Consider the following 72,089-nt stretch of genomic DNA (forward strand, 5'->3'; position numbering starts at 1 on the left):
ACAGCGGGATGAAGCTGAGCAACAATGATGTCCCGACAGGATTCCGGATACCTTCCTGTTTCACAATCCTCTTGATCACGGGAAACAATTTACTGTAAGAAATATCAAATACATAATACCCTGACCTCCGAGGTTCTTTAAAAGCAACAGTACAGAAGCAAGTGTAATAATACTCACTACGATCCAGCTTTACAAAATTCATGACCGCATCCATGCTTGGTCAAGAGCTGGTAATTAACCTGCTATGTTGCTGAGTATATAAAGAGATGATGTCATCAAGTCTTAAAGCTATAGTGTCCCTATATAACTTTTCTGTAGCTACATGAATCCATAATTTTTGCAATATAGTAATGGTTACACAAAGCCAGAATAATCAATGAGATTGTTGAGCCCATTTGGCCCTAAACAGTCTAACTCAAATGTCCAGAATGCCTCTCTTCTCAGTAACTCTTTACTCAACTCTACGGATCTGTCTCGTTTGAGAACTTGGAGAACTGAGAATCTAAATTCTCTTTCACTGTTATGGTGGTCCACAAAATGATGGGTGAGGGGCGCATCACAACATTTATTTTTAATTCTAGAGACATGCTCTTGAATGTGCACTTTAATGGATCTGATAGTGTTTCCCACGTAAACACACGGGCAGCTGCATTCAATGATCTAAACCACCCCACTTGTACTGCACGTGGAAAAATGATTTAAAGGCAATCACGCGGCCAGATGTAGACACCCTAAAAGTGGTCCTGTGGCTGCCAAATTATAAACATTGCACTTCCCACATCTAAAGTGTCTGGTGGGTCTCAAATCTGGAATGTCGGTGCTATGAAAACATGAATGAACCAACCTATCTGTCAGGCCTGCTATCCTTAGCTTCAGATGCTTTTTAGCTTCAGATACCTTCAGATACCTTCAGATGCTTTCTCATACTGTGATTTTCCAGTGTTTTCCTGCCCACAGGTTCGCAGACAGCCAGATGTGTTCCCAGGGAAGCAGGAAGGCCTTATCTACTAGGACTAGACATTGACCTTGGAGGAGGCTCTCTCGTGTTCCCAAGCTCCCAAGCTCCGACTGTAGCAAGGCAGGGGAGGGGGGGAAGTTCAGAGAGATGCTTTGATATACTGCCTGGTGTAACTAACATGTCATTCTCAACAAAGCTTCATGGTCAGCCAGAAGCTTTGATGCCTTTGGACTAATTATGGACACTTGTACTTTGAATGTAATCTTTCAATAAAAAACCTTTTGACTCAAGATCTTGAATTTCTTGCAGCAAGAAGTTGGGAGAAGAGTTCAGAGTAACTTGAATTCCATAAACTGACATTATCCTTTAGGTTAGCAGTATGGCGGTAGCCAATAATTGGTGGTTGTGCGCACCCCGGTATATGGCATACTAAGTGCCAGTGCCTTGTAACAATTTTGCTGATGTCCCTTGCAAGATGGGTGTAATCCAACACTCATCTAAGAGAAGAATCTGTCTCCACAGTTTTTTCTTTGAACAGATCTAATCTCTGCTTATGGGAATTAAATTTAATTCTGCTGCTGATACCAGCTGGGTTAAGGCATGGAGAGGGCATTGCCACCTGCTCTGCTTCTAATACCAACTGGGTTAAGCTGAGAGGGGTGGGCATTGCCACCTACTCCGCTCCTAATACCAGCTGGGTGAAGGTGTGAGGCGGGCATTGCCACCTGCTCCCATCTTGCTCCTGGCCTGGGATTCCCACCATGGCACATTTTCTGGAGGGACATGGTGCCTTGCCTAGGCTTCCCTCCATGGCAGCGCCCTCTGGTGGAGCACCAAGGTATAAAGTGAGTTGTCTGAAATACGCTTACTCAAATATATAGTAAGATGGGTAAGTTGCTCCCGGGTTTCTGGGAGCCTGGGGAGGCATTTTCTTTCTGAAACAAACCAAACTTGGTGGGAACCTTTTTCTAACTCTCCTCTAACGAATCCCCAAGTTTCAGATCGATTGGACTTCAGAGGGGCATGTTATGGCCCCCCAAAGAAGGTGCCCCATCCTCCTCCACTCTCCATTATTCCCTATGGGGAAAAACAAGGAGGCTTTCTAGGTGGCTTGAGGTGGCATTTTGCAACCAAAATGCACCCAACTGTCAGGGGAACTTCTCCTACCTGTCCTACCACCCTCCCCCAAGTTTTAGGGAGATTGCACTTTGGAGGGCCATGTTATGGACCCCCAAAGAAGGTGCTCCTTTCCTCCCACCACTCCACTAATCTCTCTATGGGGAAAAAAGAGGGGGCTTTTCTGGCTTGGGGTGGCATTTTGCAAGCAAAATGCACCCTACTTTAAAGACCTATCTGTCTTCCCACCTTCCCTTAAGCTTCAGGGAGATTGCACTTTGGGGGGCCACCCCAAAGATGGTTCTTCCACCACCACACCATTCAATTTCTTTCTACTGTGCAGAAGACTTCCATCCACACAGCAGAAACACATGGTTTGGGGCTGCCAATGGCCACATCCACAGTCTGGCCACACCACACACACCCAAGCAACCCATCAGAAGAACCACACACACACACAAAACCTAACCACCCCTGCAGTTACTGACCAGCCACTCTCCATTGGTTCTTGTTATGGGAAAATCCAGACTCCCACAGCAAGAACACATGGAATGTGGCATCTACGGCCTCAGGCCTAATCCCCCTTTAAATCTACCCCCACCATCCCCACAGACCCAAAGACATGCTCCCGAAAGTTCCCTGCCACCCCCAGAGCAGGCTGGCCAGCCGCTCCCCATTGTTCCCTATGACGGGAACTTTTAAACTGTCTTTTCCAGGGCAATTATGCACAGGCCAGGGGTGCCACATTGGAGGGCACATTCCTGAGTGCAATCTCATCCCTGGGAAAGCACTTCTGACTCACAGACACCCTCCCCAATTCCCCGCCCCCAAGCAGGCTGGTCAGCCACTCCCCATTGTTTCCTATGATGGGAACTAACCTGCACACCAAAGAACAACACACAAACACACATTGAATAAAGTTTTTAAAAAATTATTTGCTAACTTTCAAATTACAACTTTAAAGGCACACTATTGTAACACATCATAGCAGTCTCCCACACAATAGTACCACAGCTCACTTCACATCAGAGAATCACAAAAACACAGTTGCTGGCAAAAATCTTTATTTCTTTCCCAGCTTTAGGTTACACAGCATGAGGGCACAACACAGGACATCACAGCAGTCTCCCACACAATAGTACCACAGCTCACTTCACATCAGAGAATCTATCACTTTAGGTTATTATACCATGGGTGGCAAACCTCTGTATCCCCACCTCAAGCCCACTGAAGTTCTAGGTTGAAAGGCTTTATTCCAGAAACCAAGGATTGCCTATACTAGAGGGGAAAATACATTGAGACAGTAAATCTCAATAAGTCTGGCATACACCTGTGTCCAAGGCCACAGTGCTGACTGAGACAGTCTCAGAGTGATAAGATAACAAGTGTCCCAGGCCTTTGAAAGGAAGTTAGGTTAAAACAACTGCAATATGACATCAAGGCACAGCACAGTCATTTGGCAAGTGGCACCGGCAACCAATGCACAGCTATGGCACAGCAACTCAATGGCATGAATGGGGCCCATTCAGGACAGAATAACAAAACCACACACACACATATTTTCTTTCAAAACCACTTTATTTCTTGGCACAGCATGAGGGCAAGCATCCATCCCTCCCAAACCAAAATGGAAGGGGGGAAACTCTTCCAACTTGGTACAGCAGAACCATTGTCATTTCCTGCAGCTGGGCTTTCAGTTCAGCCGGTGGGGAAACACCACAGAGCAGAACTGTACCCAGCCACAAACACAACACAATGGCATTTGCGGAGCACAGTTACAGAGGTTTACCCCCCAACCCCCTGCCAACTTCAGGCTGTACCAGCAAACATCTGTGAGACACAGTAGTGTAGCCATCATCAGCTGGCCATCTGCATCATCCCCACCTGCTCCCACCTCCACCACCCCAACCCCTTCAACATGAACATTTTAACAGCATGCAATAACATTGAACAACATTGGAAAACATCAAAAAACAGTAACAGTAAACAGGTGCAAAGTATCCCTAACCTAACCAGTCACTATCTAACCTATTTCTCCCTCCAGTGGCAATCAACATTTCTGGGGCATGTTATTATTTTCCAAAATAAATTTGGTCCCACAGGGTCTGTCACAGTTTTGGGTCAATTTTTTAATTCCTGGTTGGGGGAGGGGAGCCAAATTGCAGGGTGCATTCCCTTTGCCACTGAGTCCCACCCACCTTCTGCTGGCCATTTTTACCTACTTCTATAGGTTTGTATAGGTAAGAGCGCGATTCCAAAGGATTGGACTCGCAGAGGATGCAGGCCACAAGGAGGGCTCACCTCATTCACTCTGGAAGTCCAGTCCGGAGAAATCGAAGAGCCGAGAGTTGACCTTCAGGGAGGTCAACTACTCAACTCTCCATGGGAGAAGGCTAGAGCAATGTGGGCTGACAATGTTGCCCACATAGGAAAAGACGCGCTCACTCTCCATGCTCATCAGAGGGCATGAGAGCAGCCACTGTGCCCTGAGGAAGAGGTCCTGCCAGACCACCTAGTTCTTGGCCCAGTAGCTGAGCTGATTGGTGGAGAGCAACTCGCAGGGCTCCACAAGGTAGTCCCTGTCTACTGCCTCTGCTGAATCCTCTCTCATGTTCCTCACGATCCCAGAGGTCCCGAGGGCCCACCAGAGCATCTCCATCTCCATCGACACTCCAGTGGTGGCCGCAGGGGGAGCCCGCTCAGAGGGGGCATGAGAGGGACCCGCACAGCAGGGCCCCTCTCCCATCCCCTCTGGTGACAGGCATCCCCTCTTGGCCTGCCTGCACCTCACCCAAGCACAGAGGCCGTCTCTGGCTTGTGTGAGGTTCCCGTCCCGCTCGGCAAAAGTGCCCTTGATGCGCGGGTCACACATAGTCGCCAACATGTATGACTCATTCTGAGTGAGAGGAGTTAGCCTGGCAACTATGCTATGCTGCAGCCTTCTCACCAGCGCGCGCACCGCTGGAACAATGTCAGCACGAGGTGCATCTAGGTCTACAAAGGTGACCAGATTCCTCTGGAGCATGTGCACCAGGGGAATGACCAGACCCAGGGTCGCCGTGTCTGACAAGACCGCCACAGTGAAGTCCTTGAAGGGCTTCAGGACCTCCACTGTCTGGGTGATGGTGAGCCAATCCTCCCAGCTGAACTCACCCACCTGACTTGCACCGCCGCTCTCTGAGAGCCACGTGTGGTGTGCGGCCTGCTGCTCCACCAAGTGCTCAAGCATGGTACAGGTGGAGTTCCAGCAAGTGGGAACATCAGAGATCAGTACATGGTCCTGTCCTGTCCTGCTTCTGGCACAGTTCATGAGTGGCTGTCTCGCTGCACGAGAAGTGACTCATGAGCCTCTGACATTTCTGGAAGAGATACTGGAAGTCACAAGCTGTGGGATAGAATCATAAAATCATAGAGTTGGAAGGGGCCATTCAGACCATCTAGTCCAACCCCCTGCCCAGTGCAGGATCAGCCTAAAGCATCTCTGACAAGTATTCATCCAGCCTCTTCTTGAAAACTGCCAGTGAGGGGGAGCTCACCACCTCCCTAGGCAGCTGATTCCACTTTTGAACTACTCTGACGGTGAAAAAGTTTTTCCTAATATCCAGCTGGTACCTTTGTGCATGTAGTTTTAGCCCATTGCTTCGCGTCCTACCCTCTGCTGCCAACTGGAACAGCTCCTTGCCCTCCTCCAAATGACAGCCTTTCAAATATTTAAAGAGAGCAATCATGTCCCCCCTCAACCTCCTCTTCTCCAAACTAAACATTCCCAAGGCCCTCAGCCTTTCCTCGTAGGGCTCAGTCTCCAGACCCCTGATCATTCTTGTCGCTCTCCTCTGGTTCCTCTCGATTTTGTCCACATCCTTTTTGAAGTGAGGCCTCCAGAACTGCACACAATACTCCAGGTGTGGCCTGACCAAGGCAGTATAGAGAGGGGCTATCACCTCCTGCGATTTCGACACTATGGCCCCTTTGATACAACCCAGGATTGAATTAGCCTTTTTTGCCACCGCATCACACTGACTGCTCATATTTAGTTTACAGTCCACTCGTACCCCAAGATCCCTTTCACATATACTACTGCCCAGAAGTGTATCCCCCATCCAGTATTTGTGCTTCCCATTCTTGTGGCCCAGATGTAATACTGTGCACTTGTCCTGGGGTTTCGCAGAGAAGCCCGCCCCAAGCGCATCTCTCACCACTAGGTGAAGTCAAAAAGAGTCCAGTAGCACCTTTAAGACTAACCAACTTTATTGTAGCATAAGCTTTCGAGAATCACAGTTCTCTTCGGATGCATAGAGGGCAAGAAGAAACTGGTCAGATATATAGGTGGAGAGGGGAGGGCGGAGTAGATGCAAACAGCTCCTTCTGATATGGAGATCAGTTTGCTTCTGTTAAGGAAGTCAGTTACTTCTGCTAATGAGATAACCATTCAAAGTCTCTATTCAATCCCAGCTTGACTGAGTCAAATTTACATATGAATTCCAATTCAGCAGCTTCCCGCTGGATTTTGTTTGTTTGTTTTTGTTAATAAATTTTTATTGGATGGGTCAATATATAATCAAATTCAAATACAAATACGCTCCATTTCAATACCCCTGTATATATTTCCCCACCCCCTCCCCTCCCCCCCTTTTCAATCATGACTTCTAACAGCACTCCAACCCCCCGTTATTAATAATACCTTATTACTCTAATAATATTATTCTTTTCTTACTATTAGTAAAGATCTTAGTTATATCTTATCTTACTTAATTTCTTTAAAACCCCTCGAAAGACCATAATTGTCCCTTAACATCCCATTTCTTTTCCATATATTTTTTCAGCTTTTTCCAATCTTCCAAAAATGCTTCTGGATCTTGCTCCTTCAAATTTCTTGTTAGTTTGTCCATTTCAGCCATGTCCACTCTTCAATTTCAGGTATTTCTTCTCTCTTCCAGTACTGAGCATATATTATTCTAGCTGCTGATATCATATAATATAACAATATCTTATCATTTCTATTAACATCTTCCAAATGCAATGATAATAACAACATTTCTGGATTTTTTGCAACATTATAGCGAAGTATCAAAGACATCTCAGTACATATTTTGGTCCAAAAGTCTCTAGCCTTACGACAAGTCCACCACATATGAAATGGAGAACCTTCATGTTCCTTACATTTCCAACACTTATTGGATAGCTGTTTGTTGGCTATGGCTAATTTTTTCGGTGTTAAGTACCATCTATATAACATTTTATAGCCATTCTCCCTAATACTGGTACACGTTGATATTTTTAAAGTATTTTTCCATAATTGTTCCCATGCTTCCATCGTTATTTCATTATTACAGTTTATAGCCCACTTTACCATTTGCACCTTAACTGTTTCATCTTCTGTAAACCACTTCAATAACAATTTATACATTTTAGAAATTATTTTATTATTACCTCCCATTCTTCTAACTCTGAATTCTTGGTTCTAAAGCCTGTTTTTCTTTGGTCTGAGTCAACTAAGTCTTTAATTTGTCTATATTGCAACCAACCATATTTAAAAGGCAACTCCTCATTTGGTTTAAGCTTCAACTCATTATCTGTTACTTCTGTTAAATCTTTGAGGGTAAGCCATTCCTTTCCTTTATATTCTAAGTTTGGGTTGATCACCTCATCTGGTATAATCCACAGTGGTTTCTTCTGGTCTATAAATTTTTGTACTTTAGCCAAGTCGATAATAAATTTCTTCTTAAGTAGTGGTGCTGGAACATTGCGTCTATTTTGTGCTTTTTATACCACATATATGCACGCCACCCAAAAGATTTATTATAGCCTTCCAAAGTTAGTAATTTATGATTGGTTAAAGACACCCATTCTTTTAGCCAAACAAGGCATATCGCTTCATGATAAAGTCGAAGATCAGGTAACTGCATTCCGCCCCTTTCCTTGGCATCACAAAGAACTTTCATTTTTACTCTTGGTTTCTTTCCTGCCCACACAAATTCCAATATTTTCTTCTGCCATTTTTCAAATTGTTTTTGTCTTTTATAATCGGTATTGTCGGCATTAGGAACATCACTCTAGGTAACACATTCATCTTAACTGTGGCAATTCAACCTAACCACGATAGGTTTAACTTATTCCATTTTATCATATCCCTTTCTATTTTTGTCCAGAGCTTTTCATAGTTGTTCTTAAATAAATCAATATTTTTCGCTGTTAGCTCTATTCCCAGATATTTAGTCTTATGTGCCACTTCACACTCTGTTAATTCACTCAGTTCATGTTGCTTCTTTTTGGTCATATTCTTGGTTATTATTTTTGACTTCTTTTTGTTTATATAAAAACCTGCCAGATCTCCAAATTCCTTAATTCTCTCAAGTAGTATTGGCATAGCTTGTAATGGATCTTCTACTATAAACATCACATCGTCTGCAAACGCTCTTAGCTTGTAAGAAGATCCCTTTATTTTTATTCCTTTTATGTCGTCATCTTCTCTGATGTGCCTTAGTAATATTTCTAAGACCATCACAAATAACAGCGGTGATAGTGGGCATCCTTGTCTTGTACCTTTCCTTATTTCAAACCTTTCTGTCAGGTCGTCATTGACACAGTGTTGCCCTTTGTTCCTTATATATTGTTTTCACTTCTTCTATAAATTCTTTGTCTAAATCCATCTTTTCCATTGTTGCATACATAAAATCCCAGTTCAGGTTGTCAAAGGCCTTCTCTGCATCCGCAGAGAAGCCTACTTCTTTGTCAGGTCGCTTATCAAAATATTCAATGGCGTTTATAACCACTCTCAAATTATCTTTTAATTGTCTATTTGGTAGGAATCCACCCTGATCTTCTCCTATAAAGTTCTTTAACCATATTTTAAGTCTGTCTGCTAGTATTCTTGCCATTATTTTATAGTCATTGTTTATAAGCGAAATTGGCCTATAATTTTTCACGTCTGTCAAGTCTTGTGATTCTTTTGGGATCAAAGCAATATTCGCTTCATTCCATGTGTCTGGAAGACCTTTTCCTTGAAGTATATCATTCATTATATTTTTTAATATCGGTATAAGTTCTTCCTTCATTGCTTTATAAAATTTAGCTGTGATACGGTCCGGACCTGGTGCTTTTCCAATCTTTGCTGCTTCTATTGCTTGTAAAATTTCTTCCTCTGTTACTGGAGCATTAAGTCTCTGTTTCATTTCTTCTGATATTTTTGGTAGGTCTATTTTTTGGAAATATCGATCTATTTCTTCCAATTTCATTGCCTTGCTTTGAAATAATTTTGCATAATATTTATAGAAGGCCCGTTTAATTGCTTGATGATCCTTCAATTCCTTTCCTTCCTCAATTATCTTGCTAACAATTTTCTGCTCTTTTTTCTTCTTCAGTTGCCAGGCTAGGTACTTTCCTGGTTTGTTTGCACCTTCAAATGACTTCTGTTTTAATGCCTTTAACTTCCATTCCAATTCCTTGTTCCTAATGGCTCTTACTTGCTCTTGCAGTATTTTGATTTCCTGTCTTATTGATTTTTTCCCAGGTTTTTTCTTTAACTCCTGTTCTTTTTGGTACAATTTCTCTTGAATTTCTTGCCATTTCTGTTGCTTTCTTTTCTTGTCATTATTTAAGAAAATTAAATTTCCTCTTATTACTGCCTTATATGTGTCCCATACCATCTGGATTGAAACTTCATTACTGTTATTTATTTGAAAAAATTGCTTGGTTTCCTCTTTCAAATAGTTCAAGTTATCCTGATTTTGTAGTAAATCTTCATTTATTCTCCATCTTAACTTTCTCTGACCCATTGTTGCTTTCCATAATATTGGATTATGATCTGAACTCACCCTAGGCAAAATTTCCACTTTTTTTGTATTTAAAGCCAGCTCTTTTGATGTCCAGATCATGTAAATTCTTGAAAATAATAAATGCCTCATGGAGTAGTATGTAAAGTCTTTGGCTTTAGGATTTTCTTTTCTCCATACATCCTCAAGTTGTTCTTGCTGGACCAAGTCGAAAAATACTTTTGGCAGCTTTCCAGATTTCTTGTTGCCTCCTTTAATCTTCCTGTCCATCTGTAAATCCATGACAGCATTAAAGTCTCCTACCATTATCATCTGTTCATAAGAGTCCTGATTCAGTTTGTCCATTATTTCTCTATAAAATTGGTCTTTTGCACCATTAGGTGCATAAAGACCTATTATCAATGTTTTTTTGGCATTTACATTAATTTCCACAGCCACATACCTTCCATTCTGATCTTGAAAAATTAATTTAGACTCTATAGTCTCTTTAATATAAATCACTACTCCTTTTTTCTTTTGCTTCAACGATGATATATATTCTTTTCCTAATTGTTTATTTTTTAGGTATTTAATATCTTGATCTTTAATATGAGTCTCTTGTAAACAAATTATATTGCGATTTTGTTTTTTTAGCCAATGAAAAATTGTTTTTCTCTTTTGGGGTGAGTTTAGTCCATTTACATTCCACGATATTAATTTGTATTCCATTGTGTTACTATATTAATGTTCTGGGGAAATCTTCTGCATTTTCCTCAAAAAAAAATTCCATCTGCTCTCTTGTTTTGATGATGACTCTTTATAGTAAAAACTCAATCCTTCTGGTAGTTCCCATCTATACCTGATATCCTTTCCTCTTAATTTCTGGGTCAATTCTCTGTATTTTTTCCTCTCCTGGAGAATGCCTTTTGGCATTTCTTTCATAATCTGAATTCTGTTTCCATCCACTGTTAAGGGCTCTTCAAAATGCCTTTTGATAATTTCTTCTTTCATTCTCTTTGTTACTAGTTGGACAATAATATCTCTTGGTGTTTTCTTACGTTGTGCAAAAGCTGAATTAATTCTATATGCGAGATCCATATTTATTGATATTTCTTCTGATTCTTTATGTAAAAATTCTGCCAGTATTTCTGTCATTTGTTCTTGTGCGGATTGGGTATCTGATTCTTTGACGCCACGAAATCTTAATTGCCTTTCCATTGCCTTACATTCCATCAACGCCATTCTTCCTTGTATCCCTTGATTTTCCTGTTTTATATCCGTTGCAAAATCCTTGGTCTTTTGCTCAACCTCCACCACTTTTTTATTGGTTGCTTGCAGTTCTGCTTTTATTGCATCTATATTTTTTGCCAGTCCCGCTACTTCTTCCTTGATAGCATCTTTTACCACCTTAATAGCGTCTTTCATATCTTTTAAGTATTTTGAAAGCATTTCCTGCATTTTTTGCAACAATTCTTTGTGATTCTCCGCCACTCTTTTCTCTAATCCTTCGATCGATGCATCCACTTGGGCTTGCCACTCTTTCCGCTTTTTTTCCAGCCATCGTGGGGCTCTGCTTCGCACCTCCCCACGTATCCACTCTTTTTCTTAAATCCGTTTTGATTTCTATAGCCCCTCTCTCCTTTCAGTATATTTAAATGTCTTTTTTAACAGTTTAAAAATAGTTTCTTTTAAATCCAAAATGTCAGGCATTTTTTCTCTATGGTTTCTTAGCCTCTTCTCTTTGGTTACTGGCTTTACTTCATACCTCACTTAAAATGGCCTACTTCCTGTTCCTGAAGACCTTGTAGCTTTTCCAGTAGTTCTTTTGTTTTGCTTCTGGGTCTTCCTTCTTCTAGTCAATCTTCTTTCTTCCTGCCCTCTGCTGTCTTCTCTAGGCAGCACCTTCTTCCTGCCCTCTGCTGTCTTCTCTAGGAAGCAAAGCCTTTGGCGCGAGCCGAAGGGTGAGAGCTAAAGGGCTCTTGGCCTGTGGCTCTTTGCCTGGGGATCTGCCGGGGGACCTGAAACTCTGCTGGTATACTGGTTCTGCTGGTACTCTAGGTATATATCTGGAAGGCAATCATGTCTACTGACGCCCCCTTCATAGTCACCTGCATGGAGTGTGCCATGTTTGTTTTCCTCCCAGAAGAGAAGACAGAGTTCACTTGCCAGAAGTGTAAGCTGGTCAGAGTTTGGGAAGAAAAGGTTCAGAGCCTGGAGGAGAGGATCACCACCCTTCAGGAGATCAAGGAGGGAGAGGATTTTATTGACAACAGCCTGGGGGCTCTGCACAGCCAAGAAGAGGAAAGTCAAGGAGGAGGAGAAAGAGTCGATCTCCCTTCTGAGCCTCCTCACAGATCTATGGTACAAACCCGAAGACATCAACGAAGAAGATGCTCTGGTCCACTTGAGCTCAGGAATCATTTTGAAGTGCTAGAGATGGTGACGGAGATGAGAGTGGAAGGAGAACCTCAAAGATCTGGAAGAGGGTGTGCAGAAGACATGAAGCCACATGGAAGTGGGAAAAAAGGAAGGTGGTAGTCGTCGGGGACTCTTTGCTCAGGGGTATGGAACGCCATGTCTCTGGGCCAGATCCCCTATTCCGAGAGATGTGTTGTTTGCCAGGGGCCAGAATTCAGGATATTACCGACCGGCTGCCGAAACTCATCAAGCCTGCTGATAAGTACCCGTTTGTGCTGATTCATGTGGGAACGAACGACACGGCTGCAAATACTGTTGCAAGAATTAAAGAGGATTATGAAGCTCTTGGAAGGCAGTTGAAGACATTGGGAGCTCAAGTGGTATTCTCTTCTATCCTTCCAGTCACAGGAAGAGGAAAACGCAGGAAGCGGACCATACTTGAGGTGAATTGTTGGCTGAGTTGGTGGTGCTGGCAGGAGTGCTTTGGGTTCTGGAACCATGGGATAGGTTTTCTTAGAGAAGGCCTTCTAGCACATGATGGGCTTCACCTCTCAAGGGCAGGGAAGAAAACGTTTGGAACGAACCTGGAGAACTTAATCAGGAGAGCTTTAAACTGATGCCACAAGGGGAAGGGGATGATCAACATGGTGATTTCAATGACAAAGTGAAAACAGTGGGGACCCACCTGGGTAGGAAAGGTCAAACAAAGGTACAAGGCTACAAGTGTCTATATACCAATGCCCAAATTATGGGCAATAAGAAAGAAGAGCTTGAGCTTCTATTGCAAACAGAGGGCTACGATATAGTAGGAATTACTGAGACTTGGTGGGATGATTCCCATGACTGGAATGTGCTAATGGATGGGTATGAGTTGTTCAAGAAAAACTGGAAGGGTAGAAAAGGAGGTGGAGAGGCGTTGTATGTGAGGATAGGGCTTGATTGGCAAGAAGCTATGGAGAATGGGGTGGACAGCCCAGTGGAAAGCAGATGGGTAGAAATAAGGGGAGGAAGGACAAAGGGTATTATTGTTGGAGTCTGCTACAGACCACCTGACCAGTGAGAAGAAACAGTTGCTGCCCTCTTTGAACAGATTGGTAGAGTATCCAGACATCAGAACCTTGTAATTATGGGTGACTTCAGCTTCCTTGATGTGTGCTGGGAGACAGGCTCAGCAAAGTGTCATAAATCATGCAATTTCCTGACCTGCCTGCCCAATAATTTCCTTTTTCAAAAGGTGGAAGAAGCTACAAGGGGCTCGGCCATACTAGAGTTGATATTAACCAACAGGGAAGAATTGGTAGATGAAATGAAGATGGTGGGGACCTTAGGGGGAAGTGACCATGTCCTCCTTGAATTCCAGTTGCTATGGGGAGCCAAGGAAGTTTGTAACCAGACTCGTAGGTTAGATTTTCGTAGGGCCAACTTCGATGAACTCAGAGGCTTGATGAGAGTCATTCCGGGGGGGAGTGTGCTGGAAGGGAAAGGAGCAAGTGAAGGGTGGGCCCTTCTCAAACACGAGCTTTTGTAAGCTCAAGCCCTCACTATCCCAGCAAGACGGAAACATGGTAAGGGCTCCAAGAAACCGATGTGGATGCACAGAGAGCTCCAGAATAAGCTAAGGGAGAAAAAGGAAATGTTCAGGAAATGGAGAGAAGGACAGACCTCTAAAGAGGAGTATATGAGGGTTACTAGGCACTGCAGATCAGCCATCAGAGAGGCCAAAGCTCAGTACGAGCTGGGTCTGGCCAGGAGGGCTCGCTACAATAAGAAAAACTTCTACAGATATGTGAGAAGCAAATGCAAGGTAAAAGAGGCAATTGGACCGCTGTTGGGAGTAGATGGAGAAACTCTGATGCAGGACAGAGAAAAAGCAGACAGGCTTAATGACTTTTTTGCCTCTGTTTTCTCCCTGAAGAACTCAGGCACATCTAGAGATAGTAGAAAATGTGGCAGGACACCTGAGTGGCTAATTGACATTGACAGATACGTTGTGGAGAGGCATCTGGCTGCATTGGATGAATATAAATCCCCTGGGCCGGATGGGGTGCACCCAAGAGTGCTGAAAGAACTTTCCAGAGAACTTGCAGAACCCCTGTCCATCATCTTCAAGGCCTCCTGGAGGACTGGGGATGTGCCACAAGATTGGAGAAGAGCGAATGTTATCCCAATCTTTAAGAAAGGGAAGAAGGATGACCCGGGAAACTACAGGCCGGTCAGTCTGACTTCTGTTGCTGGGAAGATATTAGAACAGATTTTAAAGGGATCAATCTGTAAGCATCTGAACGACGGCTCAGTGATCTGGGGAAGTCAGCATGGTTTTGTTCCTAACAGATCTTGCCAGACCAACCTGGTTTCCTTCTTTGATCGAGTGACCAGCTTACTGGATCAGGGGAACTCTGTTGACGTGATTTATCTGGATTTCAGTAAAGCTTTTGATAAGGTCCCCCATGACATTCTGATGGGCAAACTGGAAGACTGTGGAGTAGATTATAGGACAGTTCGGTGGATAGGGAACTGGTTAGAGGACTGCACTCAAAGAGTGGTGGTCAACGGCGTTTCATCAGATTGGAGGGAGGTGTCCAGTGGGGTGCCGCAGGGCTTGGTTTTGGGCCCGGTACTTTTCAATATTTTTATCAATGATCTGGATGAAGGAGTGGAAGGGCTGCTCATTAAATTTGCTGATGATACCAAATTGGGAGCGGTAGCAAACACCCAAGAAGATAGAATTAAAATTCAACAAGACCTGAATACTCTGGAGAAGTGGGCAGGTGTGAATAGGATGCAATTCAACAAAGACAAGTGCACAGTATTACATCTGGGCCACAAGAATGGGAAGCACAAATACTGGATGGAGGATACAATTCTGGGCAGTAGTATATGTGAAAGGGATCTTGGGATAAGAGTGGACTGTAAACTAAATATGAGCAGTCAGTGTGATATGGTGGCAAAAAAGGCTAATTCAATCTTGGGTTGTATCAAAGGGGCCATAGTGTCGAAATCGCAGGAGGACATAGCCCCTCTCTATACTGCCTTGGTCAGGCCACACCTGGAGTATTGTGTGCAGTTCTGGAGGCCTCACTTCAAAAAGGATGTGGACAAAATCGAGAGGGTGCAGAGGAGAGCGACGAGGATGATCAGGGGTCTGGAGACTAAGCCCTACGATGAAAGGCTAAGGGCCTTGGGAATGTTTAGTTTGGAGAAGAGGAGGTTGAGGGGGGACATGATTGCCCTCTTTAAATATTTGAAAGGCTGTTATTTGGAGGAGGGCAAGGAGCTGTTCCAGTTGGCAGCAGAGGGTAGGACGCAAAGCAATGGGCTTAAATTACATGCACAAAGGTACCAGCTGGATATTAGGAAAAACTTTTTCATGGTCAGAGTAGTTCAAAAGTGGAATCAGCTGCCTAGGGAGGTGGTGAGCTCCCCCTCACTGGCAGTTTTCAAGAAGAGGCTGGATGAATACTTGTTAGAGATGCTTTAGGCTGATCCTGCACTGGGCAGGGGGTTGGACTAGATGGTCTGAATGGCCCCTTCCAACTCTATGATTCTATGATTCTATGATTATATGATCTGCTCCCCTGCTTACTTCCCATCTTGCGATGTTTCCTCCACCAAAAGACAGAGATCTCTCAATGTCACAGTGTGGAGAAGATGTTGGCAGGTGATTTATATCTACTCAGGAAAGTGGGTTTCCAAAACACATGTTGGCAGATGATTTATATCTACTCAGGAAAGTGGGTTTCCAAAACCCACTTTCCTGAGTAGATATAAATCACCTGCCAACATCTTCTCCACACTGTGACATTGAGAGATCTCTGTCTTTTGGTGCTACACCTCTGAAGATGCCAGCCACAGCTGCTGGCGAAACGTCAGGAACTACAATGCCAAGACCATGGCTATACAGCCAGGAAAATCCACAACAACCAACCTTATTTATTCTTGGGCACCTAAACCTACCAAACAGCTGAATTCCTCTTCAAAAATCGAGCTGGCCCTAAACCCCAATATAAAAGGGAAGCCTTAGCCTATTATAAAACTAATGTGCCCGGCCTGGCTCCAAGGGTGCCAGAGAAGGGCAGTGAAACTCTAGTTATGTGAGAACTATGGGCCAGCGATATGTAGTCCAGCGATATGTAGTCCAGCAATAGATAGATAGATATATCTACTCTTGGTTCCCTATCAATTAAGTAGAGGGCAAATAGCCACTGAAGGCTACAACTGGCCTACCTTCTAAAAACACTATTTAAAAGAAAAACTAATCTGGTGTGTGTGTGTGGTGTGTGGAAACTGTAACTCCCCCCCCCAGACAAGCAAAAACCCATCTCTTTCCCCACCCAAATAGAAAACCCTGTGAGTCACAGACTCGCTCACAAGTTCTGTAGTCCAGCGATGGTCAGACAGGCAGGCAGAAATTCACCAGCCGAAGTCCTCTCCTCTTCAGTGGCAGGCTGCAGCCAAACTGGAGATGAGAGGCTCTACCAGGCCACAGTGGCAGCAGGAGTCTCTCTAGGCCAGGAACAGAATAGAAGCAGGTTAGCATAGTAATCCAAAAACTACCCTGGCCCAAAAACTGGGGGGGAAATCCAGGCCTTGGCATTGGTGTGACCCAGTAAGGCCTTAAGCCCAAGGCCCACTGTGAAAGAGAAGCCACTGTCCCAGTCAAACAGTTTAAACAGAGTCAAGCAGTGGTCCAGCATCAAGTTAAATTCTCTTTCCTTGCTGCTCTGGCCCAAAAACTGGAAAAAATCCAGGCCTTGGCATTGGTGTGACCCAGTAAGGCCTTAAGCCCAAGGCCCACTGTGAAAAGAAAGCCACAGACAAACAGTTCAAACAGACCAACAGTGACCCAGCTTCAAGTTAAATACATTCCCTTCCCTTCCTCCCCACCTCACCCCTAAATAAAAAATCTCTCCTACCAGTCTCCTGATGTCCAGCACTGAATCAGTTGATCCACAGGCAGGCACAGCAGAAGGCAGAAGTCCACTCCAGTCCAGTCCAAGCAGGTCAGGCCAATGCAGAGACAGTTAGAAAAAGAAGTCTCTCTCTCTCACAGTCTCTCTCCAGCAGGAACAGAAGCTGGTCCAAAGTCCAGCCTCTATTTTAAATCCCCTGCTGCATCTTCTTCCAGAGAATCCATTGGCTGGAAGGAGGATGCAGCTGTCAGACTGTGGCTAGATAATGTCCTTCTCACAGGTTCCCCTTTACAAGCAAACAAGAGTCCATTGTTTGAATAAGGAAACTTTACTGTAGAAATGGTTCATTATAGTCCACTGTCCTGAATAGGAGACTCAGGATGGTACAAGATCATTGTTACCAATGAAGGGCAAAGCATGAGGTACAAAGTAACAGTTCCCAGCTGAACCAGCCTCCCCCCACAGTTCTCAAAACAACATCTTTCAGTCTTGGGAAGCTGGGCTCTCTCAAGGTCAATCCTGGGTGGAACGGTGTTAGACAAAACAATCTCGTCCGGTGAGATATCTGCTTGGGAACTGGTGCACCTGTGGGGAAAGCACTTAAACACTAGAAGCATTAGAAAATGGAGTCAGTACAGCTCATATACACACTGGACCTGACAGCAGCAATGGGATTGGACACTCCTAACTCCCCCCTCCCTTCCCTGATCCCCCTCCCTCCTCCTCCTTGTACTCCTACTCTAGCACTCATGCCTCCTCACCCCTCCCAACCTGAAATTTAGTCGGGAATCTCGGGCTGCAATGCAAACAGCCAGCAAAGCAAAGATTCCCACCTTTTTTTTGCTAGATGGGAGGGGTGAGGAAGAGGTAGTGAGTCACTCACTCCTTCTCCTCACCCCCCTCTTCCAAGAACCAGCAGGAAGCTTTAGCTTCCTGCAGAAATTTGCCAGCTATTTGCAAATTCGGGTTTTTAACCTGAATCGGATACCCAAAGCGCACACCCCTAGTTTTCACTACAGGTAACTGCCATAGTTGTTTTCAGGAACACCTTTGTTTAATTTTGAACTCTAAGGTGGGCTTTCTAGAAGTACTGGATTTAATGTTCCTGTTCATTAAAAGTGCATATATATACCCCTTACATGTTTATTGAAATGTCTTTGATATTGAGTGTACTTACTTGCACTGTGTAATCCTCCTTGAGTCTTGGTGAGAAAAGCAGACTATAAATAACGCAAATAAATAAATAAATAAATATTCACTATAAGAAATTTTCCAGGGTTCTCCCTGTTTCTTTGTTATTGTTCTAGTACTGTTTGGAAGGTCACCTTCACTGCAAATCAGTCTAGATATTCTCAGGAGATCACTGAGTGGTGGCAGCTAGTTACCAGAAGGCTTTCCAGGGAACCCTTGGTCTAATAGAGTTTCCGAGCAAGGAAAATCTTCCCCCTCTCCTCCGTAACAAGTATCAAAATGACGGGGAAGTGTTCAGAAGTGCTGGACAGCTGCCAAACGCATGAGATACTTTTTAACACTTGTGCAGAAACATACAACCAGATAGCTTCAACAAATATATGTTTGTAGGAAAACTTGCCAGGAAGTTACCCAGCAATAAACCCAATTGAGAGAGTCACGCAGCACAGACAGTATCACAAAAGACCGTGACCAACTAACTAAGAAGGTATGGAAAATAATACAATCAATATAAATCTCCAAACAGTGAATTTATATAATGAATACAAGAAATAATCCAACGTAACAGTCAACAAAACTCTTAAAGGGAGCCTCGGCAAGACCAAACCACCCCGTTGCAATGTTGCTCCACCAGGTAGCAACACGCAAACCAAGGAAAAAAGGGGGGGGAAGGCAACCCAAGAGTAAAAATCTAGGCTGTGATCTTAGCCCAACAAAGTAAGTAAATAAATATTCAAACACAAACTACCAACTTGTGCAACAAGTAATTCATGTGAAAATAACAAAGCCAATAAGGTCTATGACAGTAAACTCAATAAATAAACTGCTGAAAGTATTCAAATTGTAACCGCAACGGGTTAGCTAGCAATTGACCATCCCGTATCAGATTCTTCCAAGCAGTTACAGATATCAGGAAACAATTCTCAATGCATTCAAATCAAGTACATAATGACGGCTCGCTCTCAGGCGCATGAGATACTTTTTAACACTTGTGCAGAAACATACAACCAGATAGCTTCAACAAATATATGTTTGTAGGAAAACTTGCCAGGAAGTTACCCAGCATCTGGAGGTAAGCAAGTCCTCTCTTGAACTACCAGAATAGAGAAAGTGGTATTAACAGAAATAATGGCAGAGCACCTTGACTTGAAATATAACACGTGTAGGTGGCTGTATGTCAGAGTGTCAGTTTGCTTGTCAGTTCTCGAGCCAGAGCTACGCCATGTTCTTGTGTTATAATCTGTAGTTGTTTAGTTCTCTCCCTCTAGGCCCAGGTGCTGCCCAAGCCATGGGAGCGAAGAATTCTTATCAACCCATTCTGGCTGACCTTGACGTCCTCGCCTTCCCAGGCTTTCTAGACAGGACTAAGGAGGGAGGCTGGGAATGGGTGTTAGAAGTGTTGTTACTTTCGTTTTATGTGTCATTCTCAACAAAGCTTGCGTTCAGCCAAGCCCTTTCTAATCCTTGGAATATGGACACTGTATCCTGAGCATTGTCTTTCAATAAACCTTTTGGAATCAAGAAACTTTGTGCTTCTTGCAGAAGGGGGGAGACAAACTCTAGATAACTGGGATTCCATAGTCTGACACTGTGTTTTGTCTTTTCAGTCATCATTGTGGAGGTTGAAAATGAACAATGTGTTGGATGGATGTTGCACTAATTTTTTCAAAAAATAGTCTCACTAGGAAAAAAATTAATTGCACTGATTTCTTTTTCTGTGATCTACAGCACAACTCTAAACTTCCAGTAAAGCAATTATAAGGCTAGGACTTTGAGCAGAGCTAATAATAATAATAGCCAAAAGCCTTGGTCTAGTCACTAGCCTTGGATTACCATTGAACACGTACATGAAGGCAAACGTAGCATAATAGAAGCTTTGCCAGCTATTCTATTCACTCGTATAATAACATACTTTCTTCTGGAATAGGAATGTTAAACGGAATAGTTTGGCTTAACAGCATTAATATGTTTTAAAATGTCCTTGTTGGCTGTCAAGTATAGATGGGCTCCTTATTGGTGTTACAAGTTGCCCTCGGCAGAGCTCAGCAAGTAAATGCTTTAATAGGGAAGTCAGTTAATTATATTTATGAAGAATCTAAATCAGTTTTACAACATTTGAATTCTCTATCCCTTAATAAAATCTCCACACTGATCCACCAGCAGTGCTTTATCATGGGACTCTCAAATGTAAGGGAGTTAATAAAGACTCTATAAACTTTAATTCAAAAAGGCACAATAGATCTTGGCCGTTTCCACACGGCTTACCTTGTTCTGGAAAACAGTGAATTCTCGGGCGAAATCTCTCAAGAAGATGATGTTATCGCATGAGAAGATGCTGCTATTGCACGACAAGATGCGATAACCGTCTTCTCGCGCAATTTCACGCGAGATTTCACTGTTTTCCGGTACAAGGTAAGCCATGTGGAAATGGCCCTTATTCATTATGATATAGCCACATGACTTCCTACATGGTATTAAAATTCCCTGCCCTTAAGGAGGTCATAATTTCATTATCATTCTCCTTTTCATATTCCCAATAATTAAATAACATCCCTTTCTCTAGAATGCAAAAATTGCAAGTATCAAAAGCTGATTGCTTTAGTGGTCTTATTGTTAACGGAGCCAAGATATTGTATAATTGTTCCAGTATAAGATCCATGTGTGTCAGGGAAGTGTCTGTGGTAAGCAAGGCGGGAGGAGAAAAATATGGTTGCATGGGTCCCTTTCACCTTTTCCCAAGCATAGAAAGGATACAAAGAGTGTGGAGTTCCTTTATAACTCCCTATGGTCTTTGGAGATTGTGGGCGGGGGGGATAAGCTTTTTTTTCATAATTTCAAATGAGTTGCTGTATAAGTATGTAGCAGCAAAATAAAACTGGAGTCCAGAAGCAGTAATCTTAAGTAGGTCTACTCTCATTATAGGAAATGGGACGCCCTCTCAGGAAAATAGTAGAATCCAGTAGCACCTTTAAGACTAACCAGCTTTATTGTAGCATAAGCTTTTGAGAACCACAGCTCCCTTCATCAGGTGCATGGAGGACATCTGATGAAGAGAGTTGTGGTTCTCGAAAGCTTATGCTACAATAAAATTGGTTAGTCTTAAAGGTGCTACTGAACTCTTTACTAGAGGTGGGCATAGTCAGGAAAACAAACCTAATTTTACCACTGTTTCAGGCTGTTTGGTGTTCACAAAGATGCAGGTCATGTGCGTGCGTTTTTTCACGAATGCACCAAACAGTTCTGTCTGTCTGTCTGTTGGCCCACTATGCCAGGAATCCCGCCAGAACTGCTCAATCAATTTCCTAGGCAATGGCATGAAGTCACCTTCCCTGCTTTGGAACACACCAATCTCAGCCCAGGAAACCTTGATTGGCAGCTCTGTCAGCTAAACAGAGAGTTCCTATAGCGTTTCATATATAAGAGAAAGCGTATGAGGCGCGGCTTCACTTTGCAGGTGGCATTGCATGTTGTGAGAGTGGCTTTTGCATTGCACTTTGTGAGAGCGGCTTGTGCCTTAGCAAGGGGCTTTGGGGCTTTGGTTGCAAGAGGGCTTACTCTTCCCTCCATTCCTGTTTAATTTTTTCACCTTTCAACTCTTGCTTACTTGGTGAGAGCAGCTTTTTTTTTAATCCTTTTACCTTGCTATTGGGTTACTTTGATTTCTTCCCCCCCTCAAATCCTTGGGTTCTGGGACTCTATTTGGTTTTTTTTTTCAAACTCTTACTTGCTTCTGGGTAAACAGTGGATTCTATTGTGCTCTGACCCCATCCACTCTCAGACCCACAGTGGGTGCAAGGCAGCTTTTTGGGCTGTTTGCTTGAGTTCTTTCAAAGCCTTTCCTCAAACAGTGAGTGCCTTTTGGAGTGCTTTCTTTCTTGGCTTTTGAGGTGCCAGGGGGATGCTATTGGGCTCTGTGAAACACCCACTCTCTGATGACTGGCAGCATGCTTTTGGGGATCTTTGCTTGAGTTCTTTCTAAGCCTTTCTTGAGTGCTTTTTGGGGTGCTTTCTTTCCTCTCTTGTGGGGTCCAGGTGGGTGCCACTGGGCTCTGCCCTGCCCTGCACCAAGCTTTTGTGGCTCTGTGCTTGATTTCAAATCCTTACTTGATTGTAGAGAGCTTTTTTCATCATAGCAGCATGAGGGTTGAAATGAGGAATAAGAGTGGTCATGGGGGGAAGAATTTCCAAGGTTGTCCTGGTTGCCCATCGGTGCCCAGTACCAGCAGTACCAGGGACAGGGAGATCTCAAAGGCAGCACCTCTTTCTACAGATCCACTTTTGGGGATTGAGGAGGAGGCACAAGACCTCTTAGTATTGCCGGTAGAAGATCAGCTGCTGAAACTCTTTGTGGAGGGATCTCAGGGGGCATCGGGGGGGTCTAGCAGAAATATCCAGCTCCTCCCCACCCCAACCTCTTGTGGCTTCCCCTGCCTGGACTCTGCCCAACTGGCTCAGCCCCGCACCTCAGCCATTAAGGCTTTGTCCTCCTCCTGAGACACAAACTCCTGGTCGCCGTTTCAATCCTACACTTTGGCGGCACTTCCTAACCCTCACCAACAACCCCTGTGCATTGATGGGTCTGCAATGCCATGGTGCATAGGGATGTGGACCCCAATCACCTGTCATCCAGTGTCCTCAACAGGCAGCTGCAGAGGCATCACCTGAGCCTGTTGCCTCAAGAAGAACCACCCAGTGGTAGGGTCAAGAGAGCTTCTGAGAGGGGGAAAGGGTGAGTGAAATGGGTGTCCACCCAGAGGAAGAAGACTTGCACCCCTGAGAGTGCTGTGGGTGAGAGTGGAACTTCTAGGCAGGCTACCTTTCAGGAACTTGTTTCCTCGGGGTCGTCTCTGCCAAGCAAAAGATTCAGGGGGAAGGCTCAGGAGGCAGGAACTCATGTACTGGCTGAGATGATAGCCCTAGATGGACTCCCTTTCTCTATGTTGGAGGGTGTGGGCTTTCACTGGGTGCTGCATCATTTTGCTCCCTGGTTCACAATGCCCTCGTGTTGAACCATTGGCCAGTGAGTCTTGCCTCCCCTCTACAACTGCGTGGCAGAGTTGGTCAGGAACCAGCTGGCCAGAGCAGGAGGGCAGACCATGCACTTCACAGCTGATCTGTGGAGCAGCCATCATCACGGCTACCTCACCATCACTGCCCACTGGTGGCAACCGGAGGACCTCCAGAGCACCATGGTCAAATCGGGGCCCCAGGAGGAGAACTTCCAGAGGACTACAAAGTGGTTCTGCTCCAGGCACAGGGGATGGACATGGATCAGATCAGAAAGAACATTGCCACCCTGCTGAAGGGTGCACTGATGGAGTGGGTACCCCCAGGCAATGCTGTCCGTGGCTACGTGGTCATGGACACAGGTAGAAACATGCTGGCAGCCCTGAATGAGGCATCCCTGGAGGGCATTATCTGCCTGGCGCATAAGCTGCACCTGATTGTGGGGGATGCTTTCGGGTTGGGTAGCATGATCAAGCCCAGGTAGGAACAGGGAACGTCGAAGATGCACGACCTCTTGTATGTCTTCCATTGTCTCGGCACCCACTTTTCCCACAGTATTAAGTCTGCCCACCAGCTGCACAAGAAGCAGGGAGAGGGGGATCCAGAGCATGAGCTCTTCCAGGACATGGCCACCCATTGGAACACCACATACATGATAGTGCATCTGGTGGAGCAAAGACATGTGTTGGAAGACATCATGTCCTCAACGTCCGTCATGTATGCGGGAAATGTGCTCAGCATCAGTTCTGTGGACTGGCTAGTCTACTCCCAAATGATCCATGTCCTCAAACCATTTTGGGACATCACTGATCTCTGTTCCTACCAGTCCAGCCTGGGGCACACCATCCCCCAAATTCACAGGCTGGACTGGGCACTGGCCAAAGAACTGGACTGAGGAGAACCCCTTCTTCCAAGTGTCAGGGACTTGGTGAAGAGGTTGCAGGCAGGCATGGCTGCCCGCTTGCATCCTCTCTGCAAACAGTGGTTGTACAGAATGGCCTGCATGTGCAATCCACGTGTAAAGGGCGCCATCGCCATGCACCCATGTGAGCTCGAGCGATGGAAGAAAGAACTCTGCAAAGAGATTCGCAGGTTTCAGGCCAAAGGACACAGCCAGAGGGAAGAGGGCATGGAAGAGAGTTTGTTGGCTGATGAGCAGGAGGAGGAGGAGGAGAAGGAGGAGGAGGCTGGCAGTCTGAATTCATCTCCCACCCCCTGCAGCAAGAAATCCAAGGTCTCTTGAATCAAAGGTTATTTATTGAGAAAATATATATTCAAAGTACAAGTGTCCATAGATAATCCAAAGGCAAAAATAGCTTCTGACTGAACACAAAGCCCTTGTTGAGAATGATGTGTTAATTACTTGTTACAGTATATCAAACCCTCCTGTTCATCCCCCCCCCCATCTGCCCAGTTAATATAGGAGCTGGGGAATGTGAAAGTAGCTGCTTCAAGGTCTCTGTGGTGAGCCACCTCAGATAAGGCTGTGTTGCGATCTGATAAGATAATACAGTTTGTTGTGCTTTCGTTACTAGGTGGAGTCCAATATCTCCTCCACCTAGTAATGTACTTGTCCCTCAACAAGGGTAGGATGGGGCACTGTCTTTTCTGGATGCCATTCATCTGGTGGTGGTGCTTTCTTAAGCAGACTGAAGTGGAAGGTAAAATGCATTTGGCGTAAGTTTTTTGGCAATTCCAATTCTATTGTCACTTCGTTAATTATTCTTTTGACAGGGAAAGGGCCCGTGTACTTTAGTCCTAATTTTTTGCAGGGCTGCTCACTTCTGAAGTATTTGGTGGAAACATAAACTTTATCTTCAGGTTATAGTTTCCATTGCTCTACATGGTGGCGGTCTGCATACTTTTTGTAGTCCTCTTTGGCTTTGCGCAGTTTTTTGGATAATCACCCATTGTTCTGTCAGGGAGTTCCACCATTCCCCTAGATCTCCTGGCTTAGAAGTTTCCATATTGGTTTCAAAGGGTATGGCCTGTCCTTCATATCCTTGCACTATTTTGAAGGGGGATTCTCCAGTGGAACTGTGGACAGAGCTGTTGTACGCATACTCGGCATAATGAATAAAGTCCATCCAATTATCTTGTTGATAATTAATGTAGCATCTGAGAAACTGTTCCAACACTTGATTTGTTCTTTCCGACTGGCAGTCGGTTTGAGGATAGTGGACAGAGCTTAAACCTTGTTCTATGCCCGCCACTTGCAGTAGCTCCCACCAGAAGTTGGCAACGAATTGTACACCTCTATCCGAGATCACTTTGGATGGAAAAGAATGCAATCTGACTATGTGCTTCATGAACAGGCTGGCCAGCTTCTTTGCTGTAGGAATAGTGGTGCATGGGATAAAATGAGCTTGTTTGGAGAATAGATCCACCACCACTAGAATACAAGTGCAGAAGGGGTTTCTAACGGTTGTAGTAATCCTGGAGGCTTCCCCTTCCTAGATTTGGCCATAATGCATATGGGGCAAGATGAAACATATTGGGAGATGTCCCGTCTCATAGTGGGCCACCAAAACTGTCTTTGCACTAGGTGGAGGGTTTTAAGATAAGCGAAATGTCCAGCTGTTTTGGCATCGTGGCATTCCTTCCTCAGGCTTAAGGGGATGTAAAGCTTGGAGCCTTTGCGCCACTCTCCCGCCTCCGTTTGTGTGAGTTTGGCTTTGGGTGCTTCCTCCCCCTCTTTTCCACCTCGCTTTTCACTTTCTCTCTCCACCCCCCGGGATTACGTAGATCCTTGTTTTTCTCCCTGGTTGCTTGGCTACGAGTAGTTACAGCTCCTCCCAATTGGGTGGGTGAAAAGGCAGTGTCAATAATCTCCTCCCTTCTGCTGTCGTGTTGGGGCATGTGTGATAGGGCATCCGCTAGGAAACTGGATTTCCCCGGCAAGTAATTCAGTGTGAAGTTGAATTTGGAGAAGAATTTGGCCCACCAAAGCTGCTTAGCATTGAGCCGGCAGGGAGTGCGGAGAGCTTCTAAGTTTTTATGATCGGTCCACACCTCGAATGGGTGCCGGGCGCCCTCCAACCATTGTCTCCATGTTGTGAGAGCTAGTTTAACTGCAAAAGCTTCCTTTTCCCACACACTCCAATTTCGCTCTGCATCTGTAAATTTTTTTGAAAGGTATGCATAGGAGTGTAATTTTTTTGTCTCGTCTTGCTGTAGGAGCACCCCCCCCCCCATGGCAGTGTCACTCGCATCAACCTGCACAATGAATTTGCAGTTTTCATCTGGATGCTGTAGCACCGGCTCAGAAGTAAGTTGGCTTTTTAAACTCTCGAAGGCTTGTTGACATTCTATGGTCCAATTTAATTTTGCTTGGGGTTTGTTTGCCTGCGCTTCCTTACCTTTGGTTTTTAGGAAGTTCGTTAAAGGTAAAGGCAATCTGAGCAAAGTTCTCTATGAAAGGCCAGTAGAAATGGGCAAACCCTAGGAACGATTGCAGTTGTTTTCTAGTAGAAGGGGCCGCCCAACTACTAACTGCTTGGACCTTTGCAGGGTCCATTTTCAACCCCTGGCACGATATGCGGTAGCCAAGATTATCCAACTCCTCCTTGTGGAATTCACATTTAGATAGTTTGACAGGCAACTTGTGCTTGATTAAGGCTTTCAGTACTTTGCGGACCAGTTCCACATGGGAGGCTTTATCTCTGGTATAAATCAAGACATCATCTAGGTACACAACTACTCCCTTGTACAAATATTCATGTAGTACCTCATTTATAAGCATCATATACACGCTTGGAGCGCCTTTAAGGCCGAAAGGCATTACTAAGTATTCATATTGTCCTAAAGGCGTATTGAAGGCAACCGCCTTCATTCATCCCCCTCCCTTATTCTTACATGAAAGTAAGCATCCTTCAAATCTAGTTTAGAGAAGACTTTACCTTGAGCCACCATGCTGAGCAAGTCTCTGATCAAAGGAATGGGATAAGCATTGGACATGGATACTGCATTAAACTCTTGGAAATAGGTGCAAAGTTTTAAACCCCCATCTTTTTTCTTTACAAATAACACTGGCACTGCATGGGGGAACTGGCAGGGCAGATGAATCCTCTTTGGAGATTTTTGTCAATGAATTTCCTCAATTCTTGACATTCCACTGGACTCATTGAATACAGTTTGCCCTTTGGCAGCTTTTCCCCTGGCACAAGCTCAGTGGCGCAATCCATGTTGCGATGGGGAGGAAGTCCATCTGCTTCTTCCTCGCTAAACGCCTGGACCAGATCTTTATACTCGTTGGGACGCTTACTAGCTCTTCCTCCATCAATAGGGTGACTTCCAATGGCGAGGGCGCTTTTTCACCCCAATCTTTATTCCATTCATGGTGGTGGCATTGCTCACGACTAAAAACCACCATCCCCTCTGACCATTTGATGTAGGGGTTGTGATCCCACAGCCAGCGACTGCCCAAAATCAATGGATATTTTGCCACCTGACTCACAATATAGGGTCGGATTTCCCAATGTTTTCCCATACCCGTGGGCACTGGTTCTGTTTCATAGGTAGCGGGACTCAAGCTCGATCCATCCATTTGTTCGAACACTATGGGATCTTCTAATTCATGAATGTTCAGGCCTAGCCCATTAACTAAAGCTGGCGATATGATGTCCCGAGAACACCCCAAGTCTATGAGGGCTTGCACCCTTACACGCGTTCCACGGTTTGGGTTTACTAGTTTAACGGGCATAAACAATATGGCCCCCCTTTCTCTCACCTCAGGGGTGGACTCCTTCTTGACCTGTCATTGGGGCCTTTTCATGACAGATCCTCCTCGTTTCCCGACTGTGCTTAGACTCAGTAGGCTTTCTCCTCAAATATTTCCTCGGCTTCAAATCCAGAGTCTGGTTTTCCTCGCCACACAGGAGGTTTACGCTCCCCTCTTCCCGTGCGAGGAGCTGGGACCAGCTGCTGCGCAACTGGTTCAGTCAGAGCCCGGAGAGGGCATTGGGCTGTGAAATGTCCACTACTCCTGCATTGCAAGCATAATCCTTGTCTCCAACGGGTGTCTCAGGTCCCCCGAGCGGGTCCAGATCCTCCCAGCACTCCCCTGCCTCATCCAGGGGCCAGGGCAGGTCTTCTAACACCTCCTAGTTGGTGTTGTTTTACAAGACAGATGACTTGAGTGCGATTTTCAACCTCACACACCAGTTGAATCCATCCCAAGAGTGTAGGCGGGTCATCTTGCATTAACGCCCGGTCCAGAAGCTCCGGATTCAGTCCATTACAAAATAATTCAGTTTTTACTCCATCATGGTAATTGGGGCATTTGTTGGCTAGCTGGCGGAATTTCGCTGCATACTCCCTGACCAGTTTGGATCCCTGGCAAATCGCCCTTAGTTCCGTGCGAGCTCTCTCGCTTTCCAGGGGATCCTCATATTGGGCCCTCAAAGCAGCTATGAAAGCTTGTAAGTCCCAAAGTTCCAGGGCTCCCATGTCGTAGAGGGTCACATACCACTCAGCTGCAATCCCCTCCAACCTGGAGGCCAAGTGGATGACCCGACTTTGTTCGGTAGGAAATAGGTGCCCCCATTCATTGAAAAATTGCAGTGCTTGCACAATAAAAAATCCCAACTTCCGGGGTTCTCCGTCGAACGTCACTTCTAGCTTGATCCACCCCGTCGGCACTTCCACCCCCCTTGCTCGGACCTCTGCTGTCTCTCCAGCAGGGATCGGTCCTGGTCTGGGTGGAGGGGGCGTTGGGGCCCCTGCAGAGCTGGTCCAACCGATACTTGTGCAGGTGCCAGGCCTTGCGGAGCTGGTCCAACTGGCACTGGTAAGGGTGCTGGCATGATTTGCAGGGACGGGGCCGGTGTAGAAGCAGGCATCAGACAAGGAAGGGGTCTTGGACCCTGGGGCCCCTGCGGAGCTGGTCCAACCGGTACTTGTGCGGGCGCTGGGCCTTGCGGAGCTGGTCCAACTGGCACTGGTAAGGGTGCTGGCATAATTTGCAGGGCCAGGGCTGTTGTAGGAGCAGACATCAGACAAGGAAGGGGTCTCGGCCCCTGTGGGGTAGGTGGACCCCAGGTACAATCTCTCGGCCAGGCGGGGTAGGGCACAGAGGGAGCTGCTGGCTGTCTAGGTTGCGGAATCACAGCTCATCTCTCCGCGGGAGGCCCCGAGGTCCCAGCGTCACTCAGGGCCAGCGGCCCTGGCCCCACTGGCACAAGAGGAGGCGGTGGGGGCAACACCGGGGCCAGTGCGGGAGGTCCCGCAGACTGCGCCAGCATGAGTTCCATTATCCAGGCCTCCTGGGTAACTCCCCCCTCATGACCTCCACCTGGGCCTCTAAGGCAACATAATGAGCATTCTCCGCCTCCTGCCTTCCATCCCTCCTGCATTCCATCATCATGGCTCGGCCGAGTCCTTCCTCCCAAGCTTCTTGCATTTGGCGTTCCCCCTCCACTTCCTCCGTGGGAAACTCCGGTATTGCCCCAGCTCCCAGGGTTGGGGTGGTCTGTAGTAACACATCTTGAGGACCCCCCACCAGGGATGCCGATGTAGCATGGCAACTGGATGTTGAGGATGTAGACCCAAGTGATCCTTCCACTCAATCTTCCCCACCTGGTAAATCCAGCAGTGCCAATTGCCCCGCATTTACACTGCTCACCAGGGCCTCCTGATCAAAGCCTCTGGTTTCCAGGGGTATTAAAGGGCGTTGTACCCCCAATACACTGTCCACCCAGCCTTTAGTAAGGCCAGTCACTGCTAACATTTCGTAGTGCATCACTTGAACTTTTTCCGTGAGAATATTCCAGCGATCCTCAGGTTGATCAGGCTCACTTCCCATGGTAGCAGATTCCGCCGATCCAACATTGAGATTATCCAAACTCTGCAACTCTTGGCATGGAATCGACCACTCCTGAGGTATCTTGCTCGCAGTACCCACTGCCATCGGTACCTCCACCAAACACCCTGCTGCCTCGTCCCACACGAATTGGGGAATCACTCTAACTCGAGTGGTGTTGGCTGCCACAGTGGATGCTTGGAGAGCGTCCCACACCGGATCCCCGCTAGTGCCCATCCCCTGGGACTCCACGATGGGGAACAGTTGGGTATCCTGATGAAGCACTCCAGCTGGGTGCGAAAACATAGTCCCCAAGCACCTTTCCCTGCTCTCTCGGGACCTGGGACCCCACTGCCGGGGTGTAGCTATGGAAGTCTATGTCATATGGGTGACTCCACTCTGTGGTCTAGCCCCTAGATCAGTCCAAGGGACCTCTCCCTCCAGAGTCGGTTGTAAGCTCCCAACATCAGGCAAAAAAGGGGTCTCCCCAGCCACCTGTCCCAGAGCAGGTGGTTCCATTGGTGTATGTCCGGTAGCCATCCTTCCAGGGTGTGGGCTTAGGGAGAGAGATGATTCTCAACAAAATGTTAGTCTATGGAGTTCAAGTTACTCTGATTTCATCTCCCACCCCTTGAGCAAGAATCCAAGGCCTCTTGAATCAAAGGTTATTTATTGAGAGAATATATATTCAAAGTACAAGTGTCCACAGATAATCCAAAGGCTAAGAGAGCTTCTGGCTGAACATAAAGACTTTGTTGAGAATGACATGTTAGTTACTAGCTGCAATATATCAAACCCTCCTTGCCATCCCCCCGCCATGTTCCCCTGTTAGTATAGGAGTTGGGAATGTGAAAGTAACTTCTCCAAGGTCTTTGTGGCTCAGATAAGACTGTCTTACCTCCAATAAGACTGTCTTGGGAACCGCAGCTGTTCCTGTGAACCTGCATACAAAACAACACTGGAAAACTACAGTATTTAGTAGGGAGAAAACAATATGGCAGTACTGATGACAGCAATCCTGACAGTATCACAAGAAAATGGTTCAATAATCCATTCTCAAGAATGTCACCTTTTGCACAATAAATGTGCCTCAGCGGTCGATGTGACATCTTATTATGATCCTTTGAGTCAGAATAAAATAAAAAGTATCCCCCCCTCAAAAAAGAGATGTTCTGCCAGACATATGGTGGTTGGAGTGGACCCCCATTCCTTTAACCGGCCTCGTACCAGGAGGGGGACTTTCCTCCCAGTCTGTATAATATCTAACAACTCGCCATCTGCCCCGTAGGGTTTTGGTTGTTAAGGGACATGCTATATGAATGCCGCTGAGTTTTATGAGCTGAATATATAAAAATCTATTTTGCTACCTTTTTTAATACTCTGATGTGATTCATTCTGAGCCTGCTTTGCAGGGAGAGCAGAATATAAGTGCAATACATAAATAAATAAACAAACAAATAAATAACGTTATTGATGCATAATGTGGCATTATTAGCAGTTAATTTTTGAAGTCATTATTTGTATTCCAAAAGCCAGGATTAATATTACAGAAGGATAATGGTTATTATGCACTGAAAATTGAGGAAGGTTTCTGTTGGACCAACAGTCCATCAAGCCCAGTGTCCAGTTTCCAACAGTAGCAAATTAGATGCCTCTAGAAACCCCTTCAAAGGCAAGAGCCCGGTCTTATCTCCAGCATCTGGTTGACTCTGAAGGTGGATTTTCCCTTAATTATTGCAGCTGAAAGCTAGCCAGACATTGTCATCTTGAACTTGTCTGTTTTTAAAAAATCCATCTAGGACAGTTCACCTTCATGACATCTTAGAGCAGGGATAATAATTTTGTGTTGTGTGATGAAGTATTTTTGTTTGTCTCTCCTGAACATACTGACCTCAATTTAGGGAGGGAGAGAGATTAACATTGCTTTGGGATATCATGAAAAATGCCATTTTTTTAAATGCACACCCCTACTACTAACTATGGCTGACCCTGCTTAGCTTCCAGGCTCTGATGAACTTGGGCTAGTCAGGGCTATTCAGACTGCTTGTGGTTGTCTAGTAACTCCCCAAATGGCCACAGAGATCGCAGAAGGATTTATGTATTAAAGTTACAGATGCTGCTTATATTATTTGGGGGATTTAAACCCCCAAATTTTTATTTGCGTTTTTATTTAAGATTTTTCTGCAAACCTGATGTTTTTCTCAGGTTTGTAGAAAGATCTGTCTTGTCTATTTATGGTCCTAATCTGTGGATTTATGGATCAACACTCCACTGCCAGAATTAGATATAATGATAGGTGAACAAGAGCAAAAATTCTGAATGCTGCTTCTTAGAAACTGAAAGAACTGCCTTCAGTGTTTTTATGGTAATGCAGATCCTGGGAAATTATGCTGTCAAATAAGCTGACCACATGAAAACAGCTTTGAAAGTTAATGTAGATGATGTAGAGAATGATATGTATATGTATATGTATATGTATATGTATATGTATATGTATATGTATATGTATATGTATATGTATATGTATATGTATATGTATATGTATATGTATATGTATATGTAAAGCTCTGGAGTCAGATTCAATCCAACTAAATAATGAAAAGAGAGATTCTTGTGTTACTTTACTGATGGGAATTTAATAAGTTGTAGATTTCTCATTAACATCTTTTTTGCATCAAATTTTCTAATCTTTATATTGTCGAAGGCTTTCACGGCCGGAGAACGATGGTTGTTGAGGATTTTCCGGACAGAGAGATCTCTGTCTTTCAGTGCTACACCTCTGAAGATGCCAGCCACAGCTGCTGGCGAAAAGTCAAGACCACAGCAATACAGCCCGGAAAATCCTCAACAACCAACATTTCTAATCTTTCTTTAAATTTGAAGTGTAAAGCATAAGCTTTTGTAATAATAAACAGGATCTTTTTAAGTAGTTTTGAATGTATAGATAGAAATCCAGACGAATTAATAAAGTTCTCCTCACCATGTGGCAAGGTGATGTAGACACCTGCATTACCCGCTGGTTACATGCACTGGTGAATTACTGTTCTTAAAAGTTTATCTGTATTCTCTTTGAGCAGATTGCACACTGGGGACTTCAGACGTGCAAATTAATTGTTCCTTTCTGTTTTCCTCCTTTCCCCCACCCCAAATATACAGCTTTTGCATATGTAAATGAGTTTTCTTGGCTCCTCCCCTACTTTTTGGATTGCAAAAGAATAGAAGGCATTGCAGTCTGTATGGATTTAGAGCATGTCCCAGCTGAGCAGCTGTGCATGTTCAGGTTAAAGGGGCATATGTTCCCCACAGGCTCCTCTCTAAATAATAATTTGTGTTGACAATATAACACTGGCAAGAGTTCAAGTAAGTCTACCACAATTATTCCTGAGAATAAAAATTGGCTTATATTACTGGGCAAAAGTGACAGATTATAACTGCTCTGTATGGAAATACTTAAACATCCTTGTCTCCTACATATTCTAGATGCGCTGGGACTTGATTTTATCCTACCTAATGTTGAAAATCATCTTCTGTGTGCTTCTGGCTGTATTCTCAAAATGTCTTCTATTTGTCGCTTGAACACGAAAAGGAAATGGGGGGGGGGGCGGAAACCAGTCCGGCTGTAGCCCTTTACTGAGACCAACTAGAGTTGCCAGGTCCCTCTATCCTTCCACCAGGAGGTTTGGGACTTGGCACTTACCTTCTCCTGGGCTCTATTAAATCCTCGCGCACATGCAGAGTGCATATGCACTCCGGCAGCGACATGATGATGTCAGTTCCGTAAGTGACACCAACACGCTGGATGTGGGGCGACGTCACTTCTATAAGTGATGGCATCGCACCAGCCACATGAGCTGTTCCATGCTCTCATGGAGCCGATTCTGCCGGTTTGGGGTCACTTATGGAAGTGATGTTGCTACAACAGGTGGGAGAGCGTGTGCGGTGCGCACTCCTGAGGTGCCTGGTGGTGACGGGCAAGCTCCAGGAGCTTGCACCCTCCCTCTGATCACCCAGTGATAGGTGGATGAGGGGGCAAATCCCCAAGAGTTTGCCTGCCACTGGAACCCTAGATCCAACCCATAGTGTTTCTAGAAGCAGGGGAATTATTACGTCCTAACCAAAAAATATCAAGTGTCTGGGGAAGATTTAAAAACTACAGGAACTACTGATTCTTTCCAAAAGTCAGTGATGTTAATTTGTAGGTAAGTTACAAAAGATGTAGGGGGAAGAGGGGTGGATTGGGGTCTGGAACAAGGCTTGGGTTCTGGTGGTGGTGAAAGATCCAAGTTGAAAGGTAGAACAGGAAAGCGGGTGGAACAGGAAAGGTGGAACAGGAAAGTTTCAGGAAAGTGTCCAAGGCCCTTGCCCAGGGGGGGGTTTGATTGGCACAGGGTTGTGTTGTGTTTTAATAGCTGCTTCACCAGAGGGTGGGGCTAGCTGGCTTCCACCTGCCCCGTCTGACCTTCTGAGGCTTGGGAGCTTCTTTCCCTCCCTCTGGTGCTGGTAGATTCTGGATCTGGGTGTCTGTTGGGGCAGCCGCACCACTGTCTTCTGGCCATACCCTGTCCTCTTCTCCTGGCGAGTCTGGGGCACTGGGGTACCAGTGCAAGATCCAGGGGTTGCGGTCCTTCATACGGTGAATCCACTGCAAAGGGGCATGGTCAGTTAACAGCACAAACAGGTTGCCTTCCAGGTAGTACTGCATGGCCCCGATGGCCCCCTTGACTGCCAAAGCTTCCCTTTCGACAGTGGCATAGTGCTGCTCTGGGGGTTGGAGCTTGTGGATCAGGAAGAGAATGAGGTAGAGGCCCCATCATGCTCCTGCATGAGGTCGGCTCCCAGCCCTGTCTCCAAGGCATCAGTGGCCAGCGTGAAGGGCTTCCTGATGTCTAGGTTCCACGGGGTGGTACTAGAGGACAGGGTGGTCTTCAGGTCAAGAAAGGCACTGTCCCTGGCAGGGATCCATTCTAATTGGTTCCACATTCCTTTCTTTAGGCAGTCTGTCAGGGGGAGCCGCTCGGGGTGCAAAGTGGGGTACGAATCACCCATAATAGCCTAGAAGGCCCAAGGAACGCCACAGCTGCCTCTTGGTGTTGGGGCGGGGGATGTTGGCTATGGATGCAACCTTATCGGGGGAAGGTCATAGCATATCCCCTCCCATGACAAACCCAAATACTGAAGTTCCTGGAACCCAAGCCGGCTCTTCTTCGGGTTAGCCCAGAGAACAGCTTTCTGCAGGGCAGTGAGAACGAACTCCAGGTGTTGTAGATGCATCTCCCAGCTGGGGCTGAAAACGATTATGTCATCTTCGTATGCCAAGGCAAATGACCGATAATCCCCTAAGATCTGGTCCACCAGGCACTGGAATGTGGTTGCCACCCCATGGAGGCCAAAAGGCATCTGCCTAAATTGAAAGACGCCTTGGGGTGTTGCAAAGGCCATCTTCTCACAGCCTTCGGGCTGTACAGGAACCTGCCAATACCCTTTCGTTAGGTCTAAGGTGGACAGAAATTGGGCTGCTCCCAAGTGGTTGACCAGCATGTCTGCCCGTGGCATGGGGTAGGTGTCGAATTTTCCCACTTGATTGAGCTCCCTATAGTCCACACAGAAGTGGGTGGACCCATCCGATTTTGGCACGAGCACTATGGGACTCCTCCAACCACTCTGGGAGGGTTCTATGATGCCCAGCTGGAGCATCTCCTTGGTCTCCTTCCCCACTGCCTCCCATTGCTTTTGCGGCACCAGTCACCAGGCGGCTCGTGCAGGTTGGCCAGGCTCCATGGGGATAGCGTACTGGATCAGGTCCGTCAACCCAGGGCAGTGGGAGAAGACTCCTGGGATCTGTTTGCAGAGAAAGGTCACCTGTGCTGCCTGTTCGGGTGTTGAGGCCAGGTCAATCTGGGGGTCTCCATCTCCGATGTTGTTGAAGACCATGTAAGTCATCTCTGGGCAGCTCCAGGGGGTCACTGGCCAGGTGGCATTCCGGCAGGGGCTGCTCGTGCCAGGCCTTCAGAAGGTTTATATGGAGGGTCTTTTTCCCATGCCTTCCTGGGCTGCACTGGACCTTGTAGGTGAGAGGCCCGAGTACCTGGAGGTTTCATAGGGTCCACGCCACAGGTTGCTGCCCTCTTGCAGAAAGGCTGTTTGTTTTACCAGGGCTTTGTCCCCTCTGGTAAAGGTCCACTGATGGGTCCCCCGATCATAGGCAGCCTTCTGCTGGGCTTGTGCCTGAGCCCAATGTTGGGCCACTTCCTCCCGTGACCAGTCCAGGCGTTCCTTTAGATGCCTGATGTGCTTATCTGCTGGCAGCCTAGGGTCCTCCTCTCTGGGAGCCCATCCCTGTTCCAACAGGTCCAGCATCCCCCAGGGCTTCATCCCGTAAAGCAGCTCGAAGGGGCTAAACCCCGTGAAGGCCTGTGGAGTTTCATGGAAGGCGAACAGGAGGGTGTTCACATAGAGGTCCCACTGGTGGGGGCAGTCGTGGGCCATCTTCCATCTGGTTCAGGTGTTCCATGAGGCCATTTGTCTGGGGTGATATGCCAACGTATATATCTGCCAGATGCCCAAGTTGTGGCAGAGCTGCTTTATCAATATGGCTTGGAAGGGGATACCCCTATCAGTCAGGATCTCATCCGGTAATCCCACTAGGGAAAAGAGACACAGTAGGCCACTGACGATTCCCGGGATCTGCATCGTGCAGAGCGGTAACTGGCAACACCAGGGGAGATCCAGGTTCAATTCTCCACTCTGGCAGGGAAACTTGGGAAATGGTCTTGAGCAATGCTTTCTCTCTCTCGGCCCAACCTATGTCACAAGGGACAAAATGAAGAGGATGAGTGGACAACACTGTGGCAAATGAAATTAATTGTAGCTATGTGTAAAGTGATGCATATTGGAACAAAAAATCACAACTTCAAGTATATGCTAATGGAGTCTGAACTTGCTGAGATTGAGAGGGGAAGAGACCTTGAAGTAGTAGTGGACAGCTGAATGGCAGTGTCAATCCAGTGTGCCACAACAGTGAAAAAGGCAAACTCTATGTTGAAAATTATTAGGAAAGGGTCTGAAAATAAAACAGCCAATATTATAATGCCTCTGTATAGATCTAAGGTGTGACCTCATTTGCAATAATGAATGCAGTTCGGGTAACTGTTATCTCATGAAAGATATGGCAGAGCTGGAAAATGAACAGAAGAGGGCAACTAGGTTGATTAGGGTGTTGGAGCACTTTCTTTGTTTTCATTCATTTGTTCGTTTGTTCATTCATTCATACATTCATTCATTCATTCATTCATTTATAGTCTGCATTTCTCACTGAGATTCAAAGCAGATTACAATGTATAAGTCAATGTTACCAATGACTGGGACAATAAAATACAATACAATAGAGTATGGATAGCGAAAATTTTTAAACATGCAGAAATCTGATACGGAGCTGAAAAATTACTGAAATAAAGCATAGATTCATATGACATGTTAAAAAGGCAGACTGTACACAGTAGATCCAGAGGAGTTAGCCATGTTAGTCTGTAGTAGCAAAATCGAAAAGAGTCCAGTAGCACCTTTAAGACTAACCAACTTTACTGTAGCATAAGCTTTCGAGAATCATAGTTCTCTTCATCAGATGCGTCTGACAAAGAGAACTGTGATTCTCGAAAGCTTATGCCACAGTAAAGTTGGTTAGTCTTAAAGGTGCTACTGAACTCTTTTCAATTGTACACAGTAGTACACTACAGACAACACACAGTAGTATACTACAGTATACTATCCCTTTACCAATGCATCTCTCTGAATATTTCTTTACAGTGCTACCCTGCTACCTGTGTAAGAAGGCCCTTCTGAACCATTCAGTTTTGCAGTTGGTGAAAAGCTAGGAGAATAGGAGATTTCCTGACATCTTCAGACAGGGAACTATAGGTAGGATGGCTCTCCCTTTCTCCCTATTTTTTACTAGTAAAAGGGGGAGACTGTCAGGTTGGCGGCTGTCAGTCTTCCTTTCCCATTAAAACCATTAAACCAGAGTTGAAAAAAAAGAAAAAGGAGAAGTCTCAGGAAAACAAGTGATGAGAGAGTCCTGTAATGTGCTAGAAAATAAGAAATCTAACCAGATTGGTCCTTCCATGTGGAATACTGATCTGGAAAGACTTGGTGTGCGCACATGTATGAGTGTGCAATTCACACACCTGCTACCTCCCCTTCATTTAACCGGGTCAACAGTTTTAATCAGTGAAGCTGCAAAAGCCTTTCTGGGCAAGATGGAATTCCTCCAGGTACTCCTCAACCCGCTATCTTTTGAGCACTTCTTAAGTCAGAGTGAGTGTCCTAAGGTCACCATGGCACCTAAACAAAGGACATTAGCAGCACAAGGCCAATGAATGGGCATGAACCAGCTCCACATGCCTGGGACCTCCTCCGCTTAATAATAACTTTTTCTTTCCAATTTTCACTCTAATCTGCATAACAATATCCCTTGTGGCTGCTGGGGTCTCAGAGGCTGAAGAAGAGTCCTCCCTTCTCAAACCCACACACCCACATGGATGTTGCCAGGCCACAGTGTTTCCTTGCATTCTGGGTAAAACCACACAGAAAGGAATCATGATGGTGATGTTGGTGCCAACTGTACTATGCCACCTGCTGCTTCTCCCTCCAGTGTGTGTGTTATGTGCTGTTAAGTTACCTCCGACCTATGACACCCTATGAATGAAGAACAATTTCAATTTCCTCATTGTGAACTTTAAAATTGTATAATTCCTCAGTAGTTATTGCTCAAAATTCTACAGCAAAGATTCTTACCATATATGGAACAAGAAATGCCAGATGTTCACGCTGGATTCAGAAAAGGAAGAGGCACTAGAAGTCACATTGCAAATTTACAATGGCTAATGGAACATATCAGGGAATTTCATAAGAAAATGAGCCTGTGTTTTATAGATTGCAGCAAAGCTTTCGACTCTGTGGATCATAAAAAACTATGGAAAGTGTTAAAAGAAATGGGGGTGCTGCAATATCTGATGCCTCTCTAGTGCAAAGCAAATATTTTGTGATTTGATCCCTACAAGCCAGTCAGTGCTAATACCCAAGAAGACTGAAGTAAAATGGCACTCATGTGCGCCGAGCACATCCCTTTCCCACCAATGGAGTTAATGCTAAGGGCTCAGTTTCTCCCCTTTGGATCCAATTGGTTGCATAACGCATACAGGCACACTTGCCATTAAGGAAAACAAAATGCTACTGGAGGGCACCCCACTGCCTTGCCTGCCTCTGTGGCCTCTGTGCAGTAAGAACCAAAATGAAACACATAAACTTTTCATTGTGTGTGTGGGGGGGTCATTACAGGCTCATTTTCTGAATTTGTTCCTCCATTCTGGAAGTAACTTTAATAAGATGAACCAATGATTTCTATGTGTATTTTTTCATTATGCACACCCCTATTACCCAGTCAGGAAGAAGATCCTAAAAGTATTTTGCTTTGTGTCCTGGCAACCACAAAGTGGAAGTCTCACCTTCCCCCCCCCCAATCTCAAAGAGTTTCTATCAACCACATCTGGTTCTCAGGTTTTCATATTTATTATTCTTTGGCAAATAGGCAGTGCATGAAAGTCTAGTTATCCCCTTGGAATGAGAGCAGGCAGTGAACCATATGAAAATCATTTCAAGGAAGGGTGCCATTCTATTTGGTGGATTGTGTAAACTATAGATGAAATTTCCCCTTCAAAAGTAAAAATATTTGTTTCAAAGGGGGGGAATTGGACTATAATTTTTCTTCCTCCTTTTCCCTTCCCACAGTCAATATATTCAGTATTTTCTCTATCAAAAGGGAGGGGGAGTTAATAAAAAACGGGAAAGGTCTCGACAATTTCTGCAGAGGAATAAATCAAAGTTTATACTCACCCCATAAATGTCTCAAGACAGAGAGTTTGTTCATTATAGAAAGCCTTATAAAGACTTTGGAGCATATACAACTTGTGAGAAATGGAAAAATAGGAAGAGTTGTCTTGTTACTTTTCTCAGCACTAAGCTTTATTCAGAATGATTGAATTCAAGATATGTGTATGGCTTGTCTCTGTTTTCTATGTAGAGTGAGCCACAATTTGTTGTGATTAGCTATGCTGTTGCGTGAACACAACAGATGAACTTACGATTGGTTCTTATTCTAGCTGATTCTTAATATTTTTCATCATGTGATGTGTTGGCTGAAACTATGATATCATGCACACCTGCGCTGTTAACATTTTATAAAACTGAAGCTGCTTAAAGCTAGATAAATCAATTAAATGTCTTTTCTGCAGCTAGTTAATTGTCTGTTATCGTAAGAAGAATCTTGTATTTTTCCACAACCTGCTAGTGAACTGCACAGAGGTCATGAAAAGTGCACAAAATACATATATATAACTTATGTGCATGTGATTTTGTTCTATACTGCTACTGAAAAAACAGATTATATACTGGGTGACAATTGGCCACATCGTTTTGGTGTAGGGATTTTTTTTAAAAAGTAGCAAATGGATAATCACCTCTTTGAGTGGTTGAGGGAAGGTGCTCTGAGTTGATATTGTCTGCTGGGAGTGGTTTGGCTATTCAACAGACAATCCCACCCCAGACAAAGGACCAAACTGGACACAAAAGAGTCCACAGGTCAGGCCTGTGGAATTTTAAATCAATTGAAAAATGCTGTGTGGGCCTAATTTCTCATGGCATTTTTCACTCACAGGTGAGACCTGTGAGTACTATCGTGTCTAATTTGTCCTAAACACACCAGGAAACAAGGTCTGCTTGAAATACAGCAGCAACAACATAAAACATTTGCAAGAAGCAATCAAGGAAATTGACTTAAGTAGAGAAAAGACCCTTGCCCTACAAAAGGCTTCTTGGTTTAGTGGCCCATTTGTACACTTCACAGCAATCAATAATAGTTTCATTGTGGGTAAAAGGTTAACATTAATGAAAACTTCCATGCACGTGATTACAGAGCAGCTGCTTTGTCATCCACCTACATTGAACGGCATTGATCACTTTGAACTACACTGTTCTCTTGTAGTTGACATACAATGAACTTCACATAGTTTGTATATTTAAATTTGAAAACATGTCCCACTGTGTCCAGTGGGTCTGACTCCCTTGAGTGTAGGATTGCAGTCTTCATTCCAGAGATGAAAGCCTTTTTGTGTATGCACCTAAAAAGCCTCCTGGACTAGGATTGCCCTATTAGTACCTGCAGCATCAAGAGATGATGAACTACTTGCATGAATGAGCCATGCCTAGTAGGAGCACCACAGACAGAACTTATGTGTCACCCATTGTCACCTCCAACTCCATCCTTTCCAGTGGGCTCAGTGGTGCACATGCTTGCTCACCATTACTGTGCCTTTGTCTGTACACAGGGGCTAGCAGCCGAGTATGTGAACAGGCTTACTGAAAAGCATTACATATCTCCTCCTATAATCTCAAATGTCAGTCTTGTGTCTGGTGTGTTATTAATGATGACATATTCAAGCTGTCACTTGAAGCTTTATAATCAACAGGTGCATAATGAATAAGAACAGTAAATACAGGATTTAAGCTAATACTGTGGACTATTTTGCTCTTAAATCTGTGAGACAACCAAACCATTAACCTTATCAGGGCATGATGGACAAATATGAGGCTATCCTCTTTTCATTTTTCTAATGTTGTTAGTTCAGGTTTCATCTGACTGTGGTCAGATCAAGAATAAGCACATGTTTGTTAGCAAGAAGCTCCTGATGAGAAGGAAGAGCCATCCCATAAACTTAGAATCACGGAGTTGGAAGGGGCCAGGCAGACCTTCTAGTCCAACCCCCTGCCCATAGGAACTATGACCTCCTGCGATTTCGATGCAATGGCCCTTCTGATACAACCCAAGACTGAGTTTGCTTCTTTTGCCTCTGGCTGCTGAAGGACCATCTCCTCGGTTGCCTTGGAGATTCTAACCCTCCCCCCCTTTTCCTGGCTGGATAGGCCAGAGTGGGAGCTCTCTAGTTCACAGGGACAGCTGCCAATCAAGCTTGGAGACCTCAGAGTGGGCGCAAGCTAAAGACTGCCCCTGTTGCCTGGGTGAGGGAGTGTTTGGTGTCCAAACCGGTAACAGAACGGTAATAAAAGTTTGTTTGGTTTGGACAAACGCGGTCCCATGGAACGCGTGGTTCTTTGACTATGAACCAGCCATTCCATACGGAATTTTGTTCCGTAGTTCATTTTGTGCCCATCTCTAATACACATAGATACACATAGATGAAGATAGTAAGAGAAAGGTACATAGAAAGCGATAGAGATAGAGCCCAGATCACCCAGCTGGCTTGAAGGGGAGGAGTGAGGAATCAAACCCGGTTCTCCAGATTAGACTCCAGCACTCTTAACCACTACACCAAACTGGCAAAGGGAAGGAGAAGCAGCACGAGCAGCGAAAGCCCCAACAGCAGTTTGGAGAGGTGTGCCTATTGGAACCCCACCAGCAAGCCAGGCCACACTGCGGCTCCCGCAGACACCAAACAGCTGTAACAAGAGGGCAGGGAGTAGAGATGAGCCACAGCAAGGGTGGGCCAACACCTGATTGCAGTCCTGCACATCTAGCAGGTGGGTCCAGGAACATTCTGCCATATCCAGCGGGTGGGTCATGCCGATGGCCACCACTCCTCTGCACGAGGGATGGAGTCATGCCTTGCCAGTTCGCTGTTCTTTCAGGTCCATACCCATCGCGGCAGGTTATGTTGTGCCTCCTGTCCATCCGGGGGATGTTTCCGCTCCATGTGCATGATATCTCCCCCTTCCCTGTCCACAACACGCCAAGTCAGGTGGATGGGTCATGCGTGTGGCCTCTCTACACGAGGAGGTCCCATGTCAGGTGGCCCCACCCACCTGACTCTCAGCCATTTTGGGCCCGTTTCAGCATGGATTTGGGCTGAAACAGCTCAGATCGGGCCTCTGATGGGTGGTGGATCACTCTCCCACTCAGAAGTGGCCCAATCCTGACCATTTTGGCCCCTTCTCAGCTATTTTTAGACCCTTTTTGCCATTTTGGGCCCAATTTCAGCCCTGAAAGTTCTGCCCCTGCTGCTGGAACCTTGATGAAGACACACCGCAAAGGAGGACCGCTCAAACAGTACTTGATGCTTCCCAAAAGCATCTGGCTGACCACAGATTTGCCCCTGATTTGAAGACCACATAGGATGGGAGAACTTCAGTGCCCAGCATTTCTTAAAAATACAGGAGTCCTTGCTGAGAATTCAGCAAGCCGATTCGGTATTCGCATTTCGGCTTGATTCGGCCATTGTTTTCAATGAGAAAACCTTCTCCCAGCTTTCTGGGAGTCTGGGGGGGGGCATTTTCTGTCCAAATCACACCACACTTGGTGGAGACCTTCTGCTAACTCTCCTCTAAGTACCCCCCAAGGTTCAGAAAGATTGGACTTTGGGGGGACATGTTATGCCCCCCCAAACAAGGTGCCCCCATCCTCCTACAGTCTCCAGTGTTCTCTATGGGGAAAAACAAGTCATCTTTCTAGGTGGCTTGGGGTGGCATTTTGTAAGCAAAATGCACCCAACTTTCAGTGGACCTGCTCCCACATGTCCTCCCACCCTCCACCAAGTTTCAGGCAGATTCCACTTTGGGGGCGCATTTTATGGCCTCCCAAAGAAGGTGCCCCTGTCCACCTCCACTCCACTGTTTCCTATGGGGGAAATAAGAGAGGCTTGGGGTGGCATTTGGCATGCAAAATGCCCCCAAACCTCAGGGGCCCATCTCCCACCTGTCCTCCCACCCTCTACCAAGGCCCAAGCTGATCCCACTTTGGGGGGCATTTTATGGCCTCCCAAAGATGCTGCTCTTAGCCTCCCCTTTCTCCATTATTTCCTATGGGGGAAATAAGAGAGGCTTGCCTGTCTAGGGGTAGCATTTTGCATGCAAAATGCCCCCAACCTTCAGGGGCCCATCTCCCACCTATCCTCCCACCCTCCACCAAGGCTCAAGCTGATCCCACTTTGGGGGGCCATTTTATGCCCCCCCCAAAGGTGGTTCTCCTGCCACACCACTTTGTCTTTCTACTGTGAGGAAGACTTCCACACAGCAGAAATACATGGGATTGGGGCTGCCAAAGGCCACAGCCACAGTCCACCTGCACCCAAACTGCCAAATACCACACACACCCTCCCCAAAACCTAACCTCTGCTGTCCTGTGGTTAGCCACTTTCTATTGATTCCTGTTATGGGAAAATCTCCCGCAGCAGGAACCCATGGAATATGGCATCTATGGCCACAGGAATAGTCCCCCTTTTAAATCTCCCCCCCCCCACAGCCCCACACTGCCCCAAAGACACCCTCCCCAAGATTCCCACACCGGCCACTACCCCAGGAGCAGGCTGGCCAGCCATCCCCCATTGTTCCCTGTGATGGGAACTTTTAAACTCTCTTTCCCAGAGCAATTATGCACAGCCCAGGAGTGCCACAATGGTGGGCACACTCCTGAGTGTGAGCTTGTCCCTGTGAAAGAGCACCTGAACCACAGACACCCTCTCCCAAATTCCCCCACCACCTACAGAGATGGCTGGCCAGCCAGCCCCATTGTTTCCTATGATGGGAACCAACTGCACAACAAAGAATAAAACACACACACTGAATAAAGTTTTTTAAAAAATATTTTCTCACTTTCACATTACAAGTAGGCAAAGCATTGTGACACATTACACCAGCAGTCCCCCACACAGAAAAATAACACAACTCACTTAACATCAGAGAATCACAAAAAGACAATTCCTGACAAAAACACTTTATTTCATTAACAGCTGTAGGTTATACAGCAGGGGGGCACACCAAAGGGCATTCCAGCATCCCCCTACACAAAAATAACACAACTCACTTCACATCAGAGAATCACCCAAACACAGTTGCTGTCAAAAACGGTGATGTGAGTTGTGTTATTTTGTGTAGTAGATTGCTATCATGCCCTGTTGTGCCCTCCTACTGTGTAACCTAAAGCAGTTAAAGAAATAAAGTATTTTTGACAGCAATTGTGTTTTTGTTATTCTTTAATGTGAAGTGAGATGTGTTATTTTTGTGTAGGGGAATGGGGGACGGCTGGCCAGCCTGCTCCTGGGGTAGTGGCCAGTGTGGGAATGTTGGGGAGAGTGTCTTTGGGGCAGTGTGGGGCTGTGGGGGGTGGTTTTAAAAGGGGGACTATTCCTGTGGCCACAGATGCCACATTCCATGGGTTCCTGCTGTGGGAGATTTTCCCATAACAGGAATAAATAGAAAGTGGCTGGCCACAGGCCAGTGGGGGTTAGGTTTTGGGGAGGGTGTGTGTGGTATTTGGCAGTTTGGGTGCAGGTGGACTGTGGCTGTGGCCTTTGGCAGCCCCAATCCCATGTGTTTCTGCGGTGTGGAAGTCTTCCTCACAGTAGAAAGACAAAGTGGTGTGGCAGGAGAACCACCTTTGGGATGCCATAAAATGGCCCCCCAAAGTGGGATCTGCTTGAGCCTTGGTAGAGGGAGGTAGGACAGGTAAGAGGAGGTCCCCTGAAGCAAAATGCCACCCCTAGCCAGACAAGCCTCTCTTATTTCCCCCATAGGAAACAGTGGAGTGGAGGTGGACAGGGGCACCTTCTTTGGGAGGCCATAAAATGGCCCCCCAAAGTGGAATCTGCCTGAAACTTGGTGGAGGGTGGGAGGACATGTGGGAGCAGGTCCACTGAAAGTTGGGTGCATTTTGCTTACAAAATGCCACCCCAAGCCACCTAGAAAGATGACTTGTTTTTCCCCATAGAGAACCCTGGGAACTGTAGGAGGATGGGGGCACCTTGTTTGGGGGGGCATAACATGTCCCCCCAAAGTCCAATCCTTCTGAACCTTGGGGGGTACTTAGAGGAGAGTTAGCAGAAGGTGTGATTTGGACAGAAAATGCCCCCCCCCAGACTCCCGGAATGCCGGGAGAAGGTTTTCTCATTGAAAACAATGGCCAAATCGTTTCAGCAATCTCTGTTTCAATATTACCGAAATTTTTCGGTATTCAGAAAAAGTTTCGGTAATACTGAAAAAAAACGAAATGGCCCTGATTCGGTATTTTTAATCTAATCAGAATACCGAATTGCACACCCCTAGTTATGACCCTTACTTTCTCTAGGGTAGATTTTGCCTTTAATCTTTCCCTTAACACCCTCTGGGTAGTTTGCTGCCACCAGGAATATTATATTCCAAGATATCTTATTTAAATTTTCCCTTTGGTAACGTGCCTAAGCATCAGGCTCCTTCGTGGTTCTATGTGGCCCTGAGCATAGGAATGGGATATAACAATAACAGCTAATCTGGGATATAACAAAACAAAATAAACTTTTATTTTTCAAGAAGCATATCAGTTTCATAAAAGTAGTTCTCGGTTCTTAAAGTTACTTTATTTAAACTCATTCACACAGGTCTCGTCTAAGGCTTCACACACAGTAAGCCTCTTTCTCTGACTCAATATTTCTCTCACAGACGCGCTTAAAATTACTCAGGCAGCACACAGCTGGCCTCTCTTTCCCCGACTCTTATTCACAGAAATATTAAACCTGCTCAGGCAGCACACAGCTGGCCTCTCTTTCTCTGACTGAGTGTTCTTTCACAAACATGCTCAGTTTAGGTTTCTACACAGCTTATATTTCTCTCATAAATACTTCAACATACTCAGGCAGCACACAGCTAGCCTACTTTCTTTGAACTGACTTTTCTCTGCATTCTCAGTCCAAACTGCATTCACTCTGACCACACTCTCAGTCATGAGCCAATCATATCACTCACTCATCCCTCTCTCACCACCACTCTTCATCTATCTCACACCAAGCATTTAAAGACATGTGCACACATTTACTTGAAATCATTACAACTTGGCTGGGCAGGATTTTCAAAGATCCTGCAAAGAGAGGGACCCGTGAGGGGGCAGCTCCCTGGCCTCACCATTCAAAGCGAGCCAGGCGCCTCCACCACTGCCCTTTGTCCCGGCAGTCCCGCCCCTTCTTCTGTCCCCCTGTCAGAAGCAGCCATTGAGTGGTGGATGTTCCTCTGAAGACCTTGTCACCCTCCTCCCCTTACTGCTACTTCTGGGCTCAGTGGGCACTGTCAAGCAGGAATTGCAAAGAAAGCAATCCCTGGTTGTTGTGGATTTTCCAGGCTGTATTGCCGTGGTCTTGGCATTGTAGTTCCTGACGTTTCGCCAGCAGCTGTGACTGGCATCTTCAGAGGTGTAACACCAAAAGACAGAGATCTCTCAGTTCCCCCAGACTTGCCCCTTTCTGTGCGCTGCACCTTGTGGGCTGGTTATTGGTTACCACACTTCAAACACCCATTCCCAGCCTCCCCCTAGTCCTGTCTGTGAAGGCATGAGAAGAAGAGTACATCAAGGCCATTGGCTGGACTGAATAGATAAGGACTCTTTGCTCCCATGGGCATGAGCGGCCTGGATGACACCTGGGCCTAGAGGGAGGAAAACTAGACAACTACTGATTATAACACAAGTTAATATGGTGTAACTCTAGCTAGAGAACTGACATCCTGACATTCTGCACCCCTTAAGACCTCCCCCTCACCCCTCAGCCCCTGCTTTCTCAGGATATTTTTTATGGAACTTAGCGACCCGTTTTGGGGCGTTTACATGGGCGGCCTCCACCCACTCTCTGAACCCCTCCTCAAAGTCCTTCCACCTGACCAGGTAAAAGATCTTGTTGTGCCGCTGTTTTGAGTCCAAAATCTCCTCTATTTCATAATATATTTGGCCATCTATCAGAGCTGGGTGGGGCACCGGTTTCTCAGGATGCCACTCATCTGAGAGAGGTGCTTTCTTGAGGAGACTGACATGAAAAGTAGGGTGGATCTGACGGAGATTCTTTGGTAATTCTAATTCCACAGTCACGTTATTGATAACCTTCTTTATTGGGAAGGGTCCTAGATACTTCAGTCCTAATTTCTTACTGGATTGCTCTGTCTTGAAATTTTTGGTGGAAACATATACTTTGTCACCAGGGCGCAATTCCCATTGCTCCACACGATGGCGATCGGCATACTTCTATAGTCTGCTTTAGCTTTGAGTAAAGTTTGTTGGATTACAGTCCATTGCGCTGTGAGGGAGTTCCACCATTCCCCCAGATCTCTGGATTTCTTGGATTCTGGGCTGGTTTCAAAGGGGAAGGCTAACCCTTCATACCCCTGCACAATTTTGAAAGGAGTTTCTCCGGTTGAACTGTGGACCGAGTTGTTATAAGCGTATTCGGCAAAATGGAGAAACTGAGTCCAATTGTCCTGTTGGAAATTAATATAACATCTGAGGAACTGATTGATTAATTCTTTCCGATTGCCCGTCGCTCTCGGGATGATAGACGGAGCTTAATCCTTGTTCAATTCCTGCTACTTGTAAAAGTTCCCGCCAGAAGTTGGTAACAAATTGTACTCCCCGATCCGATATTACCTTGGAAGGAAAAGAGTGCAGTCTTACAATGTGTTTCATAAATAAACTGGCGAGTTTCTTTGCTGTCGGCACAGTTGTGCAGGGGACAAAGTGGGTTTGTTTGGATAACAGGTCTACCACCACTAAAATACATGTGCAACCTTTCGAGGGGGGTAGATCTGTGATAAAGTCCATTGAAATGACTTCCCAGGGCCAGGAGGGGGTTTCTAGTGGTTGCAGAAGTCCTGGGGGTTTTCCCCTTCTTGGTTTTGCCATTATGCAAGTAGGGCAGGAAGCCACATGTTGGGAGACATCTTTTCTAATGCTAGGCTACCAGAATTGCCTTTGAACTAGATGCAGAGTTTTTAAGTACCCGAAATGGCCTGCGGTTTTGGCGTTGTGACATTGCTGCAAAACCTCCTTTCTCAGGCTAGCCGGGATGTAGAGTTTGTCACCTTTAAACCACTCTCCGGCTGCCATTTGTGTCATTTTACCTGTGGGCGCTTCCTCCCCTTTTTTCCACCTCACTTTTCACTTCTCCTCTCCACCCCTCGAGGCTTTCCTGCTTTCTCATTTGCTCTTTGGTTGCCTGGCTGCATGTAGTTACCACACCTCCCAATTGGCTAGGCAAGAACACAGTGTCAATAGTCTCCTCTCTCCTGCTCTGATGTTGGGGCATGCGCGAAAGTTAGACTTGCCGGGTAGAAAGTTTAAAGTGAAATCAAACTTTGAAAAGAATTCAGCCCAACGAAGTTGCTTAGCGTTACGGCGCCGTGGAGTGTGGAGCACTTCTAGATTTTGATGATCCGTCCACACCTGGAAGGGGTGACGAGCTCCTTCCAGCCAGTGATGCCAAGTAGTGAGAGCAACTTTAACTTCTCCCACACACTCCAATTCCTTTCTGCCTCTGTGAATTTTCTGGAAAGATAAGTGCACAGCCATATTTTGCTATCTTCCCCCTTTTGCATTAGGACCCCCCCCAATGGCTGAGTCACTGGCATCTACTTGCACTATGAAGGCTCGGTTCTCATCGGGGTGTTGTAAGACTGGCTCTGAAGTAAATTGGGTTTTCAGTTTTTCAAACGCTAGCTGACAGTCTGGCCCCCACCTTAATTTTGCCATCGGTTTGGTAGCTTGGTCTCCCTTCCCTTTCGTCTTTAGCAAGTCAGTCAAAGGGAGAGCAATCTGGGCAAAACCTTCTATGAATGGTTTGTAGAAATTCGCAATGCCCAGGAAGGATTGCAATTGCTTCTGCGTAGAGGGTGCTTGCCATTCCTGCACTGCCTTAACCTTAGCAGGATCCATTCTTAGCCCCTGCCCTGAGATACGATAGCCCAGGTAATCCAATTCCTTTTTGTGGAATTCACATTTGGACAACTTGATTGGCAGTTTGTGGCGCATAAGGGCTTTCAGCACTTTACGAACCAACTTTACATGAGACTCTTTATTTTCTGAATAAATTAAGATGTCATCAAGGTAAACAACTACCCTCTTATAGAGAAATTCATGCAAAACTTCATTGATCATCGTCATGTAAACCGAAGGGGCCCCTTTCAAGCTGAAAGGCATTACGAGATATTCATATTGGCCTAAGGGGGTGTTGAATGCAGTTTTCCATTCATCCCCTTTCCTTATTCTTACATGAAAATAAGCATCTTTGAGATCTAATTTCGAAAAGATCTTACCCTGTGCCACCACACTGAGGAGGTCTTGAATCAATGGGATGAGATAGGCGTTGGACATAGACACAGCATTAATGCCTCGGAAATCTGTGCAAAGTCTGAGTCCCCCATCCTTCTTTTTCACAAATAACACCGGGGCCACATGCGGGGAGCTGGCAGGGCGAATGAAGCCTCTTTCCAAATTTTTATCTATAAATTTTCTGAGTTCTTGTTGTTCCGCTGGGCTCATGGAATATAATTTTCCTTTTGGGAGCTTTTCACCCAGAACTAGTTCAATGGCACAGTCAGCGTTGCGATGGGGAGGCAATTCATCTGCCTCCTCCTCACTAAATGCTCGGGCCATAGCTTGGTACTCCAGCGGAATTAGATTTAGCTCCTCTGTAGTAAGGGGGGGCGACCTCTAGATTAGCCGGAGCTTTCTCGCCCCATTTGGGTCTCCAGTGATGCTCTTGGCAGTATTCTCGGTCGAAGACTATCATCTCTTTTTCCCAATTGATGTAGGGGTTGTGATCCCACAGCCATCTACTGCCCAGGATGAGCAGGTACTTGGCCACTTGGCTGACCACATAGGGGTGGCTTTCCCAATGCTGGCCCATCCCGGTAGGCACTACCTCTGTTTCCAGTACAGCTGGGTTCATATTAGAGCCGTCCATTGGGGCTGATTGGGGCTGGCCTTTACTTTACATGGCTTTACTCTAGCTAGAGAATTGACATCCTGACAAGCAGCTCACGCAAAGACTTGATGCAGTGTGAGAAGTGGGCTGAGAGGCACCGACAGCTGTCCAGCAATGTGTGCATGGACAACTTCGATTGGTCCCTGTGGCTTTGATGTTGCTCCCTAGCCCTAGAGCATGCATCATACCTAGGGGCAGTTTCTGGACCAGGCAGACCAGGCCGTCTAGGGATGCCGCTCTCAGGGCCACCAGCATGTTTCTTCCTGTATCGGTGACCATGAAACCACAGGAAAACTGTCTTGAGGGAGCCCATTCCGTCAAGGCAGCCTCGATCGTTGAGGCGATGTTCTCCAGATTAGAATCCCACACTCTTAATCACTACACCAAACTGGCAAAGTGCAGGAGAAGCAGCACGAGCAGCAAAAGCCCCAACAGCAGTTTGGAGAGATGTGCCTATTGGAACCCCACCAGCAAGCCAGGCCATATCGCGGCTCCCGCAGATGTCGAACAGCTGTAACAAGGCAGCAGGGAGTGGAGATGAGCCACAGCAAGGGTGGGCCAGCCACCAGTTGGAGCCATGGGTTGGCCCTGCCCTGCCACCTGGAGCCATCTGAAGAAGCGGCCAACCTCGGAGGCTGGGGCCAACCAACAACCAGCCCACAAGTTGCAGCGCACAGAAAGGGGCAAGTCTGGGGGAACGAAAGGCCAACATACCCCTGGGAAGGTCATAGGGAGGGTGTAATCGGAGGGTTGTGGCCAACACTGGCCATGGTGTTGGGCTGCACCCTGGGGGCTGGGGGTTGGGCACGAGGGCAGCGCTGGTAGGAAAGGGGAGGATGTAAAGAAGGCTCCTTTTCCTGGAGATGGGAGGAGATCTTTTCCTGAAGTGAATAGCGGCCTCCTCAGGGGTTGTGTGGCCAAAGGAGGGGCAGAGTCCGCAGTACGGTAAATCCCAATTCTGAGGACTTAAAAATAGTGAAGCCTTCTGACCACCAGGAGGGCTGTTTGCCTAGGGGCCAACTAGGCAGCTCTGAAGCCAAAGATCAGGGGCCAGAAAGAGTTTCCACAGGCTGCACCATGGTGGATGGGTGCGTGCAGGGCAGGGACATGCCTGGATCTAACACAAAGTAAGCCCTCCCTGCTGGCACTCCCTACCCTGGTGAAGCAGCATGTCCACTGCAGGGCCTTGAGAGGGCAGCACTGCCATGTCAGGTTAGGAGGGTGCCAGCAGGGAGTGTTTTCTTTGCAAGTCCTGCTTGACAGTGCCCACTGAGCCCAGCAGAGGCAGTAAAGGGGAGGAGGGTGAGAAGTTCTTCAGAGGAACATCCGCTGCTCAATCGCGGCTTCTGGTAGGGGGACAGAGTTAGGGGCGGGGCTGCCGGGTGGGGGAAAAGCCTCGGAGCACCTTTGTCAGGGGGTGCACAACTCCTGGACCTTAGGGCAGAATTCTCAGCAAGGACTCCTGTATCTTTAAGAGCTGCTGGGCACTGAAGCTCTCCCATCCTATGTGGCTCTTCAAATCAGGGGCAAAGCCGCAGCTGTGCTGTGAAGCTCTTAAAGTTGTCGGAGCGTTCAGGGAACAAAGGCCCTGCAAGCTGTTCGACCAGCTTTCTGTTTCCAGCTGTGGTCAGCCAGATGCTTTTGGAAGGCATCAAGTACTGTTTGAGCGGTCCACCTTTGTGGTGTGTCTTCAGCAACTGCTGTAGCACAGTGGTTAAGTGGTTCAGCTGCGAATCAGCACTGCACTGGTTTGAATCCCAGTGCTGCCATGAACTCAGTAGATGGCCTTGGGTAATCCACCCCTCTCAGCTACAGCTCCCCAGCTGTATTGTGAGGATTATAATAATACTAACTTGTTCACCGCATTATTCTCTATGGGCATTCTCTTTTGCCATTATTCCCTCTTGGCAAGCATCGTTTCCATTATTGCCAATGGGCAAGTGCTGTCTTCATTATTCTCTATGGGCAAGTCTTGTTTTCATTATTTCCTGTGGGCAAGCATGGTTTCCATTATTCCCTATGGCCAATAGCTGTCCCCATTATTTCCTATGGGTAAGCATGCCCTCCTTTATTCCCTATGGCCACTTATTTCTTAGGGGCAATGATCGTTCCTATTATTCCCACTGGGCAATCGCTGTTTTCATTATTCCCAATGGACAAGCATGCTTCCATTACTACCTGTGGGCAATTGCTGTTCCCATTATTCCCTATGTACAATCGCTGTTCCAATTATTTCATATGGGCAAGCATGTTTTTCATTATTCCGTATGGGCTTTATGATTCCCATTATTCCCTATCTGCATTATAATTCCCATTATTCCCTATATGCATTATTCCCTATGGATAATCGTTGTTTTCATTATTCCCTATTGGCAGGTATTCTTTCCATTTTACCCTATTGGAAATAACTGTCCCCATTATTCCCTATGGGCAATCACTGTCTCCATTATTCCTTAGGGGCAAGGATCGCTCCTATTATTCCCTATGGGCAACCGCTGTCTCCATTATTTCCTATGTGCTATCACTGTTCCCATTCTAGCTTATGAGCAAGCATGCTTTCCATTATTCCCTACGGGCAATCGCTGTCCCCATTATTCTCTATGGGCAAGCATGGTTTCCATTATTTCCTATGGGCAATCGTTGTCTCATTAATTCCCTCTAGGCAGTCGCTTTCTCCATTATACCCTAAGGCCAATCGCTGTGTCCATTATTTCGAATGAACAAGCATGGTTTCCAGTATTCCCTATGGCCAATCGCTGTCTCCATTATTCCCTAGGGGCAGACAAGATTTCCATTATTCCCTATGGCCAATTTCTATCCCCATTATTCCCTATGGACAATCACTCTTTTCATTATTTCCTATGGACAATCACTGTCTCCATTGTTCCCTATAGGCAATCAATGTTTTCATTATTCCCTATTGCCTATTCATTATTACCCGATTTCCTATGCCCATGATTCCCTATAGACAATCGTTTTCCCCATTATTCCTTCTAGGCAAGCATCTTTTCCATTATTCCCTACGAGATATCCCTATGATTATTCCCTCTTCTCCATTATTCCCTATGAGATATTGCTGTTCCAATTATTCCCTGAGGACAAACATGCTTACCATTATTCCCTATGAACAATTGCTGTCCCCATTATTTCCTAGGGGCAAGCATGGTTTCCATTATTTCCTATGAGCAATCGCTGACTCATTAATTCCCTGTGTGCAACTGTTCCCATCATTCTTTATGGGTAATACTTACTGTAACCTACCCAATAAATTTTTTTTAAAAAAAATCTTTATCGGCAATCACTGTTCCAATCATTCCCTATAGGCAAGCATGATTTCCATTATTCCCTATGAATGAAAACTGTTCCCATTATTCCCTAATGACAATTCATCTTCGCTTTATTCTGTATGGGAAAGCATGATTTCCATTATTCCCTATGGGAATTCCTTATCTCAATTATTCCCTATTGACAATTGCAGTTTACATTATTCCTATGGGCAAGCATTCTTTCCATTATTCCTTATGGGCCAGCGTAGTTCCCATTATGCCCTATGGGCAATCATGGGTTCCATTATTTTCTAGGGGAATCGCTGTCCAATTAATTCCCTGTGGGAAATCGCTGTCCCCGTTATTCCTTAGGGGCAAGCAAGGTTTGCATTATTCCCTCTGGACAAATGTTGTTTTCATTATTCCCTAAGGGCAAGCATGTTTTCCATTATTCCCTATGGGCAATTGCTGTCCCCATTCTTCCCTATGGGCAAACATAGTTTTCTTTGTTCCCTTAGGCTACTCTCTGACTCCATTGTTCCCTGTGGACAATCACGTTTTTCAGTATTCCTTGTGGTCAATTTCTGCTTCCATTATTCCCTATGGACAAATGTTTTTCATTTCTCCATATGAATGATCTCTCTTCCCATTATTTCCAAAGGGTAAGCGCTCTTATCATCATTCTTTATGGGTAATACTTACTCTAACCTACCCAATAAAAATTTAAAAAAATATATTTACGGGCAATCGCTGTTCCAATTATTCCCTATGGGCAAGCATGATTTCCATTATTCCTATGGGCAAGAAAACAATTCAGTATTCCCTATGTGCAATCACTGTCCCCATTATTCCGGAAGGGGAATCGTGTTCTCCAATATTTGCTATGGGAGAGTATGGTTTCCATTATTCCCTGTGGGCAATCATTATCTGCATTGTTGCCTAGGGACAATCACTGTTTTCATTATTCCCTAAGAGAAAGTATTTTTCCATTATTCCTGAAAGGCAATTGTTGTTCCCATTATTCCCTAAGGGCAAGCATGTTTTACATCATTCCCTAAGGCCACTCGCTGTCCCCAAAGCACAATCGCTCTCTCCATTATTCCCGAGGGACATTCGCTGTTTTCATTATTCCCTATGGGAAAACATGCTTTCCATTTTTCCCTATGAATGAAATCTGTTCCTATTACTCCCTAACGACAATTCATGTTCGCATTATTTTGTATGGAAAAGCATGATTTCCATTATTCCCTATGGGAATTCCTTATCTCCATTATTCCCTATGGACAATTGCAGTTTACATTATTCCCTATGAGCAAGCATTCTTTCCATTATTTCCTATGGGCAATAGCTGTCTCCATTATTCCCTAGGGGCAAGCATGTTTTCCATTATTTCCTATGGCCAATCATAGTCCCCATTATTCCCTATGGACAAGCTTGGTTTCCATTATTTCCCATTGGCATTTGCTGTCCCCATTATTACCTATAGGCAAACATCATCTACATTATTCCCTGAGGGCAAACGCTGTCTCCATTATTCCTTAAGGGCCTCTGTATGTAGCCTTTTCTGTGTGTCTCTCTGTATCTGTCTCTTACTGTCTATTTGTTACTTTCTGTCTGTCTGTATCATTCTATGCCTTTACACCACTACCTATCCGAATCTCTCTCTTTGTATGAATATCTGACCTTTCCTATCTCTATCTCTAGCCATCATTTTTTCTCTTTCTATATCTAGCTCTATCAATTTCTACTTACCTTTCTCTATTTTCATCTACGTGCATTTTCATCTATGTATACAAAGTCTTTCCTAATGTTCTTGTTTTCCCCCTTCTATCTACCTAGTTCTGTCCAACTCTATCTATTTGAAGCATTTGCATTGTGTTTCAATGTCTAGCACAGTTGTTCTCTCTGTGGCCTTCTCAGTCTGTTTCCTCTGTCTCTTATTGTCTATTTGTTACTTTCTGTCTCCGTCTGTATTGTTCTATGTCTTTCCACCGCCAACTATCTGGATCTATCTCTTTTTCTGTATATCTGCCCTTTTCTATCTCTTTCTATCTCTTGCTATCATTTTCTCTTTCTATATCTATCTCTATTGTTTTTAAAAAGATTTCTATAACTATCTTAATCTACATGTATCTATGTGTATCTATCTATTTCAAAAGATATTTTTTCTCTCTTTTTATTTATCAGCCTATCTTCTTCGGTCTGACTCTATATCTAGTTGTAGTTTTCACTTTCTGTTTCTAGCTCTAGGACAGTTGATAGAAATAGATAGCTATAGAAAGAAACAAATAGACAGTAAGAGACAGAGATGGAGAAATGGATAGAAAAGGCTACTTAGATATCAACTGTGCCAGATGTAGAAACAGAATGTGAATGCTACAAGTAGCTATGGAGTCAGACAGAACAAGATAGCTAGAAACAAGGAGAGAAAAACAAAATCATGAGAAAAATACACACATAAATGAAGCTAGTTAAAGGAAGGTATCTAGAAAACAATAGAGATTAATATAGAAAGAGAGATACTGAGATAGACTTAGATCGATAGTGATAGAAAGAGGATAGAAAGTAACAAACTAAGAGAGATACAGAGAAACAGATAGAAAAGGCTACACAGAGATCTACTGTGCTAGTCTAAGAAAGAGAAAGTGAATGCTACAAATAGATACAGAGTTAGACAGAGCAAGAGAGAGAGCGAGAGAGAGAGAAACAAGATGAAAAAAGAGCAAAAGATAGATACACATACATACACATAGGTGAGGAAAGTTAGAGAAAGGTATATAGAAAACAGAAAAAATATAGAAAGAGAGAAAATAGTAGGTGGAGATAGAAAGAGATAGCCAAGCAGATAGAAAGAGAGAGATTCAGATAGGGAATTGTAGAAAGACTCAGAAAGAGATTAAAAGTAACAAATAAACAGTAAGAGACACAGAGAGAGAAACAGATAGAAGACAAACTGAGCTACATAGAGATAAACTGATAGAAGATAAACTGAGCTACTTAGAGATGCTAGAGCTAGAAACAGAATGTGAACTAGAATGTGAATGCTACAAAGATATAGGTTCAGACAGAACAAGATTGAAATAACTAAACAAACAGATAAATAAATAGAAAGCAGCCAAGAAAATCCAAATCAGATAGAAAAAGACAGATATACACCGATACACAGAGAAGAAGATAGAGAAAGGTATATAGAAAGCAATAGAGATACAGATAGAAAGAGAGAAAATGAAAGCTAGAGATAGAAAGAGATAGGAAAGGGCAGATATACAAAGAGAGAGAGAGATATAGAGGTTGAAAGACATAGAAAGAAACAGACAGAGAGAGCAAGTAACAAATAGTACGAGACCTACAGACAGAAAGATAGGAAAAGCTACATAGAGATAAACGGAGCTTGATCTAGAAACAGATAGATTGCGAACACTACAAATAGATAGAGGTTCAGACAGAACACGATAGCAACATATTAGATTGAAAGAAAGAAGCTGTGAAAAACCAAATCAAATAGAAAAAGATCAATATAGATGAAGATAAAGGGACATAGAAAGCGATAGCGATAGAAATATAAAGAATGAAAGCTAGTGATAGAAAGAGATAGGAAAGTGCATGTATACATAGGAAGAGATTCAGAGAGAGAGTGGTAGAAAGAGAAAGAAATTGATAGAGATAGAATGTAACAAATAGACAGCAAGAGACAGAGAAACAGAAGCTATATAAACTGAACTAGAGCTAGAAACAGAATGTGAACGCTACAAATACTCATATAGACAAATAGAAGGCTATCTATCTTCTTCTGTCTGCTTCTATATTTGAAGCATTCACATTCTGTTTCTACTGCTAGCATAGTGGATCTGTAGGTAGCCTTTTGCTCTGTTGCTCTGTATCGGTGTCTTACTGTCTTTGTTTCTTTATCTCTGTTTCTCTGTTTCTCTGTATCTCTCTGAATCTATCGCTTTCTATGTATATCTGCCCTTTCCTATCTCTTTCTAGCACGAGCTTTCATTTTCTCTCCTATATTTGTATCATTTTAACATTTTTATCTATGTGTATGTATATAAATCTTTTTCTAACTTTTCCCCTCTCCTTTCTTACAGTCCATCCATCCATCCATCCATCCATCCAATCTATCCATCCATCCATCCATCCAATCTATCTATCTATCTATCTATCTATCTATCTATCTATCTATCTATCTATCTATCTATCTATCTATCTATCTATCTATCTATCTATCTATCTATCTATCTATCTATCTATCTATCTATCTATCTTGTTCTGTCCGACTCTATATCTATTTGAAGTGTTGGCATTTCTAGCTCTAGCTCAGTGGATCTCTATGTAGCCTTTTCTATCTGTTGCTCTGTATCTGTCGCTTAATGTCTGTTACTTTCTATCTCTATCTTTCTTTCTATGTCTTTGTACCAATATCTTTCTGTATATATCTCTTTATATGTATAACTGCCCTTTCTATCACTAGCGTTCCTTTTCTCTTTCTATATCTATCTCTATTGTTTTCTACATACCTTTCTCTAACTATCTTCACCAACGTGTATGTATGAGCATCTATTTTTCTTTTTCTTTTTCTTTTTCTTTTTTTCTTTTTCTTTCTATCATCTATCTATCTATCTATCTATCTATCTATCTATCTATCTATCTATCTATCTATCTATCTATCTATCTATCTATCTATCTATCTATCTATCTATCTATCTATCTATCTATCATACTTGTTCTGTCCAACCTTTTTCCATTTGAAGCATGTGTTCTGTTTGTAGCTCTAGCTACAGCCTTTTCTTTCTGTATATCTGTCTCTTACTGTCAATTTTTTTCTTTCTGTCTCTCTCTGTACCTTTCTGTGTCTTTCCAACACTATCTATCTGAATCTATCTCTTTCTCTGTATATTTGCCCTTTCCTATCTCTTTCTATCTCTTACTATCATTTTCTCTCTTTCTGTATTGTTTTCTATATGCCTTTCTCTATCTTTCTCTATCTTCATCTAGGGGGTTTATGTGCATCCATCCTTTTCTAATGTTTATGTTTTTTCTTCTATATCTATATCTATATCTATATCTATATCTATATCTATATCTATATCTATATCTATATCTATATCTATATCTATATCTATATCTATATCTATATCTATATCTATATCTATATCTATCTATCATACTTCTTCTGTACAACTTTTTTCTATATGAAGCATTTGCGTTTAGTTTCTAGCTCTAGCAGTTGATCTCACTGTAGTCTTTTCTTTCTGTTTCTCTCTGTCTCTGTATTTTTTACTTTCTGTCTGTATCATGCTATATCTTTCCACCACTATCTATCTGAATCTATATCTTTCTCTGTATATCTGCCCTTTCCTATCTCTTTCTATCTTTTCTATCTTTCTGTATCAATCTCTATTGTTTTTAAAAAGATTTCTGTAACTATCTTTAGCTATATCTATCTATGTGTATATTTGAAATAGATATATTTCAAAGGATAATGTTTTTCTCTCCTTTTTATTTATCAATCTATCTTCTTTGGTCTGACTCTATATCCATTTGCTGTTTCTATCACATGCTGTTTCTAGCTCTAGGACAGTTGATAGAAACACATAGAGATAGAAAGAAACAAATAGACAGTAAGAGACAGAGATAGAGAAACAGACAGAAAAGCTAGTTAGATAGCAACTGTGCTAGACCTAGAAACAGAATGTGAATGCTATAAGTAGATATGGAGTCAGACAGAACAAGATAGATAGAGCCAAGGAGATTTAAAATCATTAGACAAATATACACATAGATGACGATAGTAAGAGAAAGGTATATAGAAAACAATAGAGATAGATATAGGAAGAGAGAAACTGAAAGCTAGTGATAGAGAAAAGAAAGGAAAGGTATACATAGAAGGGATAGATTCAGCTAGCTACTGATAGACTTTGAAAGAAAGTGATAGAGATAGAAAGTAAAAAAATAAACAGTAAGAGACAGATATAGAGAAACTGACAATGCTACAAAGAGATCTACTGTGCTAGACCAAGAAAGAAAATGTGAATGCTACCAAGAGCTATAGTGTTAGACAGACAGATAGAAACAGGATGAGGAAAAGATAGATGCACATAGATGAAGAAAGTTAGAGAACAGTATACAGAAAATGATAGAGATAAATATAGAAAAAGAGAAAATGATAGGTAGAGATAGAAAGAGATAGCAAAGTAGATACATAGAAAGAGAGATTCGGAAAGATAATTGTAGAAAGACAGAAATAAACAGATAGCGATAGAAAGTAACAAATAAACAGTAAGAGACCAAAACAGATAGAAAAAGCTGCATAGAGATACAGTGAGTTAGATCTAGAAACATATAGAATGCGAACTCTACAAATAGATAAAGGTTCAGACAGAACAAGATTGAAATAAATAAGCAGATAAATAGATAGAAAGAAGCCGAGAAAAACCAAATCAGATAGAAAAAGACAGCTACACAGAGAAGAAGATAGTTAGGGAAACGTATATAGAAAGTGATAGAGATATAGAAAGAGAAAATGAAAGCTAGAAATAGAGATACCAAAGGGCAGATAATAAATAGAAAGAAATTGATTAAGATAGTGGTAGAAAGACAGGAAGAAACAGAGAGAGAACCAATAGTACAATACGTATAGAAAGATAGAAAAAGATAGAAAAAGCTACATAGAGATAAACTGAGCTAGATCTAGAAAGAGAGAATGCGAATGCTACAAATAGAGGTTTTTACAGAACAAGATAGACATAACTAAAGAAAGATTGGTAGAAAGAAGCTGAGAAAAACCAAATCAAATAGAAAAAGATAGATACACATAGAAAGCGATAGAGATAGATAAGAGAAAATGAAAGCTAGTGAAAGAGATCAGAAAGTGCATGTATACATAGAGATAGTGGTAGAAAGAAATTGAGAGAGAGAGAATGTAACAAATAGACAGCAAGAGACAGAGAGAGCAACAGATAAAAAAAGCTGCATAGATGAGCTAGAATGCAAACGCTACAAATAGATATAGCTATAGTGTTGAGACAGAACAAGATTGAAATAACTAAATAAACAGATACATAGAAAGAAGCAGAGAAAAACCAAATCAGATAGAAAAAGACAGATGTACATACACAGAGAAGAAGGTATATAGTGGTAGAAAGATGTCTAAAGAAACCGAGATAGAAAGTATGAACAAATAGTCTCATACTAACACATAGTACGAGACGTATACACATCTATCTTCATCTATGTGTATCTATCGTTTTCTATCTGAATTTTCTCAGCTTCTTTCTATTTATCTGTTTAGTTATTTCTATCGTGTTCTGTCTGAACCTCTATTTGAAGCGTTCACATTCTGTTTCTAGTGCTAGCTCAATGTATCTCTATGTAGCATCTTCGATCTGTTTCTCTCTCTGTCTCTTATTGTCTGTTACATTCGATCTTTATCCATTTCTTTCTATGTCTTTCTACCACTATCTCTCTGAATCTTTCTACATATACATGCACTTTCCTATCTATTTCTATCACTGTGAGGTTTCATTGTCTCTTTCTATATACCTTCCTCTATCGCTTTCTATGTACCTTCCTCTATCTCCATCTTTGTGTATCTATCTTTTTCTATTTGATTTTGTTCTTTTCTCGGCTTCTTTCTTTCTAATCTTTATTTCTAAGAGACAGAGAGAAACAGACTGAGAAGGCCACAGAGAGAACAACTGTGCTAGACATTGAAACACACTGCAAATGATTCAAATTAATAATATCTTTCTATGTATATCTGCCCTTTCCTATGTATTTTTTGTATCTTGCTATCATTTTCTCGCTTTCTATCTTTCTCAATATTCATCTAGGTGTGTGTATGTGTATCCATCTTTTCCTAATGGTTTTTTTTCTTTCTTTTTTTCTTTATTTCATCTATCTCCCATGTCTTTTTATCTCAAGATATGATTTTCTCTCTATATATATACTATCACTTTCTATATATTTTTCTAGATGCAGAGGAGTTAGCCGTGTTAGTCTGTGGTAGCAAAATCAAAAAGAGCTTTTTTGAGCATAAGCTCAAAAGCATAAGCTTTTGGGAATCAAGTTCTCTTCGTCAGTTTCTGTATCATGCATCTGATGAAGAGAACTTGATTCTCGAAAGCTTATGCTACAATAAAATTGGTTAGTCTTAAAGGAGCTACTGGACTCTTTTTGATTATATATTTTTCTCTATCTTCATCTAAGTGTATCTATGTGTATATGTATGTGTGTGTGTATATATATATATATATATATATATATATATATATATATATATATATATATATATATATATATATATATATATATATATATATTCTAATGTTTTTGTTTCTCTGTTTTCTCTATATATATCTCACTATCTCTCTATCTCTCTAGCTATCATACTTGTTCTGTCCACCTTTTTTTCTATTTGAAGCATTTGCTCTTCTGTTTCTGTATGTAGACTTTTCTATGTGTATCTGTCTCTTACTATTTGTTACTTTCTGTCTGTATCGTTCTATCTTTCCACCACTACCTATCTGAATCTCTCTCTTTGTATGAATATCTGACCTTTCCTATCTCTTTCTATCTCTAGCCATCATTTTATCTCTTTCTATTTTATTTCTATTGTTTTTAAATAGATTTCTATAACTATCTTCATCTAAATGTATCTATGTGCATCTATCTATTTCAAAAGATACTGTTTTTCTCTCTTTTTATTTATTAGCCTATCTTCTTTGGTCTAACTCTATATCTATATCTTTCTACGAACCTTTCTTTTTTTTTATAATATTTTTATTTTTCAATATCTAACATACAAAACTACATAACCTACAAAACAGTAACTACAAAAGACTACAATAGCACAAGGGATGGGAAGGAAAGGAGAAAAAAGAGAAAGGGAAGGGGGGGTGGAGAAAAATGGGAAGGCAATCTACAAACACTAAACGCTACATTTCAATGCTTTCCCTTCATACTGCCACAGTAAAAAAGTAGCTTAATAAGATAGTGACGGAGTGGTTGATCATACAAATTACAAATTACAGTTCAAATTAAATCTTTTTCCCTCCCCTGGGCCTCGGGCGCAATTCCCTCTGCGCAGCTACCGCCGGAGCGCTCATTGCCTCCCCCCTCCCTTCAGGCTTCGGATCCTCTTCTCTTTGCTTGGTGTCTGGTCCAAATTCTGAATTTTTATCCACAAAATCCCTTAGCTGATCTTCCGAATTAATCTTGTAAGCGTTATCTTTATAACTAAACCCGATTCCTTCCGGGAGTAGCCATTTGTACTTCATGTCCCTTTCCCTCAAAAGAGCTGCCAACATCTTGTACTTAAATCTTTTCTTCCGCACTAGAAATGGAACGTCCTTCAATATCTTGACTTTATTTCCCAGAAAGTCCAATTCCGCATTATATGAATTATATAGGATACTGTCCCAGACCCTCCTAGATGAAAACTCGATAACAATCTCGCGAGGCAACTGCCACTTCGTTGCATATTTTGAAGATGCCTGACGGACTCCCAAAATGGCGCTTTTCACTTCTTCTTTAGTTGCCCTCGCGGGTGTCGCTAAAAGTTCCGAGGCAAGATCCCATAAATCCTCTTTTTCCTCCTCCTTAACATTCTGGAGGCGCAAAATGGTTTGTGTTCGCTCCACTTGCAGTCCGATCAGCTGGTTTTCCACCAACTTTAATTCCCTGTTCGTTGCTCTCGTAAGTGACGCACTTTCCCGGGCAGACTTCTCTGCCCCCCCCGCTGCTTCTTTAATGGCTTTCACATCGCTTTCAATTAAGCCCACCCTTTGATCTGTTTCATTCAGCTTGTCAACAAAGGGTTTTATGGCTTCCTTAACCGCTCTTTTAAACAGTTCTTCAAGCGTCTCGCCCCTCTGCAAGGCCGCCGTAACTGACTTGCCAAGAGAAGGACTCTGCTTTCTTGCTGCCATTTTAGGGGGGGGAAACTGCCAATCTTCCGAGACTCTATGAGGGGGGAAAAATCCAAGTCTTCTAACCTTCAGACCCCACCACTCCTCACAGCACTTGTAGTAACAGAAGGGATTCACTTACTTACAGGCTTTTCGCCTAATCCTGCTCCTTGCCGTTTTCAATAGCCCGGTAGCACACTGGGTGCCGCGCTCGTCTGCCGGCCTCCATAGGGACAAACGGGCAATTTACCCCCTGCCTCGATCTGTCAGAGGGCTCTTCCCGCCGCGTCCCGGACTCAGACTCCCTGCCTGAGAGTCTGGGGGCTAACCTTTGCAGATCAGCCGCCCGGCCAGGCGGCTCGGCCGCTTCCTCTCGGACCTGCAGAGAGGAGCGTCCGACATGGCTGCGAAAACGAAAACGAATCCTACGAACCTTTCTCTTTCATCTATGTGCATTTTCATCTATGTGTAAAAAGTCTTTCCTAATGTTCTTGTTTTCCCCCTTTCTGTCTATCTATCTACCTTGTTCTGTCCAATTCTATATCTATTTGAAGCATTTGCATTGTGTTTCAATGTCTAGCACAGTTGTTCTCTCTGTGGCCTTCTCAGTCTGTTTCTCTCTCTCTTATTGTCTATTTCTATCTCTGTCAGTATCGTTCTTTGTCTTTCCACCGCTATCTATCTGAATCTCTCTCTTTCTCTGTATATCTGCCCTTTCCTAGCTCTTTCTATCTCTAGCCATCATTTTATCTCTTTCTATTGTTTTTAAATAGATTTCTATAACTATCTTCATCTATCTATGTGCATCTATCTATTTCCAAAGATATTGTTTTTCTCTCTTTTTATTTATCAGCCTATCTTCTTTGGTCTGACTCTATATCTAGTTGTAGTTTTCACATTCTGTTTCCAGCTCTAGGACAGTTGACAGAAACAGATAGCTATAGAAAGAAACAAATAGACAGTAAGAGACAGAGATAGAGAAACAGACAGAAAAGGCTACTTAGATATCAACTGTGCTAGACCTAGAAACAGAATGTGAATGCTACAAGTAGATATGGAGTCAGACAGAACAAGATAGGTAGAAACAAGGAGAGAGAAAATCATGAGAAAATATACACATAAATGAAGACAGTTAAAGAAAGGTATCTAGAAAACAATAGAGATTAATATAGAAAGAGAGATACTGAAAGCTAGTGATAGAAAGAGAAAAGAAAGGAAAGGTATACATAGAAAGAGATAGATTCAGATAGTGATAGAAAGACATAAAAAGAAAGAGAAGAGATAAAAAGTAATAAACAGTAAGAGAGATACAGAGAAACAGATAGAAAACACAGAGATCTACTGGGCTAGGCCAAGAAAGAGAATGTGAATGCTACAAAAAGATACAACAGAACAAGATGATGATGATGATGATGATGATGATGATGATGATGATGATGATGATGATGATGATGATGATGATGATGATGATGATAGATAGATAGATAGATAGATAGATAGATAGATAGATAGATAGATAGATAGATAGATAGATAGATAGATAGATAGATAGATAGATAGATAGATAGATAGATAGATAGATAGATAGATAGATAGATAGATAGATAGATAGATAGATGAAAAAAGAGAGATACACATAGAGGAGGAAACTTAGAGAAAGGTATATAGAAAACGATAAATATAGAAAGAGAGAAAATGATAGGTGGAGATAGAAAGAGATAGCCAAGCAGACAGAGAGAGATTCAGGTACGTAATTGTACAAAGAGAAAGAAACAGAGATTAAAAGTAACAAATAAACAGTAAGATAGAAAAAGCTTCTTAGAGCTACATTGAGCTATATCTAGAAACATATAGAATGCGAATGCTACAAAAAGGTTCAGACAGAACAAGATTGAAATAACCAAATAAAAAGATAAATCAATAGAAACAGAGAAAAACCAAATCAGATAGAAAAAGACAGATATACATAGATACTCAGAGAACGGTATATAGAAAGCGATAGAGGAAGAGATAGAGAGAAAATGAAAGCTAGAGATAGAAAGAGATAGGAAAGGGCAGATATACATATAAAGAGCGGGATTAAGATATAGTGGTTGAAAGACATAGAAACAAGACATAGAAACAAGACGTATACCAACATCCTGTACTCTCCATCTATACAGATAGAAAAAGCTATCTGTAGAGATAAACTGAGCTACATCTAGAAACAGATAGAATGTGAATGCTACAAATAGATAGAGGTTCGGACAGAACAAGATAGAAATAACTAAATAAACACATTAGAATTATAGAAAGGAGCTGAGAAAAACTAAATCAAATAGAAAAAGATACAAATAGATACAGAAAGCTATAGAGATAGATCTAGAAAGAGAACATGAATTCCAGTGATAGAAAGATATAGAAAGAGATAGGAAAGTGCACATACACATAGAAAGCGATGGATTCAGAGAGAGTGGTTGAAAGACAGAATTGATAGAATTTAACAAATAGACAGAGAGAGAAATGCTACAACTGATCTTGAGCTAGAAACAGAATATGAATGATACAAATAGTCAAATAGTCAAATAGAATGATCAGTCTATCTATGTTGTTTTGTCCGACTATATCTAAAACTGAAGTTTTCGCATTCTGTTTCTGGCACTAGAATAGTGGCTCTCTATGTAGCCTTTTCTATCTGTTTTTCTGTATCTTTTTCGGTCTCTTACTGTCTATTTGTTACTTTCTGTTTCTTTCCAAGTCTTTCTATCTGAATCTATCGCTTTCTATATATATCTGCCCTTTCCTATCTCTATCACTGGCTTTCATTTTTTCTCTTTCTAGATCTGTATCATTTTCTACATACCTTTATTTTCGTCTATGTGTATGTCTATAAATCCTAACTTTTTTTCTCTCCATCTATCAAGCTTGTTCTGTCTTACTCTATATCTATTTGAAGCGTTGGCATTTCTATCTGTTTCTCTGTATCTGTCTCTTACTGTCTATTAGTTACTTTCTATCTCTGTTTCTTTCTATTTCTTTCTACCAATATCTTTCTGTATATATCTCTTTATAGGCATATCTGTCCTTTCTATCACTACCTTTCATTTTCTCTCTTTTATCTATCTCTATTGTTTTCTACATACCTTTACCTTCACCAATGTGTATGTATGCATTTCAATTTCTGTTTTTTTTCCTTTCTTTCTTTCATTCTTTCTCAACTTGTCTGTGTATCTGTGTATATCTCTTTTACTATCTAATTTGTTTTATCTCGGCTTCTTTCTATCTATTTTCTCTCTCCTTTCTATCAATCCGTCTATATATCTTGTTCTGTCCAACTCTATAATTATTTGAATCATTCGCATTCTGTTTCTATGTCTAGCACAGTTTATGAAGCCTTTCCTATCCATTTCGCTGTATTTGTCTCTTACCGTCTATTTGTTTAATTTCCATTTGTTTAGTTTCTGTCTTTCCACCACTATCTATCTGAATCTACTTCTCTGTATATCTCTGTATATCTCTGTATATCCCTTTCCTATCTTTTCCTATCTCTAGCTATCATTTTCTATCTTTCTATATCTATATTGTTTTAAATAGATTTCTATAACTATCTTCATCTATATGAATCTATACACATAGATACATATAGATGAAGATAGTTACACATCTATTTCAAATGATATTTTTAAGTCTTCACCTTCTGTGTATATCTCTAGGACAGTTGATAGAAACAGATAGAAATAGAAAGAAACAAATAGACAGTAAGACAAAGATATAGAGAAAAGACCTGTGCTAGACCAAAAAAAACCAGAATGCAAATGGCTACAAGAAGATATGGAGTCAGACAGAACAGGATAGATAGAAACAAGGAAAGAAAAACAAAAACAGAAAAATATACACATAAATGAAGATAGCTAAAAGTATATAGAAAACAATAGAGATAAATATAGAAAGAGAGAAACTGAAAGTGAGTGAGAGAAAGAGAAAGGTATACATAGAAAGAGATCATTCCACTAGATAGTAATAGAAAGACATAAAAACAGAAGAGAGAGAAAGTAGCAAACACTAAGAAAGATACAGAGAAACAGAAAAGGCTACACAAAGATCTACTGTACTAGACCAAGAAAGAGAATGTGAATGCTACAAATAGAGAGACAGAACAAGATGGACAGACAGACAGACAGATAGAAGAAAAACAAACACATTAGCAAACGATAGATACACATAGATGAAGTTAGAGAAAGGTATACAGTAAACGATACAGATAAATATAGAGAAAATGATAGGTAGAGACAGAAAGAGTTAGGAAAGAGCAGATATACATAGAGATAGATTGAGATAGATAATGTTAGAAAGACTTGAAAGAAACACAGACTGAAAGTAACAAACCGTAAGAGAAACAGAGAGAAACAGAAAAAGCTGCATAGAGATATGTTCAGCTAGATCTAGAAACATATAGAATGCGAACGCTACAAACAGATATACGATCAGACAGAACAAGATTGAAATAACTAAATAGATAGAAAGAAGCTGAGAAAAACCACATCAGTTAGAAAAAGACAGATATACATAGATACTCAGAGAAGAAGATAGAGAAAGGTATAGAAAGCGGTAGAGATAGAGAAAGAGAGAAAATGAAAGCTAGAGATAGGAAATGGCAGATACGCATAGGAAGGTACATTAAGACAGTGGTAGAAAGACAGAAAGAGATGACATAGAAGGATAGAGTAACAAATAGTACGTGTAGACAGAAATAGATAGAAAAAGCTACATAGAGATAAACTGAGCGTGATCTAGAAATAGATTGCGAACGCTACAACTAGATAGAGGTTCGGACAGCACACGCTAGAAATAACTAAAGAAACAGATTAGAAAGAAAGAAGCTGAGAAAAAACAAAATCAAATCTAAAAAGATACACAAAGATGGAGATAGAGGAAGGTACATAGAAAGCGATAGAGTTAGATATAGAAAGAGAAAATGAAAGCTCACAGTTATAGAAAGAGCTCTATGTAGCTGCATGTATATGTAGAAAGATTCAGAGAGATAGTGGTAGAAAGACAAAGAAATGGATAAAGATCGAATGTAACAAATAGACAGTAAGAGACACAGAGAGAGAAACAGATTGAAGAAGCTACATAGAGATAAATTGAGCTAGCACTAGAAACAGAATGTGAACGCTTCAAATAGGCGTTCAGACAGAACACGATAGAAATAACTAAACAGATAAATAGAAAGAAGCTGAGAAAAAACAAAGATAGAAAACAATGGATACACATATGGATGAAGACATCTCGTACTATGTATTAGCATAAGACTATTTGTTCATACTTTCCATCTCTATCTGTTTCTTTAGATATCTTTCTACCACTACCTATCTTAGTCTCTCTATGCATATCTGCCCTTTCCTCTTTCTATCTCTAGCTTTCATTTTCTCTCTCTCTCTCTCTTTCTATTGCTTTCTGCATACCTTCTTCTCTGTGTATGTACATCTGTCTTTTTCTATCTGATTTGGTTTTTCTCGGCTTTTTTCTAGGTATCTAGTTATTTCAGTCTTGTTCTGTCTGAACACTATAGCTATATCTATTTGTAGCGTTTGCATTCTAGATCTAGCTCAGTGTATCTCTATGCAGCTTTTTCTATCTGTTTCTCTCTCTGTCTCTTGCTGTGTGTTACATTCTCTCTCTCAATTTCTTTCTATGTCTTTCTACCACTATCTCTTTCTACTTATATGTGCACTTTCCTATCTCTTCCTTTCACTAGCTTTCATTTTCTCTTTCTTATCTCTCTCTATCGCTTTCTACATACCTTCATCTATGTGTATCTCATTTGATTTGGTTTGTCTCAGCTTCTTTCTACCAATCTTTCTTTAGTTATTTCTATCTTGTTCTGTCCGAACCTCTATTTGTAGTATTCGCATTCTGTTTCGATATCTAGCTCAGTTTATCTCTATGTAGCTTTTTCTATCTTTCTATACGTATTGTACTATTGGTTCTCTCTCTGTTTCTTCCTGTCTTTCTACCACTATCTTAATCAATTTCTTTCTATTTATTATCTGCCCTTTGGTATCTCTATTTCTACCTTTCATTTTCTCTTTCTATATCTCTCTCTATCACTTTCTATATATGTGTCTCTAACGATCTTCTTCTCTGTGTAGCTGTCTTTTTCTATCTGATTTGGTTTTTCTCAGCTTCTTTCTATTTATCTGCTTATTTATTTCTATCTTGTTCTGTCTGAACCTGTATCTATTTGTAGAGTTCGCATTCTATATGTTTCTATATCTAACTCACTGTAGCTTTTTCAATCTGTTTCGGTCTCTTACTGTTTATTTGTTACTTTCTCTATCTGTTTCTTTCTGTCTTTCTACAATTATCTATCTGAATCACTCTGAATCACTGAATCTATCTGAATCACTCTTTCTAGCTCTACCTATCACTTTCTCTTTTTCTATCATTTTCTGTATAACTTTAACTTTCTTCATCTATGTGTAGCTATCTTTTGCTAACGTTCTTATCCTGTTTCTGTCTGTCTGCCTGCCTGCCTGTCTGTCTAACACTATAGCTCTTTGTAACATTCACGTTTTCTTTCTGGGTCTAGCACAGTAGCTCTCTTTGTAGCAGTGTTTCTCTATATCTGTCTCTTACTGTTTATTTGTTACCTTCGATCTCTATCACTTTCTTTCAATGTCTATCAGTAGCTATCTGAATGTATCCCTTCTATGTATACCTTTCCTTTCTTTTCTCTATCACTAGCTTTCAGTTTCTCTCCTCCTCTATCTATCTCTATTCTATATTCCTTTCTCTATCATCATCTATGTGTATATTTTTCTAATGATTTTCTTTTTATCTCCTTGGCTCTATCTATCTTGTTCTGTCTGACTCCATATCTACTTATAGCGTTCACATTCTGTTTCTAGGTCTAGCACAGTTGCTATCTAAGTAGCCTTTTCTGTCTGTTTCTCTATCTTGGTCTCTTACTGTCTATTTGTTTCTTTCTATCTCTATATGTTTCTATCAACTGTCCTAGACCTAGAAACAGAATGTGAAGACTTCAAATGGATATAGTCAGACCGAAGAAGATAGATTGATAAATAAAAAGGAGAGAAAAACGATATCCTCTGAAATATATCTATTTCAAAGATACACATAGATAGATATAGCTGAAGATAGTTACAGAATTTTTTTTAAAAAAACAGAGATAGATATAGAAAGATAGAAAGTGATAGCTAGAGATAGAAAGAGATAGGAATGGACAGATATACAGAGAAAGGTAGATTCAGAGAGAGAGTGGTGGGAAGACAGAACGATACAGACAGAAAGTAAAAAAAAGAGTAAGAGACAGAAAGAAACAGAAAAAAAGACTACAGAGAGATCAACTGTGCTAGAGCTCTCTGCTATGTGCTAGAACTTGTTTCTATCTATCTCTCTATCTCTCTATCTCTCTATCTCTCTATCTCTCTATCTCTCTATCTCTCTATCTCTCTATCTCTCTATCTCTCTATCTATCATCATCATCATCATCTATCTTGTTCTAACTGTATCTATTTGTAGCATTCACTTTCTTGGTCTAGCACAGTAGATCTCTTTGTAGCCTTTTCTATGTTTCTCTGTATCTCTCTTAGTTTGTTACTTTCTATCTCTTCTCTTTCTATTACTATCAATCTAAATCATATCCAGAGATAAAAAGAGGTAGGTGAGAGAGAAAGAAAGAAAGAAAGAAAGAAAGAAAGAAAGAAAGAAAGAAAGAAAGAAAGAAAGAAAGAAAGAAAGAAAGAAAGAAAGAAAGAAAGAAAGAAAGAAAGAAAGAACAGACAGACAGACAGACAGACAGACAGACAGACAGACAGACAGACAGACAGACAGACAAAAATATTAGGAAAAGATGGATACACATACACACACCTAGATGAATATAGGGAAAGATACAGATAGATATAGAAAGAGAGAAAATGATAGCAAGATACAAAAAATAGATAGGAAAGGGCAGATATACATAGAAAGAGATTGATTATCTA

The sequence above is a fragment of the Eublepharis macularius genome, chromosome 6, assembly GCF_028583425.1.
Source record: "Eublepharis macularius isolate TG4126 chromosome 6, MPM_Emac_v1.0, whole genome shotgun sequence".
Lineage (NCBI taxonomy): Eukaryota > Metazoa > Chordata > Lepidosauria > Squamata > Eublepharidae > Eublepharis > Eublepharis macularius.